At 32.4% G+C, this 72,089-nt stretch overlaps 1 long non-coding RNA gene across 2 annotated transcripts; it reads left to right on the forward strand.

Moving 5' to 3' along the window:
* The first annotated feature begins 7,077 nt into the window (after window positions 1-7,077).
* LOC143223079 (uncharacterized) lies at window positions 7,078-46,973 on the forward strand. Of its 2 annotated transcripts, none has more exons than XR_013012649.1 (3): window positions 7,078-7,398; window positions 9,154-9,338; window positions 46,797-46,973. It is a non-coding gene; the product is annotated as an uncharacterized LOC143223079 (long non-coding RNA). The 2 variants fall into 2 exon arrangements; XR_013012650.1 differs by lacking the exon at window positions 46,797-46,973 and adding an exon at window positions 18,625-19,287.
* The last annotated feature ends 25,116 nt before the right edge of the window (window positions 46,974-72,089 follow it).

Below are 72,089 nucleotides of genomic sequence, written 5' to 3' on the forward strand. Positions count from 1 at the left end.
ATCTGAAGCTCTATTGTTCCATGGAAGGAGAAAGTACCTCAGATCATGATGCAACCTCCTCCACTGTGTTTTGTAGAAAATGTCTCCGGTGGGATATCCTTATCGTGCCAGTAACGTTGGAAGCCATCTGGACCATCCAGGTTAAGTTTTTACTCATCAGAGAACAAAATCTTCGTCCACTTTTCTACGTTCCATGTTTGGTGCTTCTCAGCAAGGTTTAACCGAGTTGTTAGAAGTAATATGTGAGATCGCTTTCCTGATGACTAACTTTGGGCTTTCATGATATAAATGATCAGAGGCGAAATATTAGAACTCTCATGCTTTATTGTTCTTATACAACTTTAATCAGCAGGATCTTTAACCTAAACGTGTCACAATTTTGGCAAATAAATGCATATTTCCGCTATCTTGATCTGATCCCATTTGGTGCCATATTTTATGTTTTTAGAAGATTAAATTACTTTAGAATAATTTTCCGATGACTATGAAATTATATCTGAGTTATTCTGAGTTTTAAAACTTTTAAAACCAGTATATATGTATATATATATACCAAATAAAGCTAGTAGCCTTCCTAACAAACACCTTTGACCTAATGAAATTTAACCCATATTTTTGTTGCAAGCGTTTTCTTTGATTTTATATCTTACAGCATAGGAACTTGAGCTTACTTCTATTGTCAAAAGTCAGTAATCAGTGGAACTCGTTTTCGCTGGGTCTCTGAGAAAAAAAAACAACAACAAAGTTTGTGCTCCTCGTTTCTGTTGCAGTCCACTGACAAGATGTAATTGACATCTCCGAGGAACAGCTGGCTGGGTGGCTTACGTCATCTCCTACATGAAAGCTGAAAGATAAATGCAATAAAACTTGTATGTTACAAGTTTATAAACTTTGTTGAACTTGGTTAGAAAAACGAAGTAAAAGAGTAGGTTAGAAAAAAGTTTATGTTATATTATAATGTTGAGTTCAGTTACAAAAATTTAACAATATCTTAAGTTTATTTATTTATTTTTACAAATGTCGTTTCACTGTAAGTGTTAAACATTTTGTTACAAGTTTAATGTGTAATCTCACTTCAAAAAAAAACAAAGACAACCATACATGACACATACTAGCACAAACAATTATTTTGTTGTGACAGGCCGTAAATGTTTACATTTATAATTCTTTTCTTTTTAATTTATACCTGCATATATTAATGTAAATGATGTTTCTAACAGGAGTTAAAGTCCTGAATCTGAAGTGAATAGAATATAGGAACTATTTTATACATCTGTGTGCGTAAGCATTTAGCTAATCCTGTCAGTTCGGAAACGCGACCATATTGTAATAAATGATAAAATGTTCTAGATGTATTGCGTTGCCTGGAGGATAAAATTATTACCTCTGCACTTTGTTTGCAAAGATTTCTATACCCGTCGGATTCCAGTGAGTTGTCTATTATACAAAATACTCACATCACGACTGGATTAACAATGTGGTTGTGAGATATCATTGTTGGAGAAAATTATATCTATCAGCTGATTTGTTCTGCTATCACCAGTTATCCGTTGTTTGATTGGCGATGACGTTAAGAAACTTGCATATGAGGATCATGTTTGTTTCCAGAGGATTGTTTGTCCTAAATAAAGATAAAGGTCCATGACAATAAGGTGCTTGTAAGCAGAGATCATTTAAGTTGTACTTATCTTGTCAACGTGAGAAGAATGTAAAGAAAGAGTAACAGGATGACAACAGAAAAGAGGGGATGGCCAAGATAAGGAGTAACACTTAAGTAAGATTGGCCAAGATAAGGAGTAACACTTAAGTAAGATTGGCCAAGATAAGAAGTAACACTTAAGTAAGATTATATCTAACGGAAATAAAGTGTGATGAAATATCAACGTTGAGTCAGATTTTGAAGTAGACGTCTGACCACATTTACCAATGTTAATTAACTTTAGCCATAAAAAACAACAAAAACAAATAACTAGTTATAGTGATAACTACATCCACGCTTTCAAGTGTCTGCTTGAAATATATTACTTTATACAAAACACCTATAGTTGTTTTATTGAGGTCGTTTTGATGCAAAATTTCCACATGAATATGAAAATAAGATAACTTAAATATTGATAGTGTTTCCTTTAGGGGGCGTTTTTCTATTTCATTCGACATGTCACTCACATCTTCATGGTAAATATGAGCGGAGTTATAGCAGAAAAGGTATTTTAAAAATATGATCCACTTTTAACCATGGTCGCTATGGAAATAGATTTGCCTAGGGGCCCACTTATGTGAAACTGCAAAAGATGGCTAGCCTAAACATTTTTCTTAAGGTCCATACTAGTGAAAAAATAATGGCATCATCCTTTGACAACAGACGGCAAACTCAAAAATGGGTCTTTGGTTCCAAGAGTATATCACATGCTAAATACCTTCTTAATACCTATTCTATCGACTATATACGTAGGGCTAACCAAGATACTAAATTGGCAAAGTACAAATGTACACGCTGAAATACAGACAATAAAAATTTTACTCTAAAAGCTGATTGCCACTCACTGTCTTTTGTTTCTTTAGTCAATAAGCCCAAAAACAATGCAAGAAGTCATCACTAAGATATCAAACAAGAAGGTGACCAACCGTCCAAGTTGTTTACCTTTTTTCTTTTTGTTTCAGGTGACATAACTATACAACTACTTTATCACTAACGTCAATTTACATCTAAATTCACTCTATGTGTTTCTAGGCAATGTACGATGTCATCACTTCGTCGTAATAGCTAGCAGCAATTTTAAAAATCATAATTCTAGTACAAACGATGTTGTTATTACCTCTTGAAGTTAGCTTTCTTACAGAAATCTGATGTTCCTTTAAAAAAATTACGTACAGCTTGAGACAGGAACTACTAGCCAATAATAGATGAACATTAAATATCTGTAAAATGTATAATACTCAATGCTTTGTACACTTTATAATCGGTGTCCTTAGGAAGTCAACCACTATATTATGTATGAAGCGAAAGAGTAAGACAAAAATCAATACACCTAATATTAAAATTTATTACATACATTCACAGAATTAAATAACTACTATCAAAGGAAAAATCCCACAAAACAAATAATAAACAAATTATTTTGTAAATGCAATATGAAGTAGGGATAACAGTGATAACAAGAAATAAACAAGAAAATAGGGATGATACAGTTATACATAAGTCATACCTAAATAGCTTTCAATGTTAAACTTTAATTTAACGCTGGAAAATGCATACTTGACTTTAATATTACTGTAGTTGGAAATTATTTATTATTATGGCTCGTAATCTTATGGTCGCGGGTTCGAATCCCCGTCGCACCAAAACATGCTTGCCCTTTCAGCCCTGGGGGCGTTATAATGTGACTATTCGTTGGTAAAAGAGTTGCTCAAGAGTTGGCGGTGTGTGGTGATGAATAGCTGCCTTCTCTCTAGTATTACACTGCTAAATTAGGGACGGCTAGCGCAGATAACCCTCGTGTAGCTTTGCGCGAAATTCAAAACAAAACAAAACAAAACAAACTTGCTTTTACGAGTTCTCATTATGAGTTTAGTCAGTTTGAACCAACCTCCTTACCATTTTGTATTCGAGTATTTTACAGTGTAACATTAAATTTTAATATAGAGAGTTATGTAGGAGTGAGCTATGTATAACTGTACCATCCATATATTCTTGTTAGCGTTCTCTTTGACGCTGTCATCTTCCATAATTTTATATACAGAAAATATCTTTATTACTTGTATTAAAAACACTTCAATCGCTGGTCAAAATTAGCTTTTCAGTGTTTTGTGGAATATATATACATAATGTGGTGCAGAATTGATTTATGGACCTGCTCTATTTGAATTCTATAGATTTTTCTTGTAATTTACCAATTTAAATAACTATAGCTTCAGAGAAAAACATCTATAGCAGATCAATACAAAATATTTAATGGACAAAAGGCACAATAAGGCGGTGAATAAAAAGAAACAAATAAAGTGTAAGGCAATGCAAATACGCAAGTAGAAATATTTGTTCATGACTAACAGCTTAGTACGACAAGAACAAAAATTGATTCCCTCAATTATACGGAACATTATTCCAGGATTTTCGTAACCAATTAATAAATTATTTATTTGTTACTGGTATCTATATGATAATAATAATTATTATTATCATTTCTTACTTACCTTATTTTTATCTCGATCATTCCACTTACTGAGGCTAATTTTTGCATGCCATTATAAAATGTAAATTTCAACACTATAGCAGCAATGTTTCACTGATCCCTGTTGACAACTGAATGAACTAGGGTGAGAATACTTATCATTCTTTAGAATTCTCATATACTTGTACCTAGGGATGTCATAAAGGTTCTGCTTGAATAAACGTACTGATCAAATTCAGTGTCCGAAGTAACTGCTATGGTACTCCATGCAGTGTCTTAACTATATAGAAAACAGCTATAAAGTAGGTGTCGTATGGTACTGGTATATGCTGGAAGAAATCAATTTAATAGCACCACACAAACAAAACTTTATAAAAACAGTGTTTAACACAATGTATTAAGCATTGTTGTCATGACATGACCCAAAATGCGTAGTAGAGCAATGAATGCACATAAGAGCTTCACGTAATACTGGTTGGACTCTGACAATTTGCTACAGACTTGAAATGCTCCCCAAACACTGTCAAGCATATCCTAGATCGTGAAACCGAAACAGATAAGTCTGAAAATAATAAAGAAAGAAACAGAACACCTCAACACAATAATACAGATATTAAGTATCTTTGTTTATGCAGTTTTTGGCATAAGAGGAAGACTATCACTGATCTCAAGCATGAGATAACCAACCACGTACTAAATAACTGAAAAGTGTTAAGAACTACAGTATCAAGAAGATTCAACTAGCGGTTAGAAAACCTTTACTTAAATGTCCAAGTATTCCTATGAGACTGAAATTCGCTAAAAAAAAAGTACAAAAACTGGACTGTTGATGATTGTAAAAGGATGTTATGGACAGATGAATCCAAGTTTGAAATATTTGGTTCAAAGCTTAGGTTGTACGTTCGGCATACCCAATGGTTTACGTATTATTGATAACTGATTCTACTACCAAAAAGATAATGACCACAAAGATCTATCAAACCTATGAAGAAATTATTTAACTAAGAAACAAGCTGCTGGAGTCATCCAAATGATACAATGGCCCCCACAGAGCCTCGGTCTCAACCACATTGAGCAGATTTCGGATCCGATAGATTAAAAATTTGACAAATCAAAAGTTAGTTCCAAAAACACATTATGGAAGTGTATTATAGACATTTGGACTAAACTTCCAAAGCAATAGGGGACACACAGATTATTAAGTGTTTGCTGAACTCAAGCACTTTCCACTGAATTTCTGTTGTGCTAAATATGAAGATTAATAAAATTTTGATGTTACATCTGAGATTTACCTTCCATTGTTCTGTGAGAGTAACCTGAAATCCATTTTTGACTTTGTCCTAAAACTGTTTCACAGTACTGTAAATTAAAAAAAGATCCAGTTTTATAAAGATGCAAGCATAATAAAAGTTTTCAATTTTATAGAGATAACTAGGAATCGGTATATATGCAACCTAGATAACTATAGTAATACAGAAAGTTTTAATGTCACATAAAGTATTGAAACATGAAAGTAAAAAAATGTTGTTGCTTAAACTTACAACATCCCACACTAAACTACCATTAATTTACTATCAACAGACAGTTGGCGGAAGATAGGTTTTTCAATGAAAGAGAAAAATGAGACAAAAAATACAACAACAGCAAAACAAGAACGATAATAGGGAACGAGACCTGAGTGTGTTCTGTAGATAACATGTACAAGATCAATTCTGTTCCTTATACCAATACAAAAATCTTCATTCGGAAAGAACTTCTTCTTCAGAAGCTGACAATCGGCATCACAAGTAATTTCCTTTCAAACGAAAAACAACCTCTAGAATTTTCTCAGTAACAATCCCATATAGGCAGTATTTAGGGTTTTCGTTTTCGGTCTTTATTTTTTAAATCGGTTTTTATTTTTATGTGTTTTGTGTTTAAGGTTTTATGTTCAGTTTTATGTAGATATGTTATTAAAGTTTTCGCTTTTAACACAGTAATAAGTGTAGTAATATACCGTATATTATCTTAACACGAATTTTTTTTTGTGTGTGGGACTAATAACAGGTACAAGGTCCGGCATGGCCAGGCAGTTAAGGCACTCGACTCGTAATCTGAGGGTCACGTGTTCGAATCCACGTCGCTCAAAACATGCTTGACATTTCAGCCTTGGGGGCATTATAATATTACAGTCAATCCCATTATTCGTTGGTAAAAGAGTAGCCCAAAAGTTGGCGGTGGGTGGTGATGACTAGCTGCCTTCTCTTTTGTCTTACACTGCAAAATTAGAGACGGCTAGCGCAGATAGCCCTCGTGTAGCTTTGCGCGAAATTAAAAAAACAACAAAAAACAAACCACAGCGAGTTAACAGCCATATTAATTATGGGTATTAAATTACTTTTGACTTTAAACTTAGTTTTAATATTTTAGACTTTAATTATATAAATGTTTTATTGTATGATTGTACCACTAACAATTACACCGGATTTCTAAACATATGATTATTGTTAATATAAAAACTGTATAGGATTGTGATTTAGGAAATATATATCGGTAAAGGATTTACATACAGACTGCTAATGCATTATGTAAAAGTGTTATCATAGAACAAGCAGAGAAAATTTAGATGAACCTGCAATCAAATTAAATTCTATTCATATTTTAACATAAATGTTTTGTTAAAAAAATGCCTCCCCGCTAGTACAGCGGTATATTTACGGATTTACAATGCAAAAATGAGGGGTTCGTTTCCCCTCGGTGGGCTTGGCAAATAGCCCAGTGTGGGTGGCTTTGCTATAAGAAAACTCAAACACACATTGCTTAAAAATATTTGCATGGTTGTCACGATTTGCAGCCTGTACGAGTTACCAACTCGGATTATTGATAATGTTTTTATTTTTGCGTGCATCCACTCCCCATGGCTCAGCGGTGAGTCTGAGAGCTTATGATGATAAAAATCGGGTTTCAATACTAGTGGTGCACACAACATACATAGTCCAATGTGTAGCTTTGAGCCTAGCTACAAACAAACCTTCGTATCGACTGTCAACCTGCTGCCATCTTTAGGAAACTTTTGAGAAAATCGTATGTGACGATAGAGGCCGGCGTCGATGCTGGGTCATTTTGGTATGAAAGTCTAGTGCGTATCTTAAAATGTACATTTACAAAATTAATATATTTATATACAATTCTCAACCTATGTAAAAATTCAATCAAGTCTATAGTATATCAGTGAAAACTGTTAAAAACAGTAAGTCGATTTTTGAAACAGTTTTGAATTTATTCGTATATAATATTATATATGGTAATGATAATACTCATGAGCATTGAGAACTAAATAATAATTACATAATTTTGTGTATAATTTAAAAACTTTAAGTAGTGGAAATAATGATGTATGTTATTCACAGTTATGTAAATAAAAATTGATTTGACTGAGCCAGTTAGTGTATTAAAATCTATTTATTGATTAAGCTATTAATATAGTTATCGTAAAGCTTTCAATAGTAATAAACGTATGAATGCGTTATTATTTTCTGTATTTATAAAAAAAAGGAGTGCTTTTCTTAAAAGTTTTCAAATACTTTTGTAACCTTAGAGGTAGTAACTATTTTCTTAATTTAACTCATATTTAAATTTACATGAAAATTCGATTATGCAAAGAAAAAGTACTTACTTTAACACAAATATATATTGATGGTCTAATTAACTGAAATAAATTTTTAAAGCAGTTATGTCACTGCTGTATGTCGTGCTGAATATTAAATAAAAAAGTATTATATGACACTCAAATTTACTGTATACATTTATAAGTAACATAATAAATGTTCTGTTGATATAAAGTCTTGTAAGAGACTGGGAATTTGTATTCCAAATATATGAACAGGTGGTTAGGGTACTCGATTCCAAATTTGCAGGTCTCGGTTTCAAATCCACCTCATACCAAACATGGAGTAGTAATAACGTGAAAGTCGATCCTACTATTCGTTGGGTAGAGAGTAGACCAATAGTTGGCGATTGTAGGTGATGACTAGCTGTCTTTCATCTAGTATTACACTACTAAATTAGAGACGCTTGCGCAGATAACCCTCATATAGCTTTGCGCGAAATTCAGACCAAACTTTCACCTTTTAACATTTTTTTCTTTGTTAAATAAACATTTGTATTTTCGCAGTTAGTTCTATGTTATAGAATTTGTACTATGTTGAAATATTTTGTTTTCTAATTTACATTTTAAAGTTATATGCTATTAACTTATATATTTACAATGTTTACCTAACACTAAAAGTCCGAAACGGATATTAGAGAAATTTTATATAAACTGTCAGATTTATTAAGAGTAAATTATTTTCCCTAATATAAGTTGTATAAATTACCCTATATCTGTTTTCACTCTCACTATGTGTCACGGTAGCTAACAAATGCATGTTAGGTACTGTGTGTTATTACTCAAGACCAATTGTAGAGTTAGTTTAACAGCCTACTGGTCAGGAAAAAAGATTGGATAATGTGTAGCATTATGGAAGTTTAGAGCGCAAATCATTTATTTTTCTCATAATAGTGGCACTTATAGATCCAGGCACATATATTACATCTGCTGTTCATACAAATATGTAGCCGTTAAGGGGCTGGAGGACCAGCCTCAGGAAGTACGTTTGACTTATCAAACATAGTGAATGGTAGTTTCAGATGTGGGACGTTGTGTGATTGAGCACATACATATTTACTGATAATGTTTATGTTCAAGTTTAATTTCACATAAAAGTCTTGCGAATGTAATAAGGCTATATTTCGTATAGAGTGTATTATTACTACCATGTGGGCCTTGATTACGCAATTACTTCAGTTATAAGATTTATTTTACTACTCTAACATTACAGTTTGTATTAATCTAGAGCTATTTGTCTGTCCTGTGTACAGGGTGGCACATAAGTCCCTAACCATCCATATGTTATTATGTTATATTCCATTACGCATGTATTATAAATTTGTTTTTTTTTTTCAGAGAAATATGGCCGATGTAAGCCCATTTACACTTAAAGAGCGTATTGTGACAAGTACATGGATACATGAGCGCTAGAATACACCCTGGATACATAAGATATATGGATGAACAGGGACTTACGGACCTGCGACCCTCGGGTTACGAGTCGAGCGCCTTAACCAACGGGCCTTTTGTGCTTTGAAACAGTAGGTATTTATATACAGCTTTCAGCTTTTACTACTACAGGTTAATGATATTTAATTATATATATATATATTTATATAGTTATTTCAGAAACTACTTAAAATATTGCAGGAATATTTTAAACTACAATTCAGATAACTAAGTTAAAATATACAATGATTAATTTTGTGAAAGTGAATAACGTAATGTTTTTCATAGTTTTAAAATGTAATATTTAAAGAAATGGAGTTACGGTTTTGTTTGACAATTACTCAACATTATTATGAGGTAAATTATTAATATCTAGCTAGTAAAACTACGTCGTTAAGCGATTGAATAAAGTGATAGTTTTTTTTCGGATTGCTTTCAAGTAAAATAGTAGCACAAACTATTTGCTCAAAGTAGTCCAGTTTCTAACATATATCTACCTTAGCATAAAAATAAGTGCTTTATGTCTTCCATGTCTTCATGATAGTAGTTGAAGTGTTAACCTTTTTATCTTTACCTCACTGATAAACAGACAAATGTTATATTTTTGAGTAGAAAAGAATTGAGAAGCTGGCGATCATGCAAAGACTGTGAATTAGAAACAGTACAACCTTTTTTGAAATATACAACAATTTTCATCTTTGATAATGACTACTTCTAAAAACGTATTTAAGAATTGTTTTTCCTGGCCTCTTCTCTATGTTATAGACATAGATTTTGTTTGCATGGTATTGTTGAGCTTCTGTGTCCAGGAAATTTACTCATGTGACAGAGCTTTAAACTTTTTCCTAAGTTTATGAAACAAGGTAGAAATGTAACAGGACAATGTTTTTGTTTTAATTTGTGCATAGTCGCCTGAATTAAGAAGCTTGACCCGACATGTTATAGAGAAATCGACTCGTAATCTGAGGGTCTCGTGTTCAAATCCACGTCGTGCCAAACATGCTCGCCTTTTCAGCCATGAGTCGTTATAATACATGGTCAGTCCCAATATTCGTTGGTTAATAAAAATAACCCACTGTCAACTCTTGGGCTACTCTTGGTAATGACTAACTGCTTTCTCTCCGGTCTTACATTGCTAAATTAAGGACGGCTAGCGCAGATAGCCCTCATGAGCTTTGTGAGAAATATAACAAACTTACAGTCTCTATTTCCAGTAAAATAAGAATCAGCCAATCAGCGTACAATTAGGCTTCTCATAAATATTGATAGATTTTCCCAACTTCAATTTGTCTTTTTTGATTAAAAAATAATGGTTCTCTACCATATGTAAGCAGATAAACTCTCCAATACAAAGAGTTAAGGTAAGATACAGATGGCTGTATAAATTGGTTTATAACATTAACTTGCTTGTTTTCACATTGATTTCACTTGGCCAATAAAGCTGGTCATTGGATAAGAAGACATTTTGTGTAAATTAGATTAAAATACATTCTGTATAAATTAGATTTATATTTATTCAAATAATATTCAAATTCTGGTGTTTTTACGAGTCACTTTTATTAATTTTTATTTTCGTTATAAATTTAATTCGTAATTTTTACTACATCATCTACACAGCAGTTTGTCTTTACTTTTATTCGGCCGTTATCTGGCAGCCATAGTTCTCGGACTTTTTTGTTAAACAGTTGTATTTATTCTGTACGTACTTTCACTGCCTACAAGTATAATACCAGTGTAATCAATATTTCTAAAAATAAACTAGTTGGAGAAATAAGTCACATTTCATCGTGTAGTTTATAATATCATGCACTTATCTGAAACAGAGCTACTCTAATTCAACAGCAATTAGATATTCTAGTAGAATCGTCGCCCTACCTACGGCTGTTTGAGTCATTAATTACTAATCTTAGTATTTGTACCTTATTAAAAAAATGTTAAAAATGTGAACATTTTTTAAAAAAAGGATTTTTTTAATGAGAAGTTCTGCACGGGAAAATGTTCAGGTTGTGTTCGTTAGTCATATGCAACTCATTACATAGGAGTGTTCATACATTTTATTGATATGAACTGTAATGTTTTTTATATTAAAAGTGGTACCGTTTATTGAAAAATAAAACTTTTTAAAAACTCTAGTTTTTCAATACTGTGATTTAAAATTACATCAACAGACATATAATCAAACCCTCACTAACCGTTTTAGTGAAAGTCGTCTTTTTGTTGTGAAAAGAGTACTTTTATTTAAATTTATGTTCTATAATAAGGAAATGATTGTTGTACATACCGCAGTTATTTTTCGTATTGTCTGACTATGAAATACCCAACGTGTGAAACGTTGAATTTTTATTTGTAGTGCCATTCTATAAATGGTGGAATTTTGGTTACATACATATATACTGACATATACGCTAGTGAATTATTGTGAGACAATACTTGACAAACTTTATTACTTATTCGTTATTAGAATTTACTTTTACAGAATAATTGGAAGACATTAATTTGTTTCCTTTTACTGTTTATTTTCATAGTAAACTTGAAGCTCTAACAGTGAAAAACTTATTATAAATTATATTTCAAAAATATCAAAGAGCAGTGTGAAGTTACTAACATCAATTATTTCTCTGATTGAATCCTTACCTTCATAGTCTTAAACGATGTAAAGTTAACAGAAATTATGAAACGACAAGTATTTCTTTGATTGAACTCATACCTACCATAATATTAAACAATGTGAAGTTTTTTAAAATAATGAAACGGCAAGTATTCTTCAAGTTATACCTATTATGTATTAACCAACGTGAATTGTTTGAAGTTACCAAACAGCAAGTATTTCTCCAAATCAACCAATACGTATAATAGTGTTAAACTTAATATAAAAAAAAATCGTCTAATATATACCTAGGCCAGGTAGTTAAGACGCTCAACTCTTAATCCATGGGTCGCGGGTTTAAATCCACGGCACTCCAAACATGCTTTTCCTTTCAGTCGTGGGGGCGTTATATCGTAATGGTCAATCCCCTACTAGTTGGTAAAAGAGCAGCCTAAGAGCTGCCTTCCCTCTCGCTTTACAATTCTAAATTAGAGACGGCCAAAGCAGATAGCTCTCGCGTAGCTTTGTTTGAAATTCAAAAACAAATTAACATATATCTACGGTAAGTAAATTTGTCAAGATAATCTAGTTTCTGTGAGTAACAGTGAATTACTAGTAATCTACTGATTAAATGATTAATCCTATCATTCAAGTAATAATTAGAACAAAAACATTTCTATTTGAAACTGGAGATTACACACTACATCTATTTAACTCAGCTCGAAAACTGCTAATTCAAAGTCTAAAGTGAAAGCTATTTTATTAGTTATGTATATTGTTATGACTACAATAAAAGTATTGTTACAGTATCTGGAGTATCAGACCCCTGGACAGAAGTTATATAAATTCTTGATTAATGAAAAGTTATTTTAAAATAAGGAAAGTTGCTTCCCTTATATGTAACTGTAAAAAAATGCAAAACTGGAAATTTGTATGTTCACCCGAATAGACATAATGAGCTACCAATGCAATGTTGGTGAAGACCCATCAGCACCCTGCGAAGTGGTTATATGGACAGACAACAAACAGTATAATTACATTGTTATAGATACACACGAAAAGGAAAACATGTCTACAGCTGGAGTGATAGGCAATTCTAGATTTCTAAATTCCAAAGTATTTTCAGCGTTGGAATATTTTGAACACGCATTCAGTCTGTGATCTGCAGTCTTTACATTTGAACAAATTATTTTATAATTAATTTGCTTTCCATAGATAAAAAACTCTGTTAGAAAAGACTTATTTGTGTGAAGTGTGAATTGATTCTGGAAAAAATAAGGAAAACAAGTTTTGAGGATAGGGAGATAATACAACTGTAAAAATACTTAAAACATGAATGTTGTATTCAGTAAAAATATCGAACTTTTTTGCCCATTATCTGATAGTACAAAGATAAATAAAAACCACATAGAAGATTATCCCTGATAATTAGCATTGTGGGCCCCACGTAGAGTAATTATGTTCAATTTAAGCATTACAATTGCCATATTACATGGCCAGAAGTGTAACGTGATTACCCTATACAAATGTTCAGCAACTCTATATTTTGAAAGCAAGAAACACCGTAACAAATTTCACATAGAAAACACGTTGCTTGGTAAATCTAAAGCTGAAAGGAAACTTAAGATATGTTTGTATATATCTCATACTAAGACGTTTCAATTTTCCGAGTAACAAAGGCAATGAACTTCTCTAGACTTCATCCGAAAATTGCCTTCTATAAAATACTTTTTCAGATTATCTGTTGGTTTACCAACTTATCTCATGAGAAATCCTTTATCAATCAGTTAACATTAACAAGTTTGTTTATTTTATGATATATAAGCTATGACAACTATGTACTTTCTTAAGTAATTCTTAATCTTTTGCTCCACATCCAAGTGCACATTTTTATGACAACCGCTGCCTCAAATAAAATATTGAGTATTAGTTTGTTTTTAGTTTTGATTTTTTTCTAATCTGAAGCTAATATTAGTTACCCTAGGTCACGTGACTGTCACTTTTTGACAAATGTTTGAATAACTTTAGACACGAAACAAATTGTGGATAACAATTCATTGCCATGATCTATATACAGCTAACATACACGATACATACAGTATTCGCAAGATACGAAGAACTGAAGTCTTCATCAGTTTACCTTAAAATTAATATATCGTAATAAAAACGTGTTCTAAATTATTATGAGGATAATATTTTCGAAAAGGAACGTTTTTATTTGTCTAACTGTTTTCGGCTAGTTAATGTTTTTTTTCAGATTTATATCTTATTGTGTACCCTGTAAGTATCTTAGCCGACAATTTTTGTATATTTATTATCTTCGCTTATTTTCTACATTTTATTTAATTGAGTTAAATCAACTTCATTGAAATTTTGAAATGAAATAAAGACCTTACAAGGGCTCTGTCTGCTTCATATCCACTAAAAGATGTCTGATATACAGTATACAGACGTATTGTAAAAGATTTAATTTACGGTGAAGAATAATTAGCTGTTAATCTGTAATTATTAGGTGTTAAGTAGTTAAAGTAAGACCGAACAACACAATTAGTTCCTTTCACGAAAGAGCCACTTTTTTGAAGAAAGTGTTTTTATTTTTGGTTACCAAAATAAAAGTGGATATTTTTAACCTAAAAGACACTGCGACTAATTATTAGTTCACATAACTCCAAGTTTAGGGATAGCTGAAAAAAACAACAACAAAAACTAACGCAGTAGCTTATTTGAATATTATTTTTGTGACATTACAATTTTTATTCAGATTAGTTTTTTTCCATTGTTTAACAGTTTGCATACAGGGTGTTCGAAACGTCTGGAGCCAGTAATTTTTCAGGTTTTCTTAAGTTCAGATATGTGACTAATTATAGTGCTATCAAAGCATAAGAATGTAAAGTTAATCCTGCTGTTAATTAGTTCAAACATGCTTCGAACTATAAGGATAGCATGTAGAACACGTTCTGTAAAATTCATCGAAAATTTCAGACGTTTCGGACTCCTTGTATAATTAGTTCATGCTGTAACGTTACGCTCTTTTTTTACATAAGATGATGCCTGAAAATTAGTATTTGGATATAAAGTTGAAAGTTACTGAGAATCGTTACTTTTGTTTAGTTTAGAAGAACAACGTAGGCTTAAATAAATCTTCATTTATTCTAGAGAAGAGACTGCTTATTTCAGGGGTCCTCAACGTTTCTTACGCTGCAAGCTACTTTCAAAACCGAAAACACGAGAAAAGCCACATTGTTAGCTCGTTGGATTCGTGATCACACTGCAAGTAGATTTTGTTTTTGTGTATGCTCAAAGCTATCCATGCACGTGACTAGAAAACTCGAGCTCGTAGCATCATAACTATTAGTTTGGGGTGAAGTATGATTTAATTTTGTTTGTTTGTTTATGTTGTGGGATTTTACTATTTGAAGGCTGCCGGCACTAACTGTTCTTAGTTTTGAAATGACTGACTACAAGAAAGCAACTAGTGAACATCTTTATGACGGGATACTTTTTATCAAAGACTTGTGAAATTGATCGAAAAAGTATAACGCTCCAACGGCTGAAAGAGTGAGCATGTTTATATTTTTTTTTCAACTGTTTCGCTGTTGCGAATCGTTTGCAACAACATTTTGGGCATCTTGTTACCGCGAGCTCAACGTTGGGGATCTCTGGTTTATTTAAGGTTTATTTATTTTAGAAATTGAACAGGACTTATCAAACATTCAATTAGTTTTAACTTCTAATCCTTTTAAACTTGTAAACACAATCAAACAGATAGATAAAGAGACACCATGTATTTCAAAACTCTTGACCACTCATATTATGATATTCAGTCCACGATAATGAACGTGAAATTTAAATTAACCACTTTCAAGTTTGTACAGTAAAAATAATTATACTTGTTTGTGCGTGATAATAAAGTATTGTAGTTTCTATATGTTCATAATTTTAAGCTTACAATGTGTTCATGTAACGATAATTTTCACTTCGTTACAAACATGGGAGAAAATAATGTAATTCACCATGTTCTCTTTTGTTGTTATATATTTACACTATTGTATAAAAAATTGCAAAGTCGATTCATAATCAACAGGTTATTGGAATACCTTCATGGTGCCCTCCAGTGGCACAGGGATGCCTAAGAACCTACACCGTTAGAAACAGGGTTTTGATACCTATGGTGAGCAAAGCACAGATAGTCCATTATGTAGCTTTGTGCTTAACTACAAATAAACAAACAGTTCAAGATCAAACAGCTTGCCAGCTAATAAACGGGTACAGTTTTCTTTTTTTTATGATGGCTCACTAAATTCTAAACATAATAAAATATGTTATATTAAATTTTCAAAGCACGCACAACGCTAATTTACAAAGTAGATCTCAACACCAAACTTTAACGACAAACCTTTCACTGAAATGTTATAATTTTATGTTTTACTGTATTCAGGAAGCAGCAATTTTTTAAAAGAAACTTTGAACATAAGTTTTTCAGGCGCCTTGAAGTTTAAAACTTTTTAATGATAAATCAGATTTTAGGGTTGTTGTGCTTGTTTTTTGTTTTACAATTAAGCACAAAGCTACACAATGGATCATCTGTTTTTTTGTCCACCACTGGTATCGAAACCCAGTTACTAGTGGTGTGAATCTGTATACATGCAGCTGTGCCAACTGGGGCACTAATGCACCAAGTTTTTCTCGCCTTTGTTGTATCTTAACCTAAATATGATCAGAGAACAATATATGTCTTTATAGGTCAAAATTTTAAAATTCGTATTGTTAACATACGATGATCAAGAGAATTGTTAAGATGAAATGCTGAAATGTCATGTTGAAAGTAACTTAGTATGATCAAAATGTTGTGCTTATTATGCTAAAATTCAAGATGTGATCATCTGATGAACTTGATTTCGATGGTCTTTTGTACTGTTTTGTTCTTAACATGAAACAAGTAAACAAAATAAAATAAACAATGAAATATATATTAATATATACAGATACGTTTTCCAATAAAATATTTTGAGCATTTTCTTTGCTTTTGTTTGTATTATAATGATGTAAGGATAGCAAATAGGACACTTCATCGCCTTCTGTACATTTGAGCTATTAGAACGATAGAATACGTTCAGTGTTTTATTAAAATGTTCATTTTGTTTCCATTGTGAAAAAGCTATTAATCTACAGTCAAGAGCCAAGAAACGTTTAATCTAGCAGAAAGTACTAAGAAGAGAGGTCTGGTGTTACAAAGTTACAATCTCCGCAAAAATAAACCAGAAAAAAAGGCAAAAAATTAATTAAATTTTTTTCTTTGTATTTGTAACGTTCTTTAAACTATTTGTTTGGATAAGGGGGTTGTACTCGTAATATGAGGGTCGCGGGTTCGAATCCCCGTTGCACCAAACAAGCTCGTCCTTTCAGCCGTGGGGGCGTTATAATGTGACGGTCAATCTCACTATTCGTTGGTAAAAGAGTAGCCCAAGAGTTGGTGGTGGGTGGTGATGACTAGCTGCCTTCCCTCTGGTCTTACACTGCTAAATTAGAGACGGCTAGCGCAGATAGCCCTCGTGTAGCTTTGCGCGAAGTTCAAAACAAACAAAACAAATTAATTGTTACCATAATGGTATCAGCTTGTGACGTACGTTTACTTTATTTAAGATAATTAACTGTACGGAAATAAGTATTCAAACAAAAGTAAGCGTATAAAAATGTAAACAAATGCCAATCCGTTCATGATTACCAGAGTTTGTAGTTAGTTTGAAGACCCTGTCATTAAAAACCACTATGTCATTAAGGTTTCTATGCAAGTCTCCTGTATTAATTTTATTATTAAATAAAGAAAAGGAAAATTAAACTTCAGTACCAGATGTAGCATTAACGATCGCTTGCTATCGTCTATATAATAATGGCTTTAAATTAACAAGTTCATAAATCCATCAGATTAATGGCGATGTAACCACAGCAAGGCAGAACAAAGGAACAAAAGCTTCTAGCGCGCTTAGATCTCATTATAGAAAGGATGGAAACGTCAACTCTCTCATAATGTAGCTTTTTTTTTGTTTTGTATTAACAGCTAATGACGACAGACTGTAACGTTTGAGAGGAAACAACTTATGTGTAACAGAAAGTTCCATATTGTTTATTTTTCAGCTTGAAAATTATTGAAAGTTTCGTGAATACTTTCGCGATATTTCCTGTTTTACATCTGTATCGTTAAGTAGAATGGGGCTAATTCTTCCACATCATTACATAATGTAAACTTCAACACTATGGTTATGATTCGCTAATCCATGTTGACAACTGAATGACCGGGGTGAGAATACTTATCATACTTTAGACTTCCAATGTACCAAGGAAAATGTAATAAGGATTCTGTTTGAATGAACATACCGATCAATTTAAGGTCTGAAATAACTGTCAGCGTACGTCATATTGTGTCTTAATTATATAGAAAAAGTAAGGAGGTAGCATATGGTACTTGTATATGCTGAAAGAAATCAGTTTAATAGCACTCTACAAATAAACCTTGATAAAGATAGTTTTTAACACTGTGTATTGAGTTGTGTTATTGTGTCACGACCCAAAAAGCGCAGAGAATTATCAGTAGAGCAGTGAGTTTGCTTAAAAGCTTTACGTGTTGCTGGTTGAACTCTCCAACAAATTGCTGCAGTATTAAAATGTTTACCAAACACTGTCAAGTACACTCTAGACCGTGAGACCTAGACAGGTAAATTTGAAAATAGGAAAGAAAGACGTAGAACATCTAAATTCAATGATATTCATGTCAACTATCTTTGTTTATGCAGCTTTGGGGACAGAAGGAAGACTGTCACTGATCACAAGCACGAGATAACCAACCATGTACCAAATGACTGATAATTTACCAGATTTACCGTATCAACAACACTCATCGAAGTTGTATGTCTGGCGAAAGAAAGATAAAATATACTTATCTAAATGCGTTACCTACTGTAAACATGGGGAAGGCAGTGTGATGGTTTGGAGTGATTTTCTTCTGAGGTGCGAGGAGACATTCACAAAATAGATGAAAGAATGAACCAACATAAATTCCACCAGATACTTATCCATTATGGTATACCCAGGGATTTGTGTATTAATGGTTAAGGATTCTGCAACCAAAAAGCTTTTGACCTTAGACAATCATACAACCTATGAAGAAATTACTTAAGTAAGAAAGAAGCTGCTGGAGTCTTTCAAATGATACAATAGTCCCCATAGAACCATGATCTCAATCCTATTGAACAGATCTGAGACTTGAATGATCAAGAACTAGACAAATCAAAAGTTACTTTCAAAGAAACTTCATGGGAGTTTGTTACCGACATTTGGAGTAAAGCCCCAAAGGACACTCTAATTAAATATATTGTATCGATGCCTGAAAGATTGTTGGCAGTTATTATAGCCAAAGGGGACACATAAAATATAACAATACTAACTGTTTGTTGAACTCGAGCACTTCCACCGAGTTTCTTTTGTATATATGAAGATTAATAAAATTTTGATATTTCACTTGTGATTTGTCTTTGTCATAACACTTTTGTACAGTACTGTATATACATGTGAATGATCATTTAATTTATTTAACATGTTTCTTGACAGTATCCAAAACGTAAAATGAAAACTAGGTCATTGATCATGGTAGTGTTTCAGGTAGCACGATGATAAAACGAGGAACAAGTAATGGTTCAAAACTTGCGGTGACCTTTAAAACGATTTTATATATATTTAAAAAGAAGATATGAAGACCGGTTTTAAAATGCTAAAACATACGTATATTGGACTATTTATAGCTTAAATAGAAGTGTGTCGTACCTCTGCAGAGTTACAAGGAGGTTAACTACTTTAACCCAAAGTGTAAAGTGATGTCGTATTCTCTGGATTTACTGAAGTACGATAGATATGAGGATAGTAATTGGAAATAACGGACGGAATCAATAGTATAATAATCAAGGAGCTAGAAATGAAAATAATACTTGAGTGAGTTGAAGAAAAGAGACCGAATAAATCTCTAAAGAAAGGAAAATAAATAATTATATAACTTAACGACAAGTCAAAAGAGAATCAGATGTCGAAAAGTACTTCTATGTAGCTCATACAGAAAGAGGGAAAGCGACGTTGAAATTTTCTATCTGTTCTCGAGACGCGTTTTTATATCCTTCTTCCTAGGCTGTGTGAGCGTGACATTATGTACACAAAACAATAACACTACATATCTTATAACATAAACTTTGCCAACGTACCAAATTAAAGTAGGGGAAGTTTAACCTCCAGATATTTCTTAAGTTAAGCGGAGCAATGCTACTGGAGAACACAGATATAATTTCCAAAATAAATCTTAACGAGCATAATCCATGAAAAATCATCTGAAATACTTACACGAGGCACAAGACATGTGTGTATCTAGCATAAGATAGAATGTCAGTATTGTACGAGGCAGACTTTCTGTATTAAAACAATGTAAGTGCTGTAAAAGTTAACATTTTGCAGCGAATATGGAAATGAAATACCGGAATTTTTCAAATACCGCATTTTCTCTCCCTTCTTTTCAGACCGTTCTTAGCAATCTCTACAACAAATCTTAAATTGAATAAACAAAATATAGATTAATTATGTTAAAGTAATCCTTTATTTCTTACCTCATACAGAATACTTACACAGCTCTATATGTAGGTAGTATTTATTGGAAAGGAAGCTTATTAACACTGAAATTTCAGGCTAAAATAATATAACAAAATTGTGGTGCAAAAGTGGCATTAAATTCCACAGAAAAAAAGATAATACAGTTAAATAATTTTACAAATGAACCTTCTAATAATGATTAAATAACAATTTACGGTTTTATATTCATAAGATAATGAAACATCAATAACCCTTTAACTAAATGAAATAGATATAATGTAGAACACAAGAACCTCAATGATATAATTCGCATACCTTAATATTTGCATCACAGAAATACAATTGTTTCATAAAAAAACCATTAATAGTGATTCAGAATAATACTATTTATCATAAAAACATGTAATTAAATCAAGTTACAACATTAAATGTAGTACAATACCAATCAATAAGAATGAAACCATTTAAAATTATTATAGGTACAAAACTACAAGAGAAATGCAATGCAGAATTGGAAACCTTGATATACAAATGCACGCATGCCCTATACTAAGAATTATAAGTAGAAAAATAAAAAAAAACTTATTAAGATAAAAAATATTTTATACGCGTTTATTGAAAAAAAGAACAAACCTTCACTATGTAACCAACATAATTGTTTACAATATAGAACACAACAGACATACGTATTGACCTATTGATCTTTCCCTCACCATGAACTGGCCTGTGATCAGTCAGGAATAGTCATACTGGCTGTGAACCCACAGGCTGGGCTTCAGTGTAGTTGCTATAATTGAAATTGATATCGATAGATCCTCGGTCAACTGCTCGCTCATGGTGTAGTCTTTCATACGAAAATATTGGTATTTTATGGTATTGGTTTGACCAGTGTGTATCTGTTTCTCCTCTACTGCATCACTACCAAATAACTACATCCATGACAGCTACTTTTTACCTGCATAGAAGACTTCCACCAGTGTTTGGTTGTCATGAAATCCGAGGATTACTCTGGAGGAGAAATAAATGAAACTTTTCAACTTTTGATTTCTTTACATGAGATTTCATTAGCACAGAATATTTTCCTAAGATCCTGTGTGCCTCTGATACTCCTTTATATGCGACACATTGTCTGCCAGGTGACACATCGTGTCACCAGAAGGATTCTGCTAACTACTTGTGGTTCTGAGAGTCAACATGAATATTCAATTTTTTTCTCCAATGTTCATAAAATTTTTGAACATGTGTTTATCGTCTGAATTTTTTTTTCCAAAAGCTCTAAACATTTCTCAAAGTGACTACAAAGGAATACTGCAGGTACGTTACATCACTCTACCCAAGATCATACATTTAGTGTTCACACAACTATGTATTATAAATACTATATATTAGTAAATACGTAGTACTATTTTCAGTGTGTTACGAAAAAGAAATGCTAGAAATTTTAAAGGAAAAACAATATACATGTGTAATATCAACTTAAATTGATGTGGCTCATAAACAACTTTTAAAGTTTTCATTTCTATAAATGATTTATGATTTCACGCGCTCATGAATATTTCACATCAGTACAGCTAAAAATAACCAAAACTATTCCTCACGAATATTACATGAATAATTAAAACTATGCTTTTATTTACATATGTTTTGAGCTGATTCGTTAATTTTATTCGTTTATTTCTCTCCAGAATTATTAATCCTAAGTGTAGAAACGTTAGCTGAAAACTCGCCTACGATATTATAGGCAAAAGTTAGATGAACTGCGAGTTTTTAATCAATATTTCTACAGGTAGAATTAATATTTATGCTGTCCATTATAGCACATATCAATAGAAACTGAGATCAAAATGGGCTAAATATAATATTCACCCGCCATTCAGAATCATAAATCTAGTTGTTGTTCTGGTGTCCTCATATAGAAGTCAGAGGCTTATCCTGACTATGTTTTGGTGAGTAAAATTTCATCACTCACAAGATTTTGAAGTATTTTTGAAAATATGATGATGTTATAGGTGTTATACATAGTAACACCCTTAGCAAATATCAAAAGGCATTCAGGTCAATTGCAGCAGTCATTGCAATATTGTAGTGCACTAAAGCACTGAAATATCAGTCAACATTACACTGAGATACATTAGGGTTTATTTCTCGCAGAGTGCTATATATTATTTATGCACCACGAAATCAACTGACTACAGCCACCAGAGCTATTTTTCATATACACACAAGCCTTTAACACAAGTCAGAACAACTAACTGTGGTCTCTCTCACTGCATATACATGCATATTTTAGTAATCTCAAGTATCAATCACAGTATGTTTCTTCGCATTACTTCTAACAGCATCAGAACAAAACGCTACATTCAACATCACAACATAATATATATTATATTCTCAAGAAGGCTGATATGGTTTTTTAAAACTTTAATTAAAATAAGGTACAGAAGTATTAAAAGTTTTAATAACTCGTACCAGTCGTCTTAAAAATAGAGTTTATAGATTGGATTTCATAGTAATGAAATCAGTCATTAGGAAGTTGATGTATGCATACAATTTTTTCCTTTGAAACTTAGAACTTTCATAGCATAATTAAGCTATATATTGAAACTAACGTAGTATTATTATTTATCCCTTTTTACAGTAATTTAGAGTTTTAATTTATAAACATAATTGCTAGTGTACCGTTAACAACAAAGTGTTTATTAAGTCAAATGCTAGAGTGACATGTTTGCTTATTTCTCATATTCGAGAAAGTTCTCTCTGATGCTTATATCTGATATCCAATAAATATACGTCCACTGTGTAAGCACGCACTTGTGATGTCTGTTTCATCATTCGTTGTACACTTACTACATCCGATGTTTGAGGAAAATAACTATAGTGTCTAAACACCTATCTCTGATGTTCATGTTACCAATATCTGGTACTTTTAAAGCACGGTAATGATGTCTACTAAATAATTAATTGATTGGTTATTTCAGTTATCTATGATTCAACGAATAATTACAATAATTACCTACGAAAATATTTAAATTTTGGTAAATTTAATTTTTCATGATAGATTTAATAATTATTCTCCCCACCCTTATTTCATAAGTAAAGTAAAATTAGTTAAACTAGAATACACTAATATCATATCAAGTTAAAACAACTACGTTCAGAAAAGGTACCTCCTGAAATGACATAGTTTATACAAGCCAAGTCTCGAATACATATTAAACTCCTTTAGATCTATATATGTAAAAACGGCTCGTTTGGGTTGAGAAAATTTCGTGAAATAACGAAAATTATAGGAATTGAGAATCTGATAAGACTAGTTTTCAAAACTTTCACCAAATTTTCATCACAATGGTTAGTTTTCTCTGTGAGACGAGCGTTGACAGGAGTTAACGTGCTGTGCTAAGATCTGCGAATTTACGTTCACTTGACGTTACGAAATAAACAATAGGCAACAGTAGATTAACCGTAGCTGCCTGTCTTCTCGACCATCAGTTAAAATTAGAAATGGCTAACACATATAACCTTAGACAGAGTTTGTATGAATGTCCGAAAACAAACAGAACGTTTCCCGTAATTTGAAAAACATTTTAAGCATAATCTATATAATATTATGTTTGTTTTCCAGTTTCGGAATTTGTATTAAAAGTTTTGTTTGTTTGAAGTTGAGCACTAAGCAAGATAATAGGCTATTTGTGCTGTGCTCACAACAGGTGCAAAACTTTTTGCCTTTGGTAGAGTTAATATGATGAACTGCTGATATTCCTTTGATAGATTTCAGGGATATCAAATAAAGTAGTCGTGGTGCTAGATGTCCTCATGTTACACATTCTTCATACATTTGTTTTACTCTGAATATTTTCAAGTTTCCAAAATTGTATCGATTATTTCTTCTGAAACAAAAGTCTGTGTTTTAATAAACTTGCTGTTTTGTTATTAATATCAACGAGGACTAGATTAGTCCTAGCTGATTTGCAGAATATTGTGAGAAATAAAACATGATTTTACTCAGAGTTAGATAACTTATTTTCTTATATATTTGGGAAATTGCAGAAAATATAATATTTGCTTCTTTTCTTAAAAGAGTAAACTTTGTGAAGGCAGTGCTCCATGTCAGTTTCCTTCTTTTTAGGCTACTATTTTGAGCAACATTTTCTCTTATTTAAAAGAATGGTGTCTTCCCATAGTAACTTTTCTGGTGTCAGGCTTATTTTTTGTTCCACGCTTCACATTTGAAATTATGTATGTAGTTAAACTGTATGATTACCTGCTTGTAAGCTACCTGCTTCGAACAAAACTGAAATTCAACTCGGTCATGACTATAATCTTCATACATTCTTATTTATAAAGACTAGAGTGCATTATTTCATTTGGGTACCATCACCGTTGACAATGTTCGGAATAATATCTCACATAGGATGGATTTGCGTAATTTAAATCAATGTTAGAAAAATGAAACAATGATGAGTTTTGCTCGTGCTGTTATTTCTTCATTAGGAAGGTCACAAATAGCGGCAAAAGCATGTGAATATTTATGTCAGACAACTTAAACATTATTAACAATATATTTTGTTTTTTATGACAATAACAGTTGGAGCAATCATATTTGGAGAAAACGTAGTGACCAAGAAATAACTTTCATTTACGAGATGTATCACAGATTACTATAAGCTACTGAACTGGTAAGATAAATAGAAAAAAAAATAACAAAAAAAAATGTTTTTCTACTTCTTCAATCTCTAGCCCCCCAATGGCATAGCGGCATGTCTGCGGACTTACAACGCGTGTCTCGATACTCTTGTAGGCAAAGAGCAAATAGTCCATTGCGTAATTTTTGCACTTAGCTTTAAATAAACAAACAAATCCTGAAACTCCACATATAAATAACACGTTTCACAGTACCCAGAATCTAACAACTTGTGAAACATACAGGAAGAGACTTAAGCTAATTCAAAAATAATGTGTGAGCCAGTAATGTAAAATTATATTAGTTCGAGTTTAAGTAAAATAAATATTAGTGTAATTCTAGGTTTATCACATTCGTATAAAATGCTTAGATACGAATACTTGTACGGGGTGTATACCCCGAATAAAGACATACAGTTTCTAAATTATTAAAAGCACGCGCGGCCATATTTTCGGATCACAATAATATACGGTTCTTGCACTCATTTTTATAGGAAATCAAATGAGCAAAAATCGTGAAAAATGCTAATATCTATATTCCAAGGTGTTCTTACAGTAGTAATTATATTATTTGATCAGCATATAATATTATCCGTAAGGTACGTCTTTAATATTTAAGAAGGAAACTAAATATACAGTTTTACAATTACTTGTAATTAATGTATATGATGTTTAAGTTGCCCTTCATACAACACAATTAACATATCTATACATATTTGAAGAATGAAGTTAATGGTTAAGATAAAAAGTAACTACCTGGAATTGTTCTTTCATTTGTCTTCGTCCAGGGATACGAATAAAAATTTGTTTCTTTTAAATTTCGCCAAAAGCTACTCGATAGATATCTACGTTAGTTGTCCCTAATTTAACAGAGTATGACTTGTTTCTGCCTCCCCACTGGCACAGCGGTATGTTTGTGAAATTACAAAGCTAAAAGCCGGGTTTCAGTACCGTGGTGAGTAAAGCACAGATAGCCCATTGTGTAGCTTTGTGCTTTATTCAAAACAATAACTATTGTTTCTTTAAACATTGATACTTTGTTCAGAAATAGTTATTTGTATCCGTAAGTTACTGAACTTGTAATATCGTACATAACAACAATGTTTAGTAATAAAACTGGCTTGTTTCAGTTTGAGTTTTAAGACGAAATATTAACTGATTATAAAATTAGATTTTTAATACACATAAAATCTTTGAAATATTATAGCATAACGCTTCACAAATCAGAATTTAATGGTATTTCAAAAAGAAATGTAGTAGTTTTAATTAGACCTCATTAACATTTGATCATTTTTAATTATTTTGATCCTCATTCCATTTTTTGTCTTTCATAACTTTTGGTACCGAAATGGATTTTATTTTGAGTCAGCAGAAGATATCTATCAACCTCGGTAATAAGAATAAAAAAATACAATGATTAATTGGAAATTTATTAATCGGGTTTCAAAATCTAATTCAGAATCTTATATCTTCCATATTAGAAGAATAAATTTTCACAAAATTAACTTTGTTAAGAGATCTAAGACCCGAAACAGTGTTCCAATTTGAGAGCCTATTTTTTGTACAATGGGTTTATTAAAGCTTCAGAGTCATCTGGTAATAAGTTCATAAGAATTGTGATGATAGAGCCTTAAAGGAATACCTCTTATAGATAAGCCGTTTTAAAATCTTTAATATCTAAAAGCCGATTTAAACACATTTAATGTATGACTACATCATAATCTTTTGATATTACTTATCTACAATAATATATCGTGATAATCTGGAGAAGTGTCGTGAACCAGATTAATATTGTATTTTAGGTTACTACTACATAATGAATATTTATCATGTTGTAGATAGATACTTTCTTGTGGATAACAATATTTATCTTTTAATATTCTTTGCTCTGGATATTTTTAATTTGAATGTGTAGTGCACTTTGCACTATTATCTTTTTCAGCTTGGTTACATAATCCAATCTATAGTTAATTAAATATTTTATTCTGAAGTTTTCGTTTCTGGCAATCTCTCATCATGCTGTTGAAGCTATACTGCACTTCGATTACCTATCCTAATATGGAAATATATCTATTATTGATTACCTAGTATTCTGTGGTTGCGTATCTAGTATAATATCACATCTCAGATACTTTTTTTGAAAACGAAATATACCACTTATTCTAAGAAACTATTGTCATCTGGTTACCTTCCTCGAGAAGGATCAATAACTAATCAAGTCTATTGTAAAGTATTTACTCGAGAAATGACTGTAGTCTAGAAACATAAGAAAGATTTGTTACCTTCACACAACATGATAAAATACTGTTAAGTCTACATACGTATTTCTTAATCCTCTTTCCTTTATTTTGTTCATCGTCGTATGGACAGAACAAGTAGAGGAAAAAGTCACGAAGTGACATATGATGTTTGTCAGAAAAAAAAAACAGCAAACAAAAACAATTTGTTACAGACGGTGTTTGATGTGAAAACAAAAGCTGTGTTGATATATGTGCCAAAATGATTGCTAGTGTTTTGGCCTTCGATTCCTTTCTTACAAAGTTCTCTGTTTGATGAACACCTACAGGGTGTAATAAAAAAACACAAGTGTCAAGCTGGAGAATTGAATTCTCAAGACTACATCAATTCAGTCTATAGGAAACAGCGTCAATTTCAAAACTTCTAGGCTTAAGTTAACAAGACCTTGGTAATCCAAATGTACATAAAGTTTATAGGAAAAAGGAAGAATTGATCTTCAACTTAAAAGCTTGTTCAAAAGTAAAGATGAAGTTTGAAAGCTTGAGTTGTCAAATAGAAATACAAACTTATGGAGACCATTTTAAAGAGGAACTTCAATGAAGAAATTACTCAGCACAATACTTGTTTATGTCATATTAATCTATAATATTAAGTAAGTATTCCATAGACATTCAAATTGAACAAACGCTATTATTATAGTTGTCTCTGGTGGCTTAGGGTAAACTTGTGGGCTTGTAGTGCTAAATATTGAGTTTATATACCTGCGAGTGACAAAGTACAGATAGCCCATTGTGTAACTTTGTGCATAATAACAGCAACAAAAACAACAAAAATCATTATTATTGTAAAAATTATCATATTTCTAAATAAGTTCTAACTTCAACATTACAATTAAACAATTGTAGTTTTGGCACATTACTGTAACTTGGTACAGGGTGGTATGTCCACTAAGTTTTCGATTTACATAAGTGCAGGTTTGTGAATGGGTTCATGAATTTCAGATTTTAGTATGTTTAATTCAATGTGCATCAAAATATAATTAACTGTAAGTAACTAAGATAAAACAAAATTTTAAGGATCTGCATCGTTTCGTTGATTATAAATAAAGGTACAGAAAATATTAACAGAATCTAGCATTTCTTACTGAATAAACTTAATTTAACGTTATAAATTAACTGTGGATAAAATCTCATGTTTATGATAGTCATTGTTTCAGAACTGTTTCGTTTGTAGCGTAGAAACAACTATGAAACTGAGACAAAACAGCAATATAAGACTTTTTCAAACATACTATTTTCATCAGGTAAACGTAATGTCTAAAAGATACAATTGATACAAGAATAGTACAATTACTTGGCGAAGAGAAGAGTGCTTGCTCGAAACGTCGTAATAAATTTAGTCTCTTTTACATTTTCACTAAACCTAGACTAGGGAAAGCAACTAGTCATCATCACCCACCGCCAACTCTTGAGGTACTCTTTTACAAACGAATAGTGGGATTGAACATAACATTATAAGGCCTCCACGGCTGAGAGATCGAGCTTGTTTGGTGCAACAGGGACTCGAACTCGCGATCCTGAGATTAAGAGTCGAACGTATTAACCCACCTGGCTATGCCGGGCCCAAAAATTGAATGAACCGACAAGTTTCAGGACTTTTTACTCAAGATATAGTTTTCTAACAATGATTGGAATTCATGATGACGAGAAACCCACTTGAAGTAAAAAATGTATTCTCAAGACAGCTAGTATGAATATTAAAATTTTAATTAAACTAAAGTACAGAACAACGTTTCTACCTTTTAGGTCATCTTTGTTGACCTGAAGATGACTTAAGAAGGACGAAACGTTGTTCTATGGTTTAATTTAATGAAAATTTTAATACCAAACCAACCGTCTTGAGAATGATTGGAATTTTATTTAGCATTATCAGCATGAATTTTTTTTTGTCTTTTTAGTTGTGTGTTGTGTATTGACAACAGCTAGAGGGCTGAGTAAGTTATAATGAAACAGATTTGAATACGCATATCAGCAAGCCACATGACAAATACAGCTATTAAATGTCTTCAGTATGGCATGTGTCAGAAGTATATTTTCACTGATAGATACACAAAATTCCACGTATCATGTTTGCTCCCTTTTTGACATATTTCTTCTGTTTAACATTTCTTGAATATTTTGATATATTACACTTCAATGTCTTTGTGTACACTGCTGGCCAAAATCGTAAGACCAATAAACATGAAGAAAAAATATGCATTTTGCGTTGTTATACTCAACCACGTATTTGAGTAGAGGTTTGAAAGATGAAAATAAGAAAAGGGAAAATAAAAATAAAAACCTTTTTTAGCATTTAATAGGGAAAATGGGAACACTACGAAATTAGCCTAAAAAAGGGTGGTGTTACCGAAAATTGATAGATTTTGGGAAGGGTATATGATAGTCCTTTCCGAAGAAAAATATACATACATTAAGATAAAAAGCATGAAAGTTTGGGAATATAGAATTTCCAAGACAGTGATATCAGTTTTACTTTATGACGTTGAAATACAAATGAATATGGATCAATTTGGTTAACCAGAAGAGTCTAGAGAGAGAAAATAATGATGTAACTCAACCGTAGTAAGGAAAATGCGGTATTTTTTTACATGTGAGAATATCATGAATGCAGAGATTAGTGGAAATGGTCGTCCATGTGATTGGACAAAAACAAAAGTACGTAACATAGTAAAGAAGGATCTTCGCATGGAAAAACGACACAAGTTACGTGTACACTAACTGATTCCATGACACATCTGTTGAACTGTCGCATAACTCTAAGTAGCTGAAGAATGAAGAAAAGATACTAATCACAAAACATCTTATCATGGAGAACTCATTATTTTTTGTATTGAGGAAAATGTATGGATAAACTAATATTTTTTTTTTGTTTTCCTCTATTCTGTAATTATGGAGTTTCATTAAATTCTGATGGTTTCAAGCATTAATTATGCAGTATGGAATAAAATCGTGCTTTTCCTATGATTGTTGTATTAAAATTGAGTACTTAAACGTTGTTTGGGAAAGATAATAAGAAAGATAAATATAAATTGGATTGAATTCTTCACTTCTAACGTACGAAACATCTGCTACGTTATATGAATCAACATCCAAATATTCTATTTACATACACAGTATTATTAAATGGAATTTTACATATAAGAGAAGGATGCATATTTTAAAGAGATAAACAATGCCCCCACCTCCAGTGGCACAGCTGTATGTCTGCAGACTTAGAACCTTAGAAATGTTGCCAATAAATGTAAAATTAAACTGCTTTTGTGTGTTACAATTTCATTTTAGTTCTTACACAATGTTACCAACTCTTGTTTTTTCTTTCCCGTAAAGTTTCAGCAAAACATAAGCTCTATTACCACAAATGATAAAACTCCTGTAATATTTTATTCACTAGGAACAGTTCGGCGGCCATAATGACAGCGCTTATTTCGACGAGTAAACAAAACCAGTATTTGGCTTCTGACAAGTTATGGTGAAGGTGCTGAAATACCTATCAAATCACCCTATGTTAAATTACTCAAAACAATTTGTAACCTTAAGTTAATTTTATCGAATTATGATGATAACAAAGCTTTGAAGCCAATAATTACCAGTTACACTATATTATCACCCAGTAACTATAAGCTTATTAGTATTAGTATTACATAAGTTGTGGGAAAAGGTTTGAAAAATCTGATAAAAGATGCTTTGCAAAGTCGTTCAAGAAAGTTTAGAATTTGTTTGATAGTCAAGATGGTTTCATGAAGGGAAACGCTTGCTTTACAAACCTTTTTACGTTATTTGAAAAAGTTACTGGTTAAGTAGATGAAAATAACTGTGTGGATTTGGTGTATCTGGTTTTTCAGATAGCATTTAATAATATTCTGATTAATATACTGTTAAAATCATTTCCATCCAACTTAGATTTATAATTCATATTATGATAACCTATATATATATATATTACTTTATATTTATTATAATTAAAATCCCATCTGTTATTTATTCATCCAAATCACTAAATGATCTAAATCCTTTTGTAAATAAACAGTATCGTCTTCACAGTTAACAACACTCAAGGCCTTAATATCATCTGCAAATATAATATGTTCCCAAAAATTTCTATTATCGTCAATAGGGCTGTAGTTATCCCGCCTATTTTCCTCTTAAAAGACACAGGTGCACTATTAAACCTTACCACTGAAAGGAGTGGGATTTCATAAGTTACATGTATGTGTGGGACGCTATATTTAACCACCTGATGATTTATGTAATGGATGTAGTTAAGAGTAGAATAACTACTCTGCTTTATTTACTTATTAAAATGTTCAGCTTTGTTCTGGCGACCACATTTACAACGCGTGTTCTGACGTATTCCTTTAGCGTTCTTTGCATAAAAGTGTGTGTCAATTTTAAGTCTATCGTTGAAATAGCTAGAAATATATGAGAGTTATAAAATAGCAATTTTTGAAAATTGTGATATCAAAAAGTGTAAAAATCCGCTGTGTTTATGATTTTGTTTTGTCTTTGTACATTTCTTGTGTGTACATGTATCTAAATTGTATTTGTATATCATACAAAACCTGTAATTATTTTCTTTTGCGCAATGTGTTTGCTGTAAACCGTTGAAAATAAATTAAGTTGTAATTGTGACTATTAAGGCCAATCGCCTTACATTTATATAACGGATAAGCTCGTTCTACGAAGCGTATTCGAACTTCACTTCAGGCTTAATGGTTGATTCTTATGTGCCTGTTAGAAATTGTGTTTAGATGTATCGATAGTGCATCATTTACAAGTCACAGAAAGGTAAAGAGTTAACTTAATGTGTTTATTTGGATGTTTATTTATGTAATTGAAATATCTGTTTTTGAAGTTAATGTTATAAATGTTGTAAATTTAAGTTCGTATAGAACAATGCACGTTAAACGTGGTTACTTTTCCACTCATATAAACGTTATGGTATCAATGCACCAAAATGAATGTTGAGTTTCATGTGAGCTAGCATTCTTACACCCAAGAACTGACTAACGCACACTGTTTCTTTTTAATTACGTAGATCTCTATTCTGGCAATCAACCATCTTAAAGTTTGTTGTTCTTCATAGATAAATTGAAACGTAAATTAGCATCTCTTTTGTTTCTATTCCTGCCAGTAAAATCCAACGAACAAGCAGAACCTGTCATTTTGGTACTGATGTGCAAAGTTGTTGCTTTTGTTATTGCAGTCACTCACTGGGTTCTTGGTCATATAATTGAGATCTGCCTTATTTTATTAGCAGACAGCATTTAAATGACGAACATTAAAAAAAGAATGGAAAAAATGATTGTAAACAAAGGTTGTGTAAAGGCCTTCCACTTATATTTTCTCAAAAATCAAGCTGTATTAGGCACCCATACATTGTAAAGATGTGTTTACGAATATAGATTACACCAAAACAGTGATTACCTCTTTAGCAGTACATTTTTTAGAAGGGCCAATATCATTGCAGTAGTAAAGTATTTATTATTACAAAAGGATGTATGTGTGATGTGTAAATAGATGGTAGCATTGTTAGAATATCAGTATATTTCTGACATGTTTATTTTGCTTAAAAGCCAACAGTGTTACCGTTAATATCTTCTTTCAATGCATACTCTACATGAATGGACACAGTCCACTATGTGAAGGTAGTATTGTAGATGGGAACATCTGCTTTCTGTTTGTTGTTTTTATCGCATCTGAACTAAGAAGGTATCACCTATTTTCGTACTTGAAGTCAGGCTGTTACTGAAATTTATATATCTACTTCATCACCTTGTATTTCTTTTTTTTTTGACAGTGGGATGTACATAGTGATTTATGCGGCTTTGATAAATGTTCTTAGAGATATTAGTTTCAGTAATTGCCATCAGAATCACTTGCTTGGCTCTCATTCTCTCACCTTAAGTTTAATTCTATCGTAGTCATCAATGTACTTTCTATTGCCAATTGTGAATGTCCTGACAAATTACATTGTTTATGTAGCTGTGCTCACTATCCCAAAACACTGACAGGTCTCCATCTTGGCCTTGTCAATGATGAGTTATTGACATATCAGGAGTCAATATTGCTCCGGAGAATACTTTAAGATAAGTTACATAAAAATGTTATTCTTAGTAACTTCATAGAATTTTTGTAAGAGTTGAGCCCAGACTCAGCTCACTAAAGAACTTATTGAATCAGGTTTACTTTCATCATCCCTTGAATAAAACATTCAAGGGTCAACTGGGTCATGATTGGGAGGATTAGTGAAAAGCACTTATCTCTTTTCCTATTGATTTTGTAGCCCAGTGGCCAAAACGTGACTTATGTACAGGGATTAATAGTCTTGGAGAGTATATCTCCACCTACTACCCTGAATGCATGGTCTTCAAAATACGGGTTGAAAGAGTTGTACTTTCATAATGTTTCTACATCAGTCTCCAGTATATCCATTGGGCTAGATTATATTCATTAAAAGATGCCTTTCCATCTCTATTCTGTTTCACTAGGTCATTTTCCGACTCATTTCAATCACGTCTTGCACGAAAACTCATTTATTGAATCCATCTATTTTCATTCGTTTGAAACGTTCAGGAAGGACACTAAAATTTATTGCAATATATATATTAATGTTACTTTGATTGGCCATGTAAAGTTTTGAAGAGGATGTTCAATACAACTCATATTTAGCTTTTTAGGTTGAATGACATTTCCTCTAACGCTCAGTGGGGTTTTTGCAGTCAAAGATCATCAATGGACCACCTCAATCGCCTTGGTATGTTCAACAGATAAGCCTTTCCCAAGAGGGATAATTTTGTTGCTGTATTGTTTAATATTAAGAAATTTTATGGAGATTCGGTATCTCATGGGTTAGATGGCTGTTTGCCAATTTTTTGTGCAATTTTTTTAAAGATAAGCTATATTAAGTACCAATATGATAAACTCTATCCAACTCATGTGCATAGGGACTTGGAGTACTCCAAGGTTCTATCTTTAAGTTTTAAGATTGACACTTTTAATAAAAACCTCCTCTAAAAGTCGCAAAAAGGCTTTGTGAAAGTAATTTTAAAATTTTCTCCAAGTTGTGGAATATAAAGAACATTGAATTACAGGTTTAAACTCCCAAAACAGGCTATGTGAGTACAGCTACAAATAGATTTAGGTTTCCCCATTATTGTACATTTTATCTGTAATCATGGATTGCATCATGATTTTATGCTCTATCTGGGAGATGCACAGACTCCTATGGTGGCAGATATTAAGTTCATTCTACATATATTTTATAATACTACGACTTCCTCTTAACATCTTGTAAGTGCATAATTTTTGGGAAGCAGATAGATATTCCATGATATTGGTTTATCGTGTATTTATTTGGTATAAGTTGGACTATGTATCTGAAGTATATACCTCAGTCGGAAAATGTTGGACCACATGTATGAATACAAACTTCGGGTTTTCATAATGGCTTACTTGCTTTCTTTCTCCTGTATATTATTTGAACACTGAGCCATAAGGACCTACAGTTTGCAGTCGATGTTTGCAACTTTCTTAGCAGTAGGGAGCAAACCTACAATTCATATTCTTTCCTGTTCACATAATCTTGTCTTAGGCTTTTGTGTTTACCGAAAATTGTATGTTGTATATAATTTCGCTTACCATGAGCCATACCAAAACTATGAAATATCATTTATACAGACATACTTAGATCATTTAAAGTCCTGGAGTTACAAGGTTAACCCTCATAATTTTCTCTGTCCTGTTGGAAACGTTGGCCTTCAGAAGAATGAGCTGGTATTTACTAGTATTGTGAAGCTTATGTTTACCTCATATCTTAAACCGAAGTCTGTTTTCAGGATGAAGTTTCATGACAGATGACAGAAAATGTGAGATGAGCAATAACTTAATAGGTTTTCTTTTTATTCTTATTATCAGTGATTGGATTATAGAGAGACAATTGTTATAATTAGCTATAATTTCGTTTAAGATTGTACTGTTGTAGAGGAATAACCTATTAATGTGTGAGTACTGCGATATTTAAGCTATTGTCGTCCACATTTTAGTTTTAAGCGATCATTTTACTATTCACTGGTAGCCCATATTACGTATATTTTAATTAGCAATGTCCCTTGATGACTAGGCAGTGTTATCAGAAATTGTAATATAATCCACACTGGAAATGTGGTTAGTCATTTACAGGTCATGGATTGTTAAACTCTTTTTAATTTAATTTTTATATTAAAAATATTCTATGTAATTTCGTTGTTTTATTTGTCAATTTTAACTAATTTTAATGTGTTAGTAGCCTTGTACCAAAAAAACTACAATGGTAACAGCAAGTTCAGATCTACTATAACAGAAAGAAGTTTTTTTGTATGTTTTTCCTCTGAATCCTCCTAAGCTTTTGTATTTAGATCTGTCAAATGTGGGGTGTGTGTGTTTTCTTATAGCAAAGCCACACTGGGCTATCTGATGAGTTTATCGAGGTGAGTCGAACCCCTGATCTTAGCGTTGTAAATCCGTAGACTTACCGCTGTACCAGCGGAAGACGCCGAATGTGGTTTAATCAGCTAAAAATGATTCGGGATGTGTGTCAAGAGGAAGTTAATTTCTTTTAAAATGCACAGGTTTCATAGCTCCACCAGGAGTTGATACTAGGGTTGTTGATGGAATTTCGCTAAGTTTTCTCTCTATAGCATGAAGTATACATACAGTCTATGTACTTCCAATCATAATTAAGGCAAAAAAAGAAACACATTTGCTATTTTTAACTACTTAAACATGAATTATACAATTACGTTTCATTTCGAAATTATATCACTCATTTGTTGGTTTTTTTGCATCTTATATATATACTTTCAAGATATACACATGTTAAGTGAGGTATTTTTCATTGTTTTTCGATAAAACATAATAAAATAGAAAATAAAGTGTTATTTAGATGTTCAGTTTCAGTAACCGTAAAAAATACTATTCTTATGTGCTTTAAATCTTCATTTTACTACTGGCATGTTTCTAAGGAAACAACAACTTATCTTTATATTAATAATTGTTAAAACTTTAGTTTTCAAATCTCATTCATAATTTGAAGGATTTTATATTTTTTGATACAAACAACTCGTAACAACACCTATAAACAGTGTGTAAAGAGGCGCATTGGTATTAAAAAACCACTCCAGGATACGTACTGCCTACACAATTAAAATTTAAGTTCAATTTCAAAGAATGCATTAAATGCACCGCTAACCGGGCAATTGCTCGGTAGGCAGGAATCAATATGCTTCTGAATGTGTGCTTTATTCTAAGACATTTACATAAACACATTATTTCTTCCTTTGCATTTTACACATCAGTCATAGTATGATCGTGTCGAAAAGTAACAAGAAAAGCTTACCAAGAACAGAAAGGACCAATGAAAGAAAAATGGCTGTGAGTGCACAAACAGTCACAACTCCTAGTAAAGATGTAGCATATAGATAACATGAACTAATGATCCTTCTATATTTAAAACCAATAAATGTATCATATGAATGATTTGTTAACTTTTATAAACACCTCACCATGCACAGAAAGAGTAGATACGCTATTTATATTTGTTCCTAGTACATTCCTTGCTTTCGTTGAATTTGCGTTACTAGATAGGTTTATAAATATTAACATGTAATACTGGGTGTTATATAATCAGAGCACAGGATTTCATGTTTGTTTAAAATTCACCATATTCTTTTAATTTATAGAATTTTATCTGTGTGTTTTAATAGTTCTTCCAAAATAATTTTGACACTACATCACAGCAAATCATATTTTAAGGTTGAACAAGAAATTTCAGTTTAAAGGTACTAAGTGAAGAACTGTTCTATCGAATAAAAACATAATTTAGATTCTTAGATTAAAAAGGGCGTTAACTTCCTACCTGCCTTATAGTTTATGAAGTACAACACGCCTTCTTAAATAATGGTTTTTACCTAAAACTTATTCGAGCACGAAATTTTCTCATCATTAATGTTCAGGTAACGCAAAAGAGCAAGAGCTGTGAACGAGAATACATGTATTTTCATGCACATGTTTTATGAACTGTATGAGATTGTACGAAAATATTTTTTTACGATGAATGAAATTCATTTTTAAAAGTTAGTTTAAGTTACGCAGGAAAGTTCTTTAACTAAGCACTATTTTGTTCTGTCCTTCTCGACATCACTGATTATTTGTTCTATCCTTTATAGCATCTGTGTGACACATGGTTAATAATCGGTCATTTGTAGAAATAATAATTTTTTGCTTGTTGTTAAGCAAAAAATAATCCCTGTCACATCAAACAAAGCCCGGCATGGCCAAGCGTGTTAAGGCGTGCGACTCGTAATTTGAGAGTCGCGGGTTCCCATCCCCGTCACGCCAAACATGCTCGCTATTTCAGCCGTGGGGGCGTTATAATGTGACGGTCAATCCTACTATTCGTTGGTAAAAGAGTAGCCCAAGAGCTGGCGGTGGGTGGTGATGACTAGCTGCCTTCCCTCTAGTCTTATACTGCTAAATTAGGGACGGCTAGTGCAGAGAGCTCTCGAGTAGCTTTGTGCGAAATTCAAAAACAAACAAACACATCAAACATGCTCGCTCTTTTAGCCATGGGGTGTTATATGTAACAGTCAATCCCACTAATCGTTGGTTAAAGGGTAGCCCAAGAGTTGGAGGCGGGTCTTAAACTGTTAAATTAGAGACGGCTAGCGCAGACAGTCGTTGGGAAGCTTTGCGCGAAATATAAAAAAACAAACAAACAATAAAAAGACTGCACAATATTTTTCCGTGCTCAGAAATCGAAGGTTTATCAAAACCTGAATTTTAATAAGTGTTATAGGCCCTCAGACTTACCGCTACGTTACTAGAATGTAGAAAAGATAGGGAAATACATTCTGTCTTCGATTCGGTAATGTCTTGAAATCGAGGGCATTCAAGGGGCGGTTCGTTCTACAAAATATGGAAAGGAAAATATGGATGTAAAATTAGTAACAAGGCGCATGATATTTCTACGCACGTGTATGTTTATGCATGCGGCTACAACACATACGTATTTAAATCAGCTTTCAAGACGTGCTGACTCAACTAAACTAGGGCCAAACATTACCAGTTTAGTGTGTTATTAAAATATGATTTATAACAAAATTAATTTGCAAGGAAACAAAATAGGATAACGAACTTTACCAAATAAAAGGTTAAATCACGACAACTTAACTTGTTGGTACTTAAAACTATTACAATATTTTCTGATGTATCAATAATTACAATATTCAGGTAAAACAATTACTGAATTATAAACTTTATTTTGAAATGTTATTAACTTAAATACTTTTTGACATTTTCTATGAGAAATGGTTATTTTTATTTTACAACTAACCATTTAGACCTACTTTCTTTGAATTTGGTCAGATTAAATAAAAGTTAAGCAAATTAGTGAAATAAAATGAGACACTAATAACCGAACATTTGCTTTTTGTAATTTCATTAGAGAACTTAATATGACGTTTGCCAACAAGATTGATACTCATAATTTTCTTTCTTAACACAAATATATTTTAGTATATAAGCCAAAATTTGTGATAACCGTTATTATAAATTGTATTGTTGGTCTAGAATTGAATATTTTTCGATGGTCCACGTCCACGACGAGCAAATTAATTTTGAGTTGATATTTTTACACCTCGTATAAGCTAGCTCGCTTGGTTGGACTTACGTCGCTGACTTTTTTACCGGTGAAAATATTTAATATAATCGAAGAAGTATTAACGCCTCCAGTTAGTTCACTGAAGTTGAACGGTTTGTAATGTTCGAAATTTATAAACGTTTGTGGTCAAATTCTGTAGTTTTCATAATAACAAGCATTAATCACAATTATAGCTTTCGAGGCTTATAGTATACTGATTACAGTTGACAAACAAATAATAATTGCCGTTCAGCACGTCGGTTTAACACATCAGTTATGCGAAATTCTCGAACGCTCAACACTCTTCGAAAACAAACTAGTGTTTTCGTAAAACAAATACTGCTGATTCTTGATCTCGATAATTTTCTACGAATTTAGAGAACAGGCGGGATTTGCGCAATGTACATTCAACAATATACGTCACATGCATAAAAACTATTCTGAAACAAACGTAGACATTAAAATAAATGTGTAATAGTAAATCTGTTACACATTATAGCGAGGTGTGTATTTATTTTGAGTGCGGGGACACAGATCGTCAGATAATCCAAATGATATTTTAGGTATTCTTTTAACTGCAATGTTTAACGAACTGCATTTAGGACTACCATACATGTTTATGAGATTTAGTGTTTTAACACACTTTTCTCAGATATAAGTTAATTATTATATACCTCAATTTTTCAGAGGATGTGAAGCATTACTGTTATCAGTTAAATCTTCAGCTTTCAGCACGAAGAATTCTCCAAACTATTTAATATTTTTTTTTTACGATTGTAAAAAAGTCATGTTATATTATTTGTTCAGACCAACAGCTATAATAGAAATATTGTAATAAAAAACAACAGGCTATAGCCTAAATCAGATTACGAATTGAGAGCTCTAACCACCTGGCTATGCTGGGCTAATTTATATATTGCCTTGCCAAAATATTCACCCATGCACCCCACTTTAAAGTTTCCACATTATATTGTACTCTGAGGTAGCAGTCATGAAACTTTCAAATAGGACTTTATATTTAGGATATATACAATCTACTCCAAAATAAGAGAGCTGAAAGACGCTGACATATGCAATATTTATAAATAAAATTTTAATATTCTCAATTGCATAAGTATTCAACCTCGTTAATAAGGCTACGCTAAATCGGTTCAGGCCTAGCGCGTAAGGCGTGCGACTCGTAATCCGAGGGTCGCGGGTTCGTGCCCGCGTCGCGCCAAACATGCTCGCCCTCCCAGCCGTGGGGGCGTTATTATGTTCGGTCAATCCCACTATTCGGTGGTAAATTAGTAGCCCAAGAGTTGGCGGTGGTTGGTGATGACTATCTGCCTTCCCTCTAGTCTTACACTGCTAAATTAGGGACGGCTCGGTGCAGTGGGCTAACAACCTACTCACTTAAATACCTGTTGAAGAATCCGCAACCGATTGCGGCCCTATGTTCCTTGATGGAATCGAGAGGTGAATGAATGAATGAATGACTGAAAATCGGTTCAGGTGCAAAATATTAGTTTGAAATGTCATAAAAAATTAGTGTCAAGTATCTGTCAGCGTGTAATCAAAGTGATTTATTTTGACGTCAGAGGAAATGCATCTGTTTAAATCACAACCCACGTAGTGATACAACAAACCAAACGTAAAGATCAAGGAGTTTGCCAAAAAGGGTCAGGGATAAAATAGTAGGGAAGCACAGAAAAGGAGAAAACATTATCCCTTTAAGTATGGCTTCACATCACCAGTCACTACCAAGCTCAGACCACCTTACCAAACTAAGCGACCGGAGAAAGAGGAAAATGGCTGGGAATGCCACTGCGAAGCCAAAGCGACTTTGAAAGATTTGAAAAGTTTCATGTCTGAGATGGGAATTGGTGTACATACATCGACAATATTCCGGTCTCTACACAAAGCTGGCCTGTACGGTCGAGTGAAGGGAAAAAAGCCATTACTGAAAATGAATTATCTTAAATATCGTATAGAGTTTGTGAAAAAATATGTTAATGATACTGTAGATATGCGGCAGAAGGTTTCGCTCTCAAACGAGAAATAACTGAGCTTTTTGGACTAAATTTAAATCGTTATGTCTGGCCCAACGCCATTTCAACTGTCAAGTATGGTGGCGGCAGCATCATGTTATGAGAATGTTTCTCATCAACAAGGACTGGGAAGCTTGCCAAGATTCACGGCAAGAAGGATGGTGAAAACTACAGGCGAAGATTAAAGAAAACCTACTGGAGTTAGCCAAGAATTTAAAACTGGATCGAAAACACAACATTTCAGTAGGACAATTACCTGAAGCACTAGCCCAAAACCATGCTAGAACAATTAAAAAAAACAATCGAAAGTGAATGGCATGGAATGGCTTAGTTAAAGTCATGACATGAATCCAATGGAAAATTTAGAGCAAGACTTGAAGATTACAGTCCATCAACAATGTATAACGGACTTGTCAGAATTAGAACAATTTTGCCAGGAAGAATGGAAAAAAATATCACGATATCGTTGTGCAAAGCTGGTGGAAACTTAACTTAAAAGACTCAAGTACTGAATTAGAATGATCAATACTTATGCAATCAGAATATTTCAATTTATAGATTTTCTTTGCAGGATTTTAATGATATTCAACCTTCTTCATGTATGACAATAAGTGTTAAGTTTGATCCTTAGAGTTTTAAATAAAAGTAAGTTCATTAAAAATTGTGTATATTATTTGTATTTCATCTAAATGTGACGTTATTGGTACGGGTGAACACTTTTAGAAGGCAGTGTAGTTTCTTGAAAGTTTTAATACACATGTTTGCATCTTTTAGCATATGCTGCTTGTGATGTTATAAAAGGTAGGGTTGATATATTAGTAGAATTAAACAATGGAAAGAAATGTATTAATATATTAAATTAATTTACTTATCAATACGAAAGGTTATTCCTTAATATATTGTGCGCTAATGTAGGAAGTATATATTATTTTTTTTAGCACACTTGATAGTATATGAGTGTTTGAATCCGATATTTATGTAACAATTCCTTAACGACGATGGAAGTTCATTTTTTTGCACTTGAAACAATTTACAAAACTAATACCTGAAAATGAATTAGTAATGACTAAAATACATATGATGAGGGAAAAGAGATTTGTTTCTCTGAGAAAGTTGCTGGGGGAATAAATATTAATATTATTTACAAATTCCACAGTAAAAAAATTGTGTGATAAACGTACTTATCACGAAATCGAGAACTTAGATTAGATTGACTATCCTGCAAAAAAAAACTTCATGAGAAGTGAATTCAAACGAAATTTAAAATAAAAGAAGTCCAAAAATCACATATGTGTTTCTAGGAAAATCTTTGAGCTTAACTTATTGTAAACCAAGCTTGTAAAGCGTAAGTGTTTTTGTTTGTTTGTAATTAAGCACAAAGCTACACAATGGGCTATCTGTGCTCTGTTTACCAAGGGTATCGATACTCAGTTGCTAGCGTTATAAGTCGAAAGACGTATCGCTGTGCCACTGGAGGGCAAAACGTGTCTGGTGTCAGGTATATGTATTCATAGAACGACATGTATTGTTCTGCTCGTAATACACACATGTGTATAAACAACAAACTTACTGTTATACATTAATTATATATGTGAAGCAAAAATTTGTTGTTGTTGTTTGAAATTAGTGTTTTCTGCATTATTTACTCAGAACATAAATTTTAATCATAAATGTAAGATTAGACAGATCAGTGTACTTGTGACAACGTTTTAAAAAGATAATTGTAAGCCTAAAATCTCTCATCCTAAACGTTTTGTCTCATAAATGACTAACGGCTGTTACCTGTCAAGTATGTTCAGTAGTTTGATGAATGTCGAGAAATATGGTTTAGCCCAAGAATTATTTTGTTAGTGAATTATAGCTTGCAACTATGAAAAAGAAGAAAAAATATTGGATGCAAGCAAAAGTACCCGTCCCCAGTGACAGAAAAAGTTTAAGTTAATATATCAATTTAATATATTTCATGGACTTTATAAAGGTTAATTCTGTTTTATTGTTTGTTTCACTAAGAATCGAAGCTCTGAGCTACTTATACCTCCCATCCTATACAGTGATATTTCAGTGATGCTAACAGCTACTCAACAATAACCTATTGTAAATCTATATTTTAGTTATTTAAGTTACGTTAAATTTTAAAGTGTGAATGATAGTGTGCTTAATTCGTAACATATTAGTGTATAATATTCTGCTTGTGAAATAAAATTTCGCATCAACATAATCCAAGTCTGTTCTACCGTTATTTCAATAGTTAATGTCGTCCTTTCCTTGTAGGCTTAGCTTTTCAAACAGACGACAGACAAAATTTCAAACAGACGTCACGGTTCGCATTATAATTAAGAATTTAAGTTATAATACTTGTTTAATTATAAGTAGTATAGATTTGAAAACTTCTATTATATTTTGTTTTCGCCTTATTCTATGACTTATTTTTCAGAATTACCACCTATTGTGTAAGAAAATATAAATCTGAATTTAATTCGTGTTAAAGTGTTCTTACGTTACATTATATTTCGATATAAATAAGTATTTGCAAGAACTTTTAAAGCAAGGATTATAGGGTGATATCAAAGCTTACAATATCTGTATGTAATACGTAAAAGGCTTGAGAATAAAGTGGAGTGAAAGATTCAACATTACTTCCAGAAAGAAAATATTATTAAAAACTCAAAAATTGAAAAATCTCATATAAGTTGAATCCTATATCTCTCAGACATATACTAGAATCCTGACCTCTATTTACAGTTAATCCGACATGAGAGTGCTGTTTGATAGAGTTTTATACATGTCTAAAGAAATGAAGTCAATGAGCAAAGGATATTTTGATAAGCTATAGAATTCTGTAGAAAAATACCTAACTAATGTTTTGTAACTTTTTATATTTTTATTGAATCTTTTTAGACAAAAATGTTTGTGAGGTGTTTATCTTTTGACCACCAAGCTTGTCAAGATATTTTAAAGTAATCTTTTTATCTAGTTTCATTATCTTACAATAGAACCTTTTTCTTAAAGTAATAAGAAAACACAAAGATCAACCAAAACCTTACTTAGATGACAACTAATACCCACTGATGTTTGTTAGATTAAAGATATTTAACTTCGTTGACATATCCTATATTTTAGTGACTTGTAATTATCGCTGATTGCAGGTAGCAATTATGTACAGTGAAGCAGGAATGCTCTTCAATTATTGGTTTTTACGTTATTATTAGACAGGGTATTAGAAAAATTACTGAATAAGCTATTAAGCATAAAGTACAAAAACAAAAACCTCATAAGATAAATGTTGAAAGATGAAACAAAAACAGAACCGAAAAATAAGCACAAAACTTAATGGAAACAGAAAGAGCAGAGAATATAATATAGTTTTATTCAGAAAAGAAAATTAAAGAGAATAAATGAATACTAAATATTAAGAACAACATAAAATAAGAATAGGTAGAACAGTAAATGACGCATACAAAAATTAATCTCAGAAGGAATACTAGTGGCATTAAGTAAATGTGAAAAAAGTCCGTTATAACGTAAAATCAAAGGAAAGAGTACCGTCTTTATTTACAATTTAAGTAAAAGACGATGACTTTAGAAGTTCGGGTTTTCTTAGAGCAAAGCCACATAGGGCTATCTGCTGATCTTTAGAAGTAAAAGACCTTTAGTAAATATCAGTTTAATCTAGTTTGTCTAATGTTTTCATGAGTTTATAAGAATTTAGTACGAAATGTGGTAGGTGTTCAAATGGAGTAAAATTGAACTTTTTCGTATAATACAATAAATAGTTCATATTTTCGAAATGTTATCATTACGTTATTGTTAACATTTATGTAATTTATCAGTTTTATTTTAAACCGTTCGAAAACATTTATTACAAGATCTAAAATAGTCAAAAATATGAACAAATAATCTCATAAGCAACCTTATGTTTATTACATGAAATTTCGAACTCAACAACTCTATTCTGATGCTGGGATGTATAGCCTTTACAGTTCAAATATTTCCTATGAAAACTGTTTGATAGCGTTTACCATTTAGCATACGTTGAGCATCTTCGAGTATAGGGTTTTGCTCAACGAAAAATGACTGTAATTAAAATATTTCCGCTACAAGTAGTAATCACAAAAGGTACAGACGTTTGAAAACGTATAACCATCCAGTAATTGAAGTCAACGTTAATTGAGAATTTGTTTTTCCTTTCGTGATCGATGAAAAATTTATAACTCTTTTGAGCTAAGACGAAGATTTCAGGTGTAATACATTGACGAAGAAGAGGAAAGGCTTACCATATAGGACTTAAAATACAACGGTAAAACCAAAGTATGTTTTAATTAAGAAAATACAGGCTTATGAAATGTAAAGTAAATGATATTCTATACTTATTGTTATGCAAAATATAACTCGGCTCATACATTTTTAAATTAAAATGTTATTTTTACAATGCAAAATAAATTATTATTGTTTGAGTACCGTGGTTATTAAAACAATGGACAACCATTTTTGAAAGCTTTAGCTGAATAATGTCATAACTTAATATGTAGAATGCTAAAACATCCGTAATTTGTGAAACAACTGAAACTTCTTTTGCTAAAAATTAGAGCTCGTTTCAATATACCTGACGTAACTTTATAAGAAAGTTCACACCCTTTGTAGCAAGGTTTTGTGTTATCAACCACTCGTTTTTGTATTTATTATAAGGGAATAAATCTGCAACATTTGAGTTCCCACCCAACAATTATAAATAAAGTACTTAAAATGAAATTCAAATTAAACTTCAAAACTTATTTTTGTTTTTATTGTTGAGCAGAAGTTAAAAATGGGTTGTATCTGCCCACTGCCGGTAACGAAACCTGGTTTCAAATGTTATAAGCCAACAGATTTGTCGCTGAAGGACCCGTCTTTCATACAAGGGTGAAATAGAATTCAGTCAGTAGTTCTCTTCAATTAGATCAGAAAAATAGCAGCTTTATTCAAGATACTAAGATAAATTTTACGTGGAAATGCTCTTTGAAATGGGTTTCTCGAGACAGAGTGTGTCGCTTTTCCCAAGAACAGCCGTCACAGAATTATTGATTTTTCATATATCCGCTTTTACATCTGGTAAATGTTTGCTAAGGTTCCACCTACAGCCAGTATTACGTTCAAGAATCAGCATTTGTCAATATATTCCCGAATTTAAAATGTATTCTAACCACTTTCACTGTTATGCCGTCCGTTTTTTAATAGTGTGACGTTTATTTCTTATTTAATTTGTTCTTTTACTACAAAATGATAATAATAATAAGAAGAAACTTTATAAAGTTCATATTAGTACTTGAGCGTATTTGTATATTTATGAAATAATTTTTTGATTAAAAAATATTATTTTACAGCCGAGTGACTACGGAGTTAGCCTGGCTAAGAATAACATATTTTATTAGTAGGTTTTCTTTGTTTTATTGCAAAGCTATACAATACACTATTTGTGTTCTACATGTCATGGGGATCTAACCGTGGATGCTGGCATTGTATATTCATAATCATAAAGCTCGCCCGCTGGAGAACTTATTAGTAAGATGTATAGCTGACGACATTATACTAAAATAATTACAATTAAGCAGTAAATAGTGTTTTAAAATTTCTTTTTTTACAAGGATGTACTTACATTTTTGTATCTATTTCCCATCAAGCAAGCTTCTTCTCGTGGGACAGCACCTAATTTACCAGCTTGCAACGTTGAAAACCGGAGTTCTATTCCACGCTGTGGACACAGAAGATAAGCTCAATATGACTTTGCTCTAAATCAAATAAACAAACCTAATTTCTATTTAGAATGCATTAAATTTATTAGTTCATTAGAACATGCTTGGAAAAGTCTTTAGTGCCACACATTAAAAACTCTTTTTCCTTTCATTGTTGTAACGAATTTTATCTCGTCTAACAAAGCAAAGAAATGCAACAACAGAATAATATTTTTTTTTTGTTTACCGAAAAGCTATACAATATACTTTTTTGCTCTGTGCGCCACGAGGAATTGATCTCCGGATAATGGCGTTACAAATCTGTAAAATTACCATTGACCCATTGGAAGGCTAAGAGTTTGGTTTGATTCACTTCAAAGCCAAACATTAGGTTATATAAGCTTTAATTACCACGGGGAATTGAACCATGGATTTGAGTGTTGAAAGTACATAAACCTATCGTTGACGAGCTAGGAGATAATGATATATGCTTAGTGTTTAGTTTGTAAGGAACTGAAGGGAAAGGTAGAGAAAGATAAGAATTACATTTAGTAGCCCATTGTCATGATATACAATCGAACGAGTGTCAAACAATCTGATATTAGCGGTATGATCACAGAGTGTGAAATCTGTGTTGAAGATAAATGGTCTGGTGAAAATTCTTTGTGTTTTCTGGTGGTAAAATTTGCTTGCCTCCTCTTTAAGTCCCACTTTCACCGATAAAATCTTTGTTACAAGTAAGTAATAAATCATTTCAACAGTTTTTAACAAAAATTAGAAGCATAACTGTTTTCAAATGACTTTGAGTTGGAGCTACAAAAAATTGGGAACAAGGCGACATGCCACTTTCAAAATGCAAGGCCAAGTCTATCATCCTTTTGGTTCAGTACGACCTCTTCCCAATACACTGCACAAATGTTTTTACAGAATTCTTTCAAAGGAAATTAAAATTGATAATAGACTGATTGCACCTTTCATGAGAAAACTCTTCAGAGAGGTTAAATAAAGAGAAAGAAATATACGAGGAACTGAAAAAAATTAGTCTCGCAAGAAGTTTCACACCAAAAGCTTGAAATCAGGTGTAGAAGAACTTTCATTTAAAAATTGTTATTCATGCTAATTAAAACAGACAAAATTGACAGTACTGATTGTTGGAGAGGAATATGGAAAGAGTTATTACAGTTGAGCAAACAGATGACAGATTAAAAAGAGTAAATGACACTAATAGAGCATACAGTTGTTTATATTTATGATTTTACATTTTAGCAAGTAATTTATGGTAACCAGAAAAAAATTACTGTGAACTATTTCTGAACATACAGGTTAATGTTTAGGGAAAATGCGCTTAATACTATTTTGTGGGCAAGGTATCTTTTTGACCAATATGCTGTTGATATCTATACAATCATTGAGTCAGAGAGATTATGTGTAATAGATAATCAAAAGATTCTGAGTGCAGAAATTAGATTTATGTACGAGATGCTGTGAGAGAAAATACATTCTAGGATGCCCTCCCACACACACACACTATCATGTATTAGGTAAAATGATTTGTTTGTTTCTGAATTTCACGCAAGGTTATACGTAGGCTATCTGCACTAGTCGTCCCTAATTTAGCAATGCAAGACTAGACGGAAGGTAACTAGTAGTCACAATTCACCGCCAACACTTGGGGTACTCTTTTACCAATGAATAGTGGGATTTACTGTCACGTTGTAACGTCCCAAAGCTAAAAAGGCGAGCATGTTTGGTGTGACGAGAATTCGAATCCGCGACCCTCAAAGTACACATTGAGTGCATTAACCACCTGGCTTTGCCTGAATAAATGTGCATCACATATATATAACATTTATCTTCATTCCCTATTGGACGGAATTTACAAATGAACTGTTATGTAATTAAAAATAAAACCATAATGCAGGTGTTTTTAAGTTAAATGTTGTGGAACATGTGGACTATATACATTACAAAGCACGAAATATTTGGTACTACACACTGTGAGACGTACACTATTGAATGATAAGGAAAGGACTTGCTCACATACTAATTTGGCTTAAAGAAAAAGAAATCTGACCCATTGAAATTGATTATATCTCTGTACATGTACCAAATTCTAATGAAGATCAAATTTTGTCTCAAATTGTAAAACAGGACTTGATTCTTGGTACATATTATTCATTAAACATAAATTTCCAGTTCATGAAGGAAGGAAAATGTAGCAAAATGATTCCAAAGTCTTTCTTTCCCTAAAGAAACGCAGACGTTGATGAAAATCCAATTTACAGTATGAAAAAACCAGATGATAGAGGCATAGGAATTTCAAAGAATATTAAAATTTATAATAAGTTGATTGCACCTTATATCCTTTCCTTATTTTTCCAAGATTTTCAATACTCACATCAAAGTTGAATTATGCAATTCAGTTAAAAGCATAAAATGTATTTAAATGCAGAGATGCAAACCATTACGATTTGAGCGTAACCATTACGATTTTGGTGTATACATTATGACTATACACTCATACAGACAAATATTAGTAATTTTTGCAATTCCCAAATTATTATATATTATATAGGCCTATACAATAAAGTGATAAAATGTTCCCCCATGGCTTGAAAAGGGTGAAAAGAAAATTTCTAGTGAGGTACAAATAAATTTTGATAATAAATATAAGACATCGACCAAATGGCTACTTGCGATAATCATGTTTGTGCTTGAAATAAAAAAAAAATATTTGTATCTCCGACATCTACCAATAGTTTGAGTGCGGTGCTTCTCCATACTGGGTACGTGGGAGAATCCATAGTTACATCATCAGTGCTTGTCAGCAAATCAGCGCTCGCGTAGATGGGTATTTCTCGTTTTCTAAGCGTCATAGAAACACCAATGCGATCGTTCACGAAATGGAAAAAAAGGGGCCACGTTCACCAGATTGTCTTGTTTCTGGCAAATCTAAAATGACTAAAACTGTGAATCAAAATTTTAGGAAAGAGTATAGTGCAAAATATCTGGTCATTGCATCAAAAGTCAGTGACAGTCATGCGTTTAGTACAGTTTGTCACATCGATTTTTCTGTGGCGCATGGCGGGATAAACGATTGCTCCAGACATACAAAATCGGCATCTCACCAACAAAGGCTGAGGCGAAGACAAAAACGATGCAGATAACGACATTTATGAGTAAGAATTCAGAATATGAAACCATAAATGCAGAAGTGATGTTCACGTAATTTGTCATTGCTCATAATTTACCCCTAGCTGTAGCCGATCATGCAGGACATCCACCCAGAAAAATGTTCCCAGACTCTGATATAGCAAACAAATATGGCTGTGCAAGAACCAAAACTACAGCCATTGTACAAATGGTGAGTTGTGGAGATGAAAAATGATTTCAAGCATACTTACTAACAGTGTTTACAGTTTAGCCACATACGGATCCATAGACATGAATGACTCAAAACTGTATCCAGTGGTTGTACGATATCATTACCCTTTGTTTGGAAAAAATGTTTGTTCTCTTTTGACAATGGTGGAATGGAAAGAAGCTTCAATGGGAGAGAATATTTTCAAGATTTTGGACCACGAACTGACAAAGAGGAAAATTCCATGGGAAAACTGTCTTAGATTTTCTTCAGACAGTGCCTCAGTTATGTCTGGTATAGATAAAAGTGTGATGGGACACATCTCAAGACGACAGCCTAGCATTTACTTCAGGAGCTATGCCTGTCACCTCATGAATAATGCTGCCCAGAAAGCTTCCAGAGAACTGCCCTGCCCAGTTTCTGATATATTGATAGATATCTACTATTTTCTGGACAAAAATGCTGGCAGAAAACAACATTTTAAAGAGTTTCAAGGATTGTATGACAAAAACAAGAAAAATTCTACAACTTGTTAACACAAGATGGCTATCACTTGGGGTATGCCTCAACAGAATATTGGACATGTGGAAGCCATTCAAGAAGTATTTTCACTGTGAAAAGGAAAAACTAGATTCAAAAGGATCTAAAAGTGCAGCTCAGTCAGGCAACAAGACTTTAACAGTCAGGATATCTTCTCAGCCACACAGGAACATAGTCAAGACATCCTCTCAGCCACACGAAAACACAAGACAACAGTCTCCAAAAGTAGACAAAGGAACATTTGATATAACTCAAAGATTGAACTAAAGAAGAGACAATCAATAAAAAAGAGAAGAAAACAAAAGCTAGCAAGGAAGTAATCAAGAAAAGTTATGCGTAAAGCAAGTTAGATAAGTTAACAGTTTTCTTGGACAACAAAATGAACTTATTATTTTGTCTTTTTATTCAGTCTGCAATTCCTCTATTTGAGCAAGCTAATTTCATATTGCAAAGAGAAGAACCTTGCATACACATTATGCATAGAACTCTGATTACAGAAGTTAAAAATATACTTGTTAGATACATCAAGCCATAATATCTTGAAGGCAGCATCACTGAACTTGACTACAACAATGAATCCTTACACAAATCTGATGAGGCAGTTTCTATTGGAAATGCTGCCAAGGAATACATTGTTAAATATGAAAAGGACCTGGACCTGATCAGCTTCTACACCAGTGTCAAGAAATACTATATTGCAGCTACAAATTACATGATGAAACATTTCCCTCTAAATGATGAACTTCTGATTCACGCAGAGTTGATCTAAAACTGAGAGTCAGCAAAGATTTCTCTTCTCTATGCTACTTCACAGACAGGTATCCTGTCCTTGTCAATACACATAAGCACGACACTACTGACAAGTTGGAAGAGCAGTATTTGAAATATCAAACTGATACTTTCTCAGAAACTGTCCTGCAGTTGAATGTTGACATATTTTGGGTTCAGCTCTCTACAGTTAAGGATGGAAATGACAACTAGAAGTATGACATTCTATATAGGGTTATGCTTGGAATTCTTACAATCTTCCATTCTAATGCTGACAGTGAAGGGATAATTAGTTTAGTGACTAAAAACAAAAGCAAGTTTAGACCAAACTTGAGCACCTCAGTTTTGAGCACTATTATAACACACAAGACAATGTTGTTATAACTCCCAACCATCCAGGGACATTCTCATGAAAACAAAGGCTGGAACAGCTGCAAAACTATTACAATAAATGTCATAAACATGATATAAACTAGTCCTTACACAAATGCTTTTTTCTGCTTACCGTTTGTGCATGTTCAATGTTGTTTTACCAGTATGTTTGTTACTCTGAACTAAATGAAATAATATTTTTAAATTTATTTATTAAATGCACAAAACACAGTCATAAATGAGCAATCTATAGCAGTAATAAATAGTAATAGTTATAATAATAATATAATAATAAACAGCTTAGAGGCATTGGTCAGGCCTAGTAGCTGCAAATGATAAAGGGCTCTGTCTACAATCGTAATTACAATCAGTCATTTGAAATAGTTGGCATCTCTGTATTTGTTAATAACGGTTGAGATATGGCTATTTTTGGTATTGAATGGGATGGTAATGTCGAAGATGGTTTACCAGTCTGGAAAATACACAAGTACGGATAAAGCAGTTTTGTGAATATTTGAATTTCCAATATAGTTGTGCTTTTACAATATCATTTATGGCTAGTGTTATTTAATGATAAAAATATTTTACAGAGAATCGAATAGCCACCTGAACTACACTTACTGTCTTTTGTGAACCCCAAAGGTACCAACATATATTTGCTAAATATATAAAAACTTGTGTTCAGAAGTACCATACCATCCAATATAAGCCCCAAAATGTAAAGTCGTCAGAGTTCTTTGCAATTTAAATATTTTGTTAATACATGGTAGTCAACAGAGCAATACACTTAAAGAAGCAGCTACCACAAATTAACCAAAAAGTATAGAATTTTATTTACAGTGATGTTACAAATGTGATATTTTAAATACTCTTCAATTGAAGAAAAATCATAATGGAAATATTTTCAAAGGAATGCTTCAGACAGATTTCCAATATTATGAAGTATCTACTGAACCCTTAATCATATTTGAAGACAGTTTTAAACCTTTGTGAATGATTACTGTTGTGGAGTAATTAGGAAAGTATCATACAACGTGTAAAATATTTTGAAATTTCTTACTGAAAATGAAAACGGACAAATTATCAATATTTTTCTTAAGCCTATCCTTAAGTGTTCAAAGTGATAAAGGTAGCATAATATTCTTTAACGCTCCAGGTGAAAAAATTGTCTCTAACTTGTTCCTTGCATACATTTAGGTCGGAAAAACAAATTGCTTTTATATCGTCAGGAATTGCAGCAACATTGAAGGAGGAAGTATAGCCCATATAGCTTTCAAGATACATCTTATTTTATCTCATGTTGAACAGCCTACTTATGGTACAAAGAAGGGGACAGCAAAGACATTGATGGTCAAAGTGTAAAATGATAATATGGAATACATGCACAAACTTCATAACTTGGTTAAGGATGCAAAAGAGCTAAAGAAAAAGGTATATCTTAATATTTATCAAAATTATCAGTTAAGATAGTTGAGTAAAAAATCAACTCTTTCACTTCAATCACACTGTTCATGACATCAATGATCAATTACTGTAAAATCTTCCTGGACAGGAATTCACCTACAGATCAATTAGCATTATTCCAGATATATATACGATACTTTAAATTACTCAACTGAATTTCTAAATTTTCTTGAACCAATAGGAATGGCAGAACATATTTTGAAGTTAAAGGTTCTTTCAGCAATAATGTTTAAAAAGTTTGATCTTACAAAATCAGGTAACAGCACAAGATAAGTTGAGACTTTATTGCCACGTGTTATCGAAGTAACAATTACAATTGTTTATACCAAAATTGAAGTTATTTTCATTCCAAGAACTGCTTTGCTACTAAAAGATTACCCATTTTAGTTTGGAAAGCTTCAATTCTTAGTTACAATTTTTTGACAATGTAAATTAACAAGGCACCAAGTAAAAGTTTAAAAGTTGTTGGATTGTTCCTAAAGTAGCTTTGCTTTTCATATAGCCATTTTTATATATGATGTTCAAGGGTTGGATTTCATCAAAAACCTCTAGAGACTGCTCATTTTAAAAGTGTGTAATTCTTTCTGCCTTAATTACGAGTAGCATATAGTAGTTATAAAATGTGGTAATTAATTTTCTTCTGATGTTAGCAGTGTTCCACAGTGTAATAGGGTAAAACATGAAATGTATTACACTCCTTACACAGTATTACAAAATACATTTAACAATCTATAACACTATTTTGACCATATATTATTTTAATTTGGTTATAACAAAAATAGTTATCAGTCTAATGTTTGGCTGATGTGAAACAAAAGTTATCTGTGTGATTATTATAACTTAAAGTAATTTAAAATGTTGCAGATTAAAAAGCCATAAATATATATATATATACCAATCAGAACCTATTCTAAAATACATTAGAAAATAATATTTAGTAAATACGTCATTAGCACTGGTTGCTAATTTTAATTATCTATTCTACATATAAATAAGCATTAAAATTTATTTCGTCACATGACTTTCCGTCACATCAATTAGTCTCGTATTCATTTCCAACAAATTAACGTTAAGAACTCCATGGTCTGGTGGTTTTGGTGCACGACTCGTAATCTGAGGGTCGTGGGTTCGAATCCTCATTAGATCAAACGAGCTTGCTCTTTTAGCTATGCACGCGTTATAATGTTACGGTGAATCCCACTATTCTTTGATAAAAGGATAGCCCAAGGGTTGGCGGCGGTGGAGATGACTAGCTGCCTTCCCTCTAGTTTTACACTGCTAAATTAGGGACGGTTAATGCAGATAGGCCTCGTGTAGCTTAACGCGAAATTCACGAAAAAAACAACCAAACATCAAAAACCAGCGGTAGAAAGATGAAGCAAACGCTTATAACCAAGACAGGCACAGCTTCTTCCAAGCAATAATAATGATTTATAGTCCTGACTCTCAAGATCATTGTAAACGCAGATGGTCTGACGCTCCTAAAATATAATAAAACCATCAAAGATAGATGGGAAGAACATTTCAAAACGATTCTGAACCATGAGAAAAGGTCATTTATTTTTCTTTCTTCAGATAAAAACAATGCAGTAAGAAGATAAAAAGATATTTCACTACGCTGAAATTCTGTTTCAGTTGTTACTTAGTGTGCTAAAATTTCACCACGTCTATGTTGCTTCAATTAAATAAATCAGTTATTAATATTTATATTACTGATCGTGACTTGACGCTTGTTAACGGTAGTTTTACCTAAAATATTGGTGACATATAATAACTACCATATGATAATTGTCCTCTGACGCAGTATTCAAAGGATCCCATCACGATTCACAATGCTCCAGTTTTATTGACCCAGCTTCTCCATTATCAACAGTTTCTTTTGTGGCCGTCCTAAGATTAATTTTCTACGTGAAAATAAAATTTCTAGGAAACCTGCCAGTGTTGTCTGAGCATGTATGTCAAGTTTGATTCCACTGGCGTGTGAGTCCAGAGAGGGGAGAAGGAATACAAAATCTGATGCCATATTCGAGTTGAGAGAATCTGAGAAAAACCTACATATAGATATTAATGATGCCGATGTAACCTTATGGGTTATTCCCCTTATAACTCCCTTAGTAGTGGGCTATGTCATATAGATAAGAACATATCTTGTCACTTTTGTCTAGCTAGCTGCAAACTGTAGGAGAGGTTCTCTGACAAATGAGAAACACAAAACACACAACGTGAATTCATCTAAGATAATATTAATGTCTTATGCAATTTGGAAAGTAAATTATGGTTTAAATAATGCTCTTGTTTAATTTAGCATGAAGTAGATAATCTCCTCAATAAATTTTAAATATACGGTATTGCCCCTAATTAACATACTCTGGAACGTTTCAAAGTACAAAGGGAGTGTTAATTAGAGACTAATTGGAGTATACGATAATACCTCTATCATAAAAAATATATTTATGAAAAGTAGGAACACTCATAGCCTGTTTATTTCTAACTTTGCTATAAGCATCACTATTCACTATTACATAGTAATCATTATTGGTAAATGTTAAAATATCCTGTGAAGCAGTTCCATCATATACCAGATAACCTCATTTGATCGACACCGCTGAAGCGTCTTTAAGGTGTTCTGCTACGGCGAAAGCTCATTTGTTGAATTTCGAGGCAAAGCTACACGAGAGCTACCTGCGTTAGTCGTCTCTAATTTAGAAGTGTAATAATAGAGGGACGACAGCTGGTCATTACCAGAAACAGCTAACTCTTAGACTACTTTTACCAATAAAGGGATAGGCCATCACGTAAAACGCCCCCACGGCTGAAAGGGCGAGCATGTTTGGTGTGACTGAGATTCGAACCCGCGACCCTCAGATTACGAGTCGAGCGCCCTAACCAACTGGCTATGCTGGGCCTCGCCTCGTTGGTAAAAGAGTAGTGCAGGACTTGGCTGTGGGTGGTGATGACTAGTTGCCTTCCCTCTAGTCTTCCACTGCTAAATTAGTAACGAATAGTGCAGACAGGCTTCATGTAGCTCTGCGCGGTATTAAAAACAAACAAATTCTGGTTTTAATTGGTATTCACTTCCTGAAGGTATATATAAAGTATATGTTGCCAATAATCTTTGTATTTTTTTTACTTATTTGTTTTAAAAGTTAAATACAGTCAACATACATTTTTTTATTTAACATTTGTGTATGCGCTCTGAGTAGAGTAATAAATAACATGAACCAACAAAGTGATACTGTTTGGAGCCATTTAAATTTCACTTTCGATTTCTGTATAATTATCTTTATTAAATATTGTTCTCAGTATCTTTCTAAAGCCATGTAGTGTTATATATCATAGACAATCAAAATTGGTTGTTCTATAAACACTCTTAAATTAAATATATGGAGATGAGTATGATGCTTGTATCAGTGATGTTGTCATCAAATATACTTCTAAGTGACGTAAAACATTGAAAGTTCATGGACATTGTTGAAAGGGCTCGATATATAAAAGTTCCAAATACATGGACTTTATTAGTTTTCTTTTCTGCAGTTAAATCACTAGATATATAGTTTAACCACAGAAGCCAGAGGCATGAATATGTAATTGTGTGACAAAAATATTGCCCAAAGCATGTATACTTCCTACGTCAGATTATGCGTTGTTAGTGACTTGATACATTATACTATATCATGATTTTATAACACTTTTTATCAAAATTGCTTACTGGAGATTCAAATGTAATTTTATCGGCAAAAAAAAAGCTCGTCTTTTTTAAAATGAAAACAAAGAATATTTTTAAGAAAACTTATCAATGCTATTTCTATACAAATCTTTCTATAAAGTTACATTTCACTATAACCGAAATAAGAGATAGTTTCTTTACAAGCTAGCTTTGTGTTTGATGTTTTGTTGAAAGTTAAATATATTGAAAATACATTTTGTTATTATAATTTAACGTGTGTATACGCGCTTGGAGAGGAATACTAAACAATCTAAACAAAGTGATTCTGTGAACAACATATCTTGCATCCTTTAAGTCTCACTTTCGATTTCCGCAACGTTTCTGTCTGCACTGGGATTTCTTCAGACGTGTGTCTAATACAATGTTTCGTACTTGCGTTCTATTGTTATTTACATTCATTTGAGTTAAGTTGTATGTGATGTTTGCCTAAAGTTAAAATTAACACAATAAAATAAGATAGAAGGGAGTATATTGTTATTTATTATGATTTATTCTTATAAGCAGCTATTTAGCGATGTTTGTAAAACACACTTTCATGCAAATGAAGTATTTTTGACTTTCCGTCTTTTTTTCATCAATAACATTACCGAATTTTTTATATATATTATTTTGCATAAAAATTCCTGATGTATGTTTCACGCTAACATCAACTTTTTTGTAAAAGTAAATACATTGTAATGACACTGAATATGTAAATAGCTGAGACATTAAACATAACAAGATATTCTCATATTTTTATTATATATTCAGTGCATGACATAGAGTTTATAATACTAATAGAAAATCAAAACTAAAGCATAGCAAGGTTAATGTAGAGAAAATAAATTTAAAGGTCAGAAATATAAGTTTTAATGATACAAAAATGTTAACAACTTCAATAAATAATGTTGAGTACGTTTTATTAGAAACATTATAAGTATGTAAATTAGTAAGTCAAGTGACAACCACGACCGATATAAAGTAGAGGTAGAACAGAATGTATAATAACTTTATTTTAACATTGTTTGGGTGTGCAGGTAGTATGATGTCGCAGAAAATTGATCGCTTTTCGGAAAAGTTTGTAACATTCTTTCAGATACAAAATATTCAAACACGAAAATGATTAAGATGTGTTCAGACTGGAGTTTAAAATCTCAAGGTGTGGATGTCTTTTGTGTTTATCATTTCAGAAGACAAAGGAATATGTTTGAACTTGTGGCACCGGAACTATGACGAACAAATTTACAGTGTTGTACTACAGCCACAGCGAGAAAAGTGCGGCGTCTTACAGCGGATAGGAATTCATGAACACAAAGATCAATGGCAAAATTCGTTCTTCCAGGAAACAGCATGCAAATTAATCAAGAAAGATCTCCGTCTGGAAAAATCAACAGAAGCCCATGCACGCTAGCTGATTTTAGTTGAACTGTCACATGCCTCGAGTATCTGGGGAATTAAACAAATGTACACACTATTCCACATGAACACATACCAGTAAATCACCTCTAGTTTTCTGTATTATTATACTGTTCAGAAGGGTGCCGGTAAAACACTTTTAATCATACACTAGCTTTATCCTGAGACAAATGCAAGGAGCAACTGCATTCTTTGGACATACATGTACAAAACATTGTAAATTCGATGAACATGAGCAATTTGTTTGGTAATTTTTTATGCATCTAGTAGACATAACGATTAGACATATTTTATTGATTACTATATTTGTGTTCTCAGAAACTACAGCAGGAAAATAACTTTAATTTATCTGGAAAGATTTAGTGAGCTTCAATCAGGCTCAATATTAGTATCAACATTTTGAAAAGTGAGTACTATTCGAAAAACTCTGACGACGAAACTTTAGAAGTTAGAAATATTCTGATAAAGGTCATCTAAGCTACCAATGTTTAACAATGTCCCACTTTGACTTCATCTTTATTATTGAAGAATGCACAAACTAACAAGTAAATGCGGAGAAGGAAACTTTTATTTAGACTGAATGATTCAGTGTGTTGAATGTGGCTACAAAAACCTTTAAATGAATATTGCTACACCTTTGTGCAAATTAATTGAAAGAAGACGGAAAATTACGATTTTTACAATTTTTTGCGTTTTATTTCTGAAAATCCAAAAATTACTCACAAATTAATACATGATATGACTGCCTTTATTTTTCAGAAGATCATTAATCCGCTTTGTCATCGAGTCCACGAGTTGACTGCAATCGTTACTAATTTTTGGATCGCGGTACCACACCTCAATTATAACCTCAATTAGCTTATCTTTCGTAGTACAGTCTTTTCCCCGAAGTCTTTCTTTACAAATTGCCCAAAGATTTTCAATAGGATTCAAGTCCGGAGCGTTTCTATGCCAGTCCAGCACCTTTACTGTAGTAATAAAATTCTTCACAAGTTTCGATGTGTGACACGGAGCCAGATCTTGCTAAAAAATGCCAGGTCCATCTAGAAATCTCTGTTTCAATTCTGGAACGACTCTTCTCTGCAAAACTTCGATGTACTGTGGTCCACGTATAATACCTTCTACGATATGTAACCCTCTGACGCCATAGTAGCTGAAAAAGTCCCAAAACATCTTCTTCAAGGGATGTTTTACGAACTGATTGATGTGAGATTCTTGAAGTTTCTCACCTGGAATTCTGCGAACATGCAGACTTCTTTGACCCTGTACAAAGAAATGAGTCTCGTTACTGAATAACATTTTCCTCCATTGTTCTTGCGTCCAGTTCTTGTGTTTCAGACCCCAATGATACCGTTTTTTTTTTTCATTGAGCTGGTAAGAAGATGTTTTTTGACTGGTCTCCTTGCCCTTCTAACGCCATTTCGAATGACGTAATATTCCTCAAAATTTTGTCATATATATGAAAAATAGATCGACCGTACTGTAAAACACAGCTAATGACGCCGTCTGTGTGAAAAAATGACTATTAAAGGAAATCAGCGGGTCCAGCTAGCCTATACCGGCCACCATGCTGAAAAATATTCTAAAATGACCATATGTTTCAATTAATTTGTACAAGGGTTTCGGTGTAATTACCACGAAATTATCATTGATACCGAGGGGAGTATATACGGAGATACAAGTATGTCTTAAGCAATACTTTCAGTATTATAACGTATTAAAATGATATTCATTGAATATTTGTTTATATTTTTGCAAACTATCTTCAATTTAAGAAAAAATAAAAATCACTAACACATGCATGTTTAAAGCACACTTCTCTCAGTTGAGAAGGAACTACGACAACATTTTAATCATTTATGCGTGAACGTATCATAATAATCCATGACGAACTTTGTAATCAAAACAAATAGCCTGTCACTGCTGGTGTCTAATACCGTTAAGTACATGCATGAATTGGTGAAATAAAGACTATTGAAAAGCAAATCAAATAATGTTGACGAAAAATTCACAGAAAGAAATACTGTAATACTGCTAAACAGAAATGTAAAGGCTATAAAAGAAAGAAGTGATAAAGGAAAACCAGACATATTTAAATCTTCACAGCATTTCAGTCCGAGATGTCTTTCGTCTTGTGACTTTAAACTTGTCAAAAATATTTGTTCATCATTTACAACATTTTTATATTATAAGAGTGATCACTGTTAACCTCACAGTTATCTTCTTTAATACTTACATTTATATCTATACTTGCATATATAGCTGTTTAAACAATTTTACGGTATGTTTCCTGTAACTTTGTTTTTAAATTTCGCACAAAGCTACACGTGGGCTACCTGCGCTAGCCGTCCCTAATTTAGTAGTGTAAGACTAGTAGAGGGAAGGCAGCTAGTCATTACCAGCTACCTTCAACTCTTGGGCTACTTTTTACCAACGAATAGTGGGATTGACTGTAATATTATGACGACCCCACGGTTGAAAGGGCTAGCATGTTTGATACTACGTGGATTCGAACCGGCGACCCTCAAATTACAAGTTGAAATATGTTAGTAAATATGTTTGTGTTTCGCTACAATGGGTGCATTTCGCGCTGTAGAGTACTAAGGTTTCATAAATAGCCGTGGGGAGTTTTTCCGCTCGATGTCTCCTTTTCTTCTTATTTTACTGAGTGCAAGAAAATATCACTATTCACATGAGAGCTTTAAAAACACTTATTTATTTCTATAAGAAGTGTCAAAGGGGAGATGTTCAGTTTTATTCATTTTATTCTACATGGTACAATAAAATCATGCATATATATAATATAGACGTGAAAAAAATGACACATACATACCTATATATATATTAACACTGAACAGTCAAGTAAAATAAAACAATCAAAAGGAAAGACTACGTTAAAAACAGTAAATCTAGACCTCTATATAATAATAATTTGTTATAAACAAAAACAAGCACCTCCAAAAAACAAACAAACAAACGCTGCACTAATCGAAAGGATCCCCAGGATAGAGGCAATAATGTGGGATATGAAATGTACCCTAGGTTTTGGAGGTGACTGAGAAATAAGACGTACATTGTAATGGGGATACACCGTTTATCAATCTCAACTTTTGTTCGTTAGTCTCTCAGGAATAATAAGATACTCAAAGGAATATAACTTAGGAGAGGGAGGCGTGGGTGCTCAAGGTCACAACGTATATGTATTGTTTTTTATAGCAAAGCCACGTCGGGTTATCTAGTGTGTCCACCTGTGGGGATAGAACCCCCTGATTTTAGCGTTGTAAATCCGTAGGGGACCAAGCCCACAGCGTCCCACATCTATTCACTGCCTGCAGACAGTTGTGGTTAGGTGACTGCTCTCCAGAATAAAGAAGAAGATAATGAAAAATATATAAACTGAACAACAACAAATATATACTCAGACGTTTCTTTCTCTACATGTTTTTCCGCTTGTACTCCTATTTTCGAAATATTTCTTTCAGACTTCGTGGAAAGTCTCGTTGTTTTAGTGAAAGGCCCTCTCAAAAACATATTTGTTTTTATTAAGTTTTTCTCAGACTGACTGGGGGCGTTATAATGTGACTGTCCATCCATTATTCGTTGATAAAAAAGTAGCCACAAAGTTGGCGATGACTGGCTGCCTTCCCTTTAGTCTTACGCTGCAAAATTGGATAGGGCTAGCGCAGGTAGCCCGAGTATAGCTTTGCGCGAAATTCAAAAAACAAACAGACAGACAATTAACATTTACTAAAACTATTAAAGAAAAAAATGTAAATAAGACCATTTTACAGACCAAGGAGGAAACATTAACTTGGTGACGTCTCCTTGTAACACTTAGCAAATAATAACTGTTAAAAATTAAGTACATTTATGGTGTTTTTTCTCCCTAGGTAAAAGCCTTTATTTTTACGTCGCTACATATGTTCTTTAAACTGATTCTCTTTTCCTGCTATAGTAATCCTTGCCAAAGTTGGTAACTCAGCTTTTCTTAAACTTCCTAAATTCAGAATGTTTCGTAATTAAAGTTCCATCCATTTCTGTTCATTGGTCTACTTCTTGCAGCTTTAACAAATTATGCTCTAAAGAATCATTGTTGAAAAAATGCGATGGTAATCAGGAATTTTGTCACATTACTGGTCGTCGGAAAAAAAAGTCATTTGTAAAGAGCCGTTTTTGTCCACTATTCCTCGAAACTTGAGCCGGTTTGATCCTCTACGAGGACAAGAAGTCTTTTCATGTTGGCTAAGATTGTAGAATCTTCCTTTCTTAGAGTATTGATTTTTGTTCTTTTTTGTTGTGTCTTATCAACGCTCGAGGATTTATTTGATAGCTTGCTAAGCTTAGATAATCCTGATAGACCGCCTGCGCCTAATGACCCATGGTCTGACACCATACTCGACTAAATACTAATACATTACCTTTTACAGATAGAGTAATATCCAAGTCTTAGGTTTATAAAACACGCTGTGTGAAGGCTTAGGCTGCAGAATGTAGTTTATAGTAGTGGCGTACTAGTTTAAACTCATTTTATTCACTTTTTATGACATTTTCTTTATTATTATTTTTTAAAATTATAATTTGTAATTCCATACTTCAATAACATATATATAATGTTTTATATGTCATGGTAATGCTTTCTTGTCCCCTCTGGATTAGATTTTACTATGTGTTACATTTAAGTGTCTGTGTTCTCCCATTGATTTTTTATTGCTTTCGTATAACTATTCTTCTAGAGAGAAATGGTTTACACAATTAATAAGTTCAAAATATTTCCAACCTTTCATTGTGTTGGAAAAGTTCCACCCTTTGCAAAAAAACAACAACAGGTTTCTGTGGTAAAGAATTGTCTTTCCTACTGTAAATCTATCTACTCATACAGAAGTACTAGCTTTCGATTGATCAAAGGCAGTTGGATATGTGGCAATAAGTGGTGAACTAACGCACAGATTTTGAGATTAGGAAGACTCGTTACAAATAACACAAAACTGATATAAAGCACGTGACTCACGGTGTCACAGAATTTTGAAAGGTAAAATATTAATTTTTGGTACTTTTTAATTTTGAGAATATTTATTGTTCTTTAGAACAATATTTCACGTTCATTGATAATTGTTGTCAAAGTTTTGGATTCTTTTTTATCACAAGCAATTTTTTAATGGGCATGGTTGAGCTAGCTGATAAAGTTAATTTTTACTATCAATTATTAAATGAGACATAAAAATCTGGAAAATAAATTACTAATGTGAAGAATACTACCAATAAGTCAAGCTTACATTAAATTGTTTTCGAGACTGTTAGCAAAAATAAGTAATATAATAAAGACAAATTATTTTATGATATCAGACCAATAAAGTGAAAGAAATTATAAACATCGTACCAAACACTAGATCAAACCTGTAATTCATTTTATAAATAACACTAATTTATGTAGTTTAATGACTATGTGGTAAGGGTATTTGAATAATTAGTAGTATGAATAATTAGTCTTAATATAATTAGAAGCCAGTGCTATAATTCCGCAAGAAAGATCAGTTAACTCGAGTTTTAGTCTTTCACATTTCTACTTAACTAATAAATTACTGGGATCTGTTTATGAACGATATTAATTTTCTATCAACGATAGTTCAACAGCTCATGAAATTATTAGTCGGATAATTTATTATATTTGGCCTTGTTAAACGTTTCTTTATTATCGCTATTTTTGATAAATATTGACTTTGTATACTTTTCGAACCCATAATTTGGAAGTAACATTTTACAAGGGTCAAATAAATAATAAAGTATTTACACGGTTAATATTGTTAATATTATGTGATGAATTTCCAGTTTAGTATTTATTCATGTTTTGTAAGTAAACATAGTTGTTTATGTTGCAGAACAAAAGAGATATTGTTGTGAGCATCTGATTAAGATTACCTATGTTCTTTACTTATTTCAAGTGAGCTCAAGCTGTTCAACCTTAGTTTACTCAACAGGATTTAATAAAATAGCAACAAAAAATATCATAAAACAATCAACATGCTTGTAATCCAAAACGACCAGTGAAAAGAGCATCACCAAATTATGCCAGATTAGAGATATCAAATTATCTTCATCAATTATATTAAGGTTTCCTGCTGGTTAGGTATATGTTTGAGTGAAGCTGTACTCTAAACTGTTGGATAACTAAAAGACTCAGAAACCAATTAAGTTAGCCAGTCTATTCCCTTTATTTGGTTTCATGTAGTTTCCTGTAATTCTAACGACATGTTCTAAAATTACATACAATTGGGCTTTGAGAAATTGATGTGGTTTCCTGTGCGATTAATCACAGGCACTTTTAATGATCGGAAATTGAACTGTTTGTTTTTTCATTAATTAATGTAAAAATCAACAACACAGTAATACAAAAAAATCTATCATTCTTAGATCCTTGTTTTTCATGAAGAGACGTGTGAAGCTTGAGGGTTTGTGAGGTTTGCTCAAATGTTGCTATTACTGAAATATAAGCTTTGAAAATATATAAACTCGGTTTTAATAAAACTTATCAGACCAACATTTCAAGGGATGTGTTAAATTGTATAATGTTTGAAACTTTATTATGATAACTATTTTATAGTTTTGTTATCAGGTTACAATTTAACTTATTAATTGAAATAATTTAATAGATAGTTTGTCTTTTTTTCACAGACTAATTATGTTCTTATTTTATGTTATATAATAAATATGGGTTAATCTGAATGTCATTAATTGTACAATAAATCATTGTATGAAGTAATTCAAAATTGTTTAAATGAAATGTTTAGAAGTCGTCAGGGTTATTGGGATTTAATAACTGAAAGAAGTAACTTAAACTTTGCCTGGTTCTATGGTCAGATTAATATAAGAGATAGTCTACTGTAGGGAGTAACATGAGAAAAGCCTAATTCTATCAGTGATATCAATAATTTTGCTGAACAGAAATTTTGGTATAATCTAAATCTATTGTTTGCAATAATTATTAAGAGCTACTCCATTCATATTACTGAGTGAGTATGAGATAACCTCACTGCTTAATTGTGAATTAAATCAGAACTCATTCTATGAACTCATTTTAGAATAGTTTGACTGTATCCGGGGAACTCCACACAGCTTATTCAAAACTAACGATGGTACATTTAATTAAGGTCTAATTAAGTTGTTGTTATTGACGGGTGTGTGTATGTTTTCTTATGGCAAAGACAATCGAGCTATCTGCTGTTATTGTTGGAGCTGTTAGGAAATATTCTGTTCTCTAGGGTCAGCAACTCAAGAATAGACTTATTTAGTTTTCGTCTTAATTTATTGAACCTATCTGTCGTCTGGTTGAATGATCAGGAGAACTAAAAGCTAGTCTAGTGCGCATAGTGACTCAGTGTTGGCCTGGCTATGTTTAGGTAACTGATAACTTATTGAATTGATTACTTGGTTCCTTGTTAGAATAAAATAAAGGATAATTTATGGTACAGAATAGTTTGGAGGTATTCTGACTCTTAGATAACCAATTAAAGATGAAATTAAGTTTAATTTTTGAAGTGGGTGAAGGGTAACTACCTTTTAAGCCAGAGTAACTCACCTCTGAGTGTGCGAAAGCTGATTTATTTTCCGCTATTATGTGAATTTTGACGCCTTGACAAATTGTTATACACATAAAATTAGACTAGTTCTGAAAGCTATCACATTTTGATAACAAATTATGTATAAGTGATTTATCAGGTAGAAAACGAAGTTTTATAATCAATATTTAAAATACTGTAATACCAAAAGCATATTTAATACGAACGTTTCGAAATTTCTTTAAATACCATCATCAGAGTTAATATCGCAGAACACGTTACTTCATTATCTTATATATACAAAAAAACAACATTAGTACTGAGTGGGTTTTCGTATTCAATCGGAAGCTTAGAAACAATAGAGTTAAAGGGTAACAGTATAATGGAATGACATACGCATGTTTAATAAATAACATTGTTAAGCGAAACTTTTATACAGAAAGGTTAAATATAAGCATAAACATTGTATCTTTATAATAACAATAAATATATATTGTAGACAATCAGAATACAGTATTGATTACATTAATGATAACAGGAAGGAGTTGGTGTTATTTAGAGTTTGGTGATCACTGGAAATAGAGAGAAGTAAAGAATTTTAAAGTTTTCTAGAATTATGTGGTGGTTATTATACTTTTATTGAGCAATTGGAAAGAAGAATCGGACGGATTAATTAGCTTACATCCGTTTCTCGCTGAAATTCCCATGTGCTCTTGTGCACGTATTTGTAAGCGACGTGTAACTAACCAATATAAATAGCTTTACAGCTACAACAAATGCATTTATATACAACCGAAAGGAATGGGCAGAGCGTCTGAGTTTCTTAAGTTATTTTTACCATTTTAATGTATATACAAAACTCTTAAATTATTTCTAGTCGGGGCTAAAATTATATTAATGATGTAAAACGTTACGCTTTGATTCTATGTTTAATTAAACGAGGTGGCACATTCATTTATAAAACATGTAATTCCTGAAATGACCTTTTCTGGTTTTAGTTTGGTTATTGGATAAAAAAATACTTTTTATACTGTTATTCATAATATAAGTATATGCAATTTTAGCCACTTTTACAGACAACTTATTACTGATATTATTATTGGAAAATTATTTATTTATTTTAAACATTAAGTAACACTTGTTTGTACAGTGGAAAATAATTTCTCATTGAATCTTTTAAAGCATAAGCAACTGTACGTTATAGCACTGAACAATGTTTAGGTAAAATAAATTTGAGATTCACCAATTCATACTGAAGTGCCTCTTGAATTTTATATCAACAAATGTTTGCATAGTAACAATAGTATAGGTTATTCATCGTTTTTTTTTTTTACCTATTCATCACTCAAAAACTTTCAGGTAAACTTATACCACGGCGATAGATGAGAAAATATTTAAAACTAGAATTATTTATTTTTTTTTACAAACGGTAGCTGCATTAATCATAAGAATGAACACCTATTTAATGTTCTTCCGCTACATGCACAAATTCTGGTTAAAGCCATATAGTTGTACAGGTATTTTTCCAGTGAATCAGGTATAATTTACTGCTGGAAATCTTTTTTACTGAAATATCTTATTTGGTCTTCTCCTTAAACAAAATGTGACAAAAGCTATTTTGTGATTAAACAAAATAGTGCGGAGATAGGATATGTGATAAAAATTATTTTGTGATTAAACAAAATACTACACAGATAGAATATGTGACAAAAGCTACTTTGTGATTAAACAAAATAATGCACAGATAGAATATGTGACAAACTATTTTGTGAGCGAAACAGAATATTATAAGTAATCATTTTTTTCGTTGTTTCCACATTCACTATTCTTATATCATAAACATTTAAATTACTAATATGTGGCTGAATCGTAAGATTTTACCATTACTTTTCATACAATAACCTTGTGTCTTTGAGGGACACGAACCAGAAATTTCGAAATTCATGGTCCGAAAACGTTAACCGCAAGTCGCAATGTTTTTCAGGATGATGACCTATTTTAAAATATCGCTTTTACCAGGTTGTGTATAAAAACCTATCTCATCATTTGAATTGAGCTATGGTTAACGAAATAAACATTTTCCAGGCACTTTCCCACAGTGGCCAGGTGGTTAAGGTACTCGACTTGTAATTTGAGGATCGCGGGTTCGAATCCCTGTCACACCAAACATACTCGCTCTTTCAGCCATGGGGGCGTTATAATGTGAGGGTCAATCCCACAGTTCGTTGGTAAAAGAGTAGCCCAAAGAGTAGCTCATTGAAATGTATGCATAATATTAGAGATTGATCATTTCGTTACTATATGTTTCTAATCATAATTTTAAAGTCGTGTATGATGCACCAGGAATGAACACGATCTACGGTTAATGGACACCAATAGTGAGTCCGTAGATTCCTGGTTTGTGTTCCTCAGCCTGTGGTTTTTGTATAAAAGTAATGTACATATCTCATGATTCAGTTATAGAAGAGTATTTCAGAAGTTGGCTATGGATGCTCTTGAGTAGTTTTCTTCCCTTCAGTACATCAGTTCAACAAAAAGTATGAAATATACAACCAAATAAAATGGATTTCGATGCAATCGGACTGTTGGAACGGGATATGAGAAATCCTTGTGCTCTTACCTTTAGTGTGTTGTTGAAAACGTTAAGGGAGGAATGATGTCCTTTAGATATGAAAGTCTTACGAAGGGGCCTTTTGCAACGTAAACAAGGCAGAGTGATTGATAGTCCATGACATGACGTGGTGACATGGACTGTAACGACATGGTAAGACACCTGGAATTATATGAATTTGTAAAATATTGTTATAAATATAATAAAGTCAGTTGCATGCACAATTTAGTATTTACTTTCATCCGGAGTTACATTTATGTTGCCTGGTGGCATATTTTTGTGATATAGGGTTTTGACTGTTTGAGCTGTTAAGTGCTAATCATTACCTATTATTCAGGGCCTTGGTGCTTAGACATCTATAAAGTTAATTACAATTCAAAGTGCATTTTCGTTTGATGCCAACTCAACATGAAATATGTTTTCAGGCAATTTTTTAACTATACACTCTCAAAGATACACAAGCACTGTCGTAAATAGTTTCAATGATATTGTTATTGATTCCAATAAAACGGCAATGTTTATTTTACTGGTACGTGTACAACAATAAAAAAACAATAAGTAAATATGAAAAATCAATCATTGTTAGAAATGTCTTTGTGAGAGAGAAGAAAATGTTAGTAAAATCATTCTTGTAATGGCGTCTTTTAAAATTTGTAGTGTATATTGGAGGGATTTACACATTTTTGGCAAAAACGTTTTGACAAAACGACCTTTCATTCCAGATATATATATATTTTTTTTTATTTTGACCAACGTTTCACCTTTGCAGCTTCCTCAAGATTAATATAGACACTTGTAAAGGTAGTTTTCTCTAAACGTTTTTACCAAAACAAGTTTTGGTATGTTTAATAACTTTTATTCAGTTGCTCAAAGTGAAAGTATTTATATAAACATGATAGTACTGTCTGTTGTGTGCTCATACAATTACTTTGCAGGGTGTGGATGCATGGATCTTCACCAAAATGGTATGGAGGTTCATGCGTGAGTATACATAAATGTTTGGTTTCACATTTTGCAGTTTTTATGGAATTTTATTTTTACTTTGTATTATTACTTCGCCCCTTCTAGACTGATCTTCACCACATTTTGTTTGGAGATTCATTAGGTACATCGAAGACATATACACATTTTCAGTTTTGTATTTTGCGTTTTTTACTCTAACTCTTCTCCATATTGGTAGATATTCACCAAATTTAGTATGACGGTTTGTTGCATCCATGCATCCATTCAGACTTGCTGTTCCACATTTTGTATTTTGCAATTTTATGGGTCTTTTAACGTTTTTTTTATAACTGTATGTAAGTGAAGCAGTTTTTTCATCTTAAAATAACCTTTCATTAATTATGAATTTACATAACCTCTGTCCAGTGCACGGGTACCCCAGTTAGTAATGTACACCCTTGTGCAAATTAATTGAAACAAGATGGAAAATTACGATTTTTTCAATTTTTCGTTTCATTTCTGAGAATCCATAAAGTACTCACAAATTAATACATGATATGACCGTCTTTATTTTTCAGAAGATCATTAATCCGCTTTGCCATCGAGTCCACGAGTTGACTGCAATCGTTACTAATTTTTGGATCGCGGTACCACACCTCAATTATGACCTCAATTAGCTTATCTTTCGTAGTACAGTCTTTTCCCCGAAGTCTTTCTTTACAAATTTTCCAAAGATTTTCAATAGGATTTAAGTCTGGAGAGTATCCAGGCCAGTCCAGCACCTTTATTTGCGTTGTAGTTATAAAATTCTTCACATGTTTCGCTGTGTGGCACGAAGCCAGATCTTGCTGACAAATGCCAAATCCATCTGGAAATCTCTTTTTCAATTCTGGAACGACTCTTCTCTGCAAACCTTCGATGTACTTTGGTCCTCGCATCATACCTTCTACGATATGTAATCCTTCGACACCATAGTAGCTGAAAAATCCCAATACATCTTCTTCAAGGGATGTTTTACGAACTGACTGATGTGAGATTCTCTAAGTTTCTCATCTGGAAATTTGCGAACATGCAGACTTCCTTGACCCTGTACGAAGAAGTGAGTCTCATCACTGAATAACACCTTCCTCCATTGTTCTTGCGTCCAGTTCTTGTACTTCAGACCCCAATGATACCGTTTTTTCTTCATTGAGTTGGTAAGAAGTTGTTTTTTGACTGGTCTCCCTGCCCTTCTAACGCCATTTCGAATGACGTAATATTCCTCAAAATTTCGTCATATATCCCAAAAATAGATTGCCCGTACTGCAAAACACAGCTAATGACGCCGTCTGTGTGAAAAATGACTATTAAAGGAAACAGCGGGTCCAGCGAGCTTACACCGGCCGCCATGCTGAAAATATTCTAAAATGACCATTTGTTTCAATCAATTTGCACAAGGCGTAAATAAAAAACTATGTATATTATGTAGAGTTAAGTAAAAAATAGTTTTACAGGTGTGTTGTAAAGATCTTATAAAGTTCAAGTACCCCAACCATTAGTTTGCTACTTTAATAGCTCTAGATTCTTAGCCCAAAAAGATTTTGTTCCATTTGATAATAATTTATTCACCAAAACTCATTATTCTTATAAATTAACATTTGCTGTTAACTGAATGACTGAGGCGTTGCTTTTTTAACTTAATATATATATATTGATTCTTTTGCAAACTCATAAATCTGTGTTTATACACATTTATGTTCTATAATATAAGCACATACGTGGATTTTATAAACGTTATAAGCTCACGACAGTGTGGTCAAATAAATGAAGTTAATTACGATTTCAAAGTGTTTTTTAAATAATTATTTTATCTACAATATTTGTTTGCTAGAATAGTTTGACTCTATGTAATAAATTATGAAATAAACTATAATATACATCTCATACAATTCACAAAATAAACAGTTTTGTAATGTCATTTATTACATAAACATAAATATTTCGTATTTTCTGCTTTATAAAACAACGCAATGAACAGTACATTCGAAATTCCAATCAATATTACCATTATATTACAAAACACACAACCAATGAAAGGATAACCAGAACTGACAATATTTTAGATATTAAAAGGCATCAAACACTTGGTTAACATATGAAACGAATGATGGAAAGGGCAATATTTTATAGCATGCTACGTCTTGTTACATCTAAGACATAATTTCCAAAATATCTTTAACTGTGTAGGAAGCTGTTAGTTTCCTATGAAGAATATCTTACCATGACATTGTTATGGACCAACAGAGAATGTTAATTATTTCACACATAACAAAACGTCTTTTAAAATAAATGTATCTCAAAACCTGTCAAGATTTATGGACAGTAAAGCTTAAGTTATCGATTTTATTTAAGAAATTAATTATGCTGCTTGTATTTTGTAGTTGCGACCATATTGTGATTATTTTGTGAATAATAAAGTGTATAAGATATATTGGTTTATCTAGATTGTTTATAAATTGTGCTATCTACA

The sequence above is a fragment of the Tachypleus tridentatus genome, chromosome 8, assembly GCF_004210375.1.
Source record: "Tachypleus tridentatus isolate NWPU-2018 chromosome 8, ASM421037v1, whole genome shotgun sequence".
Classification (NCBI taxonomy): domain Eukaryota; kingdom Metazoa; phylum Arthropoda; class Merostomata; order Xiphosura; family Limulidae; genus Tachypleus; species Tachypleus tridentatus.